At 41.4% G+C, this 72,089-nt stretch overlaps 2 protein-coding genes across 4 annotated transcripts in view; both read left to right on the plus strand.

Moving 5' to 3' along the window:
* LOC106612143 (syntaxin-binding protein 4) overlaps nt 1-9,557 on the plus strand; it is a 66,166-nt gene extending 56,609 nt beyond the window's left edge. Inside the window, exons 18-21 of one of the 2 annotated variants that reach the window (XR_006770911.1) lie at nt 61-243; nt 1,446-1,610; nt 2,419-2,535; nt 3,389-3,400. Coding sequence is in view for 1 of the 2 variants with exons in the window: in XM_014213068.2 (XP_014068543.1) it covers nt 61-243; nt 2,419-2,535; nt 3,389-3,438; nt 8,022-8,169 (498 nt within the window). In the remaining variant the exon portion in view is untranslated. Of the gene's footprint in view, nt 1-60; nt 244-1,445; nt 1,611-2,418; nt 2,536-3,388; nt 3,439-8,021 lie in introns of those variants that run through there. The other variant, XM_014213068.2, reaches the window with a different exon arrangement.
* A 21,815-nt stretch (nt 9,558-31,372) lies between these two features.
* On the plus strand, nt 31,373-59,419 carry LOC106612128 (HLF transcription factor, PAR bZIP family member). Of its 2 annotated transcripts, none has more exons than XM_014213021.2 (6): nt 31,373-31,605; nt 33,629-33,683; nt 45,459-45,606; nt 48,088-48,447; nt 52,921-53,132; nt 56,889-59,419. In XM_014213021.2, the coding sequence occupies exons 2-6, from the start codon at nt 33,642-33,644 to the stop codon at nt 57,102-57,104; spliced, it is 978 nt and encodes a 325-aa protein (XP_014068496.2). In that variant the 5' UTR covers nt 31,373-31,605; nt 33,629-33,641; the 3' UTR covers nt 57,105-59,419. The 2 variants fall into 2 exon arrangements, with proteins under 2 accessions (XP_014068496.2, XP_014068507.2); XM_014213032.2 differs by having other exon boundaries at nt 48,088-48,321.
* Nucleotides 59,420-72,089: the final 12,670 nt, after the last annotated feature.

Consider the following 72,089-nt stretch of genomic DNA (forward strand, 5'->3'; position numbering starts at 1 on the left):
ACATCATATTCCTGTGCCTGTTTGACTCTCCTGTCCTCTCCTCGTCACTCTCCCTGGTAGGAGATAAAGTCTGGGACGGATGAGAGCCGTGCTTTGCGGAGCCGGATCCACCTGGCTGTAGCAGCCCAGAAGCAGGCCAGGGGGATGGAGATGGATTATGAGGAGGTGATTCATCTCCTGGAGGCTGAGATAGCCGAGCTCAAGGCCCAGAGGAACGAACAGCAGCAGCCCGGCCAGGCTAAGGTAACAGACTGGTTCTCAAATCATACCCTATAATCCCTATTTCACTACTTATGACCAGCCACTATTCCCCACTTTTGACCAGTGGCATAAAGTACTTAAGTATCTGTACTTTACCATTTATATTTTGCCAACTTTTACTTCACTACATTCCTAAAGAAAATGTACCTTTTACTCCCTACATTTTTCTTGACACCCAAAAGTACTTGTTACATTTTGAATGCTTAGCAGGACAGGAAAATGGTCAAATTCACACACTTATCAAGTGAATATGTGGTCATCCCTACTGCCTCTGATCTGATGGACTCACGAAACACAAATGCATAATTTGTAAATTATGTCTGAGTAAGTTTTTAAAACAAGAAATGCTTTGTTTAATATAAGGAATTTGAAATTATTTATACTTTTACTTTTGATACTTAAGTATATTTTATCAATTACATTTACTTTTGATACTTAAGTATTTTTACAACCAAATACTTTTAGACTTTACTCAAATAGTATTTTACTGGGTAACTTTTACTTGAGTAACTTTCTATCAAGGTATCTATACTTTTACTCAAGTATGACAATTGGGTACTTTTTCCACCACTGCTTTTGACCAGAGCAACTATTTCCCTATGTAGTACACTTCTTTAGACCAGAGCTACTATAGCCTACACACTTCTTAACATAACTATTTTCACCCATAGTGCACTACTTTGGACCAGAGACTACTTTTGAGAAGCAGAATTGCCATTAAACCTGTCAACCGCCATTCTCAGATTTGAGACCCCCTTCTCTCTTTCCTCTTTCTCTGTTGAGCATAAAACCCATGCCCAGACTGAGGTAACAGACTACACTACATTCCCCTGTTGGAATAAATAACAGTCTACTCCTCAAACGCATGTAATATTATCTTGGTGTAAGGTATCAACCACAGGGAGCTCTGCTAGATCTGAGGGGCCTTACTACCCTGTTCTCTTTATCTTTATCTGTCTCTCTGTATCTGTCTCTCTGTATCTGTATCCGTCTCTCTGTATCCGTCTCTCTGTATCTGTATCCGTCTCTCTGTATCCGTCTCTCTGTATCCGTCTCTCTGTATCCGTCTCTAAGTCTCTGTTTCTCTCTCACACTCTCTCTTCCCCTGTCTTCAAAGGAAGTAGTTCCTTCCTCTCCCTTCCTTCCATTTATCTGTATTTCCTTCTGTCCATCCTGTCATCCAGTGTGTCGAGCCCACCCAAACCCTGCTGGACCCTGCTCCTGGTTCCTTCCTTTCCTCCCTGTGTCAGTCCGTTCCAGGTTCCTCCCTCTCCCCTGTGCTGAGAAAAGTCTGCTCCTGATTTCCCCCCTCTTCCTGTCCGAGTCTGCAGGATTTACTGCTTCACTGTGTGAGTAAAATAAGTGTATCATTCTTCATCATTCTTAACTTCTCTCCCTGCTTTCCCTCTCCCTCCTGTCACTCCTCACACTTCCATACTGCGTGAGTCCGCACCAGATCCCCAATCCTCTCGTCTGTGATCCCGTTCCAGGTTTTCTCCATCCTGTTTGGGAGATCTGTACCTGGACCACAATTATATCACCAATTACGCTTTTGGCATGTAGCCTACATAGTACTCTGAGTCAATGGGAAAAGTGTGTGATAATTTATAAATAAATGAAACGTATCACACTTTTGGCAGTCACAGAAAAGTCAATAGAAACTTCTGCTATAGTTTTAAAATAATTGAACTTTCATCAATGAATGACACTTTATTGAAAATATGTAACTTTATTGAAAATTAGGGCTGTTAATCCCAGGATTTGCTGTGAATAATCAAGATGAATCACAACTTCAGATTTAGCTCAAATTGAGCTGTAATTTAAGATTTGTTATACAAAAGCATTGCAAGAATATTGACGCCTTGATGCTGTCCAAAATAACGGTTTGAAAAATCTGGTTAATTGATAATCACACTTTCTTTAACCTCAATGTCAACTTGTTTTGACATCGCATTGTTGTTTTTAGCTGCATAGATTACGTATTTTGGACATTTTCAGTGTATTTTGAACGCTTTCAGACAATGCGATTAATCACAAAAAATATATTTTTTATTATAAATACAGCCAATCTTTCAATTTATGAATGAAAACCCATCCAGATGCAGGCCATACAGTAGAACCCATGCTGATGACCTAGTGTGATATCCTTCCTGATAGGATGAGGTGGAGGAGCTGAAGAAGAGAGTGGCCGTTCTGGAGTGTCAACTACGTAAGAACGAGGGGGCCAAAAAGGGCTTTGAGGTGTCCATGGGAAAACTGCTCAACTTCGTGGAGGTACTGTATGTGTGTGTACTGTGATTACTGAATGTCAACACTAACTCTCTCTCGAAGACCATTACTTCATATCTAGTTTACAGTGTGTGAAGGGAAACAGATTTGAGAAGGAGAAACAGATTTGAATTCATATTATTCACGTCCTCAGAAAGAAAATACAGAAATATAAAGACAAACTGAAATTAGCATTTACATCTCTGAATAATGACAAGTTTATAAATAGCAGACCTGGGTTCAAATACGTGCTTTGTATTTGTATTTTAAAATACTTATTTTCTGGTGTATTTGAGTATTTTAAAATATTGTAGCTGAATCAACTGCTTCTATTTGAAGTATTTTTTTCAAATTATTTCCTATAAATAAAAATTTCAAATACTTATTTTCAAAAACATAGCAAATACCATTTGAACCAAACTGACCTGGCTTTAAATGCATGGGAGTATTTTAATATTTGTATTTGAAAACACTTGTCTGTCGAATGGAGTATTTTCAAATACATGCCAATACTTTCCAATTGTATTTCAAAATATTAAAATCCAAATATTTACTTTGAAAAGTACGTGAAAGTAATTGAAATACCTTAATAGTATTTGAACCCATGTCTGATAAAGTGTTGTAGTGTTCAGAAAAGTGGTCTCATCAAATGGTGCCCTATTCTCTACAAATAAGAATTTGTTCTTAACTGACTTGCCTAGTTAAATAAAGGTAAAATAAAAAATATAGTGCACCCCTTTTTACCAGAGCCCTATGTATATGTCCTGGTCAAAAGTAGTGTACCATAGGAAATGGAGTGGCATTTGAGACGCATATATCAACTCAAATAATACGTATATTTACATTCCTTCCCATTTAGAATGTCCAAGACTTCCTCATTGAAAACCAAGGTCCCATGAAGAGCTGTAGGTAAGAATGTGTATTGTGCACGTTTCTAATGAATAGAGAGTGAATCATGTCTGCTTCTTCTGCTTCTTTCTTCAAAAGTGGGCTATCTTTCAGATAATCTTATTCATTCACAGTGTATACACCCTTACGAAAAAAACACATGATTTCACATGTGGAAAATCACATGATTTCACATGACATTTCCACATGTTTTGTTCATGTGAAATCATTTGAAACCATATGTTTTTTGGAACACTTCACATGTGATGATGTGGATTTTCACTTGTGAAACAATGTTTTTTTGCATTCGGCGGGGGAGAGTGAACTATTGATGGTTAATTCACCTTTGATGGAGCTGTGTCGTAGTGTGGCAGATCACCTGGGGGTGGATTGGCCATCTTCTCCCCCACAGCGGCGTTCCGGCAGGTTTGGGGGAAGGTATTTACCTCCTGTCCTTGCAGTGGTAAAGCATCACTTACCCGTTTAAAGATTTTGCCGATGAGCTAAAGGCGACCTGGGATTCCCCTCATTCAGCCAGACTGGTGCTATCAGGTTATGGTGAGTTCATGAATGTAGAGGGTATGGAGGAGGCGGGCTCGTTTGCACAATGCCAATAGATGGACAGCTAGCGAGTTACTTAGCTCCAGAGGCTAACAAGGGGGCTAATCCTAGCACTGTGCTTCCAAATAAACAGTGCCGGTTCTCGGCGGATCAGCTGGACAAAGTGTACCAGGCAGAGGGTGTGACGGCCCGGTCATTGAATGTGGTCACAATGCTGCAGATGTATCATATCGTTTTGCTACAGGAGCTGAATAAGACCATGGAGGCGGGGAAGCCGGCTCCAGAGCTTCTCGATGAAAGCCATGCTACGGCTTATTTTGTGCTGTGTCTGTCCCGCTGTTCTATCCTGGCTGTGTGGGAAGGTATGGAGGCTCAAACTGGATAAAAGACACCAAACCAACCAAATCACCTCCATAGTTACTAAGCCACTGACAGATTTCTGGATTGGGCTGCGCTCAGAGTATCCTGCCTTGGAAAATCGTGCTGTTAAGACACTGATGCACTTTGCAGCCACATACCTATGTGAGAGTGGATTCTCAGCCCTCACTAGCATGAAAACTAAATACAGGCACAGACTGTGTGTGGAAAATTATTTAAGACAGACTCTCTCCAATACAACCCAACATTGCAGAGTTATGTGCATCCTTTCAAGTACACTCTTCTCATTAACCTGTGGTGAGGTATTCACAATTTGTGATGAACAAATTAGGTTTTATATGTAAGATGGTTAAAAAATGAAAAAAATGTGATTATTATTTGTGCCCTGGTCCTATAAGAGCTCTTTGTCACTTCCCACGAGCCGGGGTGTGACGACAACTCACACTCATTCTTATGTTTAATAAATGTATCGTATAATGTGTGTGTGGCAGGCTTACAATGATGGCAAAAAACAACATTTGAGAGTGCGCTGACCCTGGTGCTAGAGGGGGTACACATGTGGAGGTTGAATGTTTGAAGGGGTAGGGGACTATAAAAAGTTTGGAAACCACTGGATTAGATGATACTATTTACAACCTGCAGCCAAGATCATAAACGAACGAGTGAACCTGGGAGAACGCAACAAACATACCGATCCTGTGGATATTGACATGGGTGTTAACTAGCTAGCAATAGCTAGCTATAGCTAGCTGCTTATCAAAGGTAGATAAGTGGTTTATTTGACCCAAGAAATCGACCAAACTATTTCTCAATATTACTGTAGCTGGCTAATTCATTTGATCATGCTTTGTAAAACACCTGGTTTTATGCTGTTGTAGTCGACACATGTCGCCATGTCACTTATAGTAGAACCTGATAAACAACATTTTAGTCGTTTAGCAGACACTCTTATCCAGAGTGCATACATTTTCCTACTTTTTGGTACTGGTCCCCCGTGGGAATCCAACCCACAACCCTGGTGTTGTAAGCGCCATGCTCTACCAACTGAGCCACACAGGACCCTAACAGTGGGAAACATTTTTTTTTTATCCCTACCATATCCACTATGAAAAGGTTCTAGCTACTGTATCGCTCTGTCCTTCGACGCAACATGCTGAGGAGTATTTCTCTATAATAAAGAGACTGATTGGGAGGAGGAGACTAGAGCAGACCCAGAAGTTCTGACTGAACGGACGCACATTTGATCGCCTCAGGACGGCCATTTACTTTGTACTGTTATAATTCATGCTATGAATTCCTGTGATTTCATTTGGACTATTTACCCTCATAGCAAACAGCTGGCAACACAATCCAAGCAATGTTCACACGGCCTGTTCACCCACGGAGGCAGAGCTGCCGCTGCTGACAGTCACTTAGGGGCAGAGTAGTAAGTAACAGCTTGTTTTGAACAATATATTTTTACCACACTTTTATGAGCATTTCAAACATAAACCATTAATTATATAGTTTTTGTTGACCAATCACAAGTGAGGTGCCGCCCTTAACGCTGTAATGGCCATGTTTAATATACTTAAACGCTAATATAACCCTATTAAAGTTGACATTAAATGTTTTAAAATGTTCTCCAATTTAGATTATTTTAAATATACTAAAGTATATATATTATGGACATAATTCTATATACTTAAATATATTCAAGTATGATATAAGTATATTTAAATATATTTACTTTCCACTTGGGTATTGAGCTGCAGTCTGTGCAGTTTTTAGCAAACAACGTGGGGTGATGATTAGTTCTGGCCCTCTGAAGACCTAGACAACGTCCTGTTTTGTAAGTCTGACTACGTAACATAGTCTGCGTCAGTGAGTAACATGCATTAGTCTGTCAGTTTGAAACCCTTTTTACAAAGACCCCCTGTGCTACCCCCTACCCAGTGTTCTATTGTCAATCTGTAGGTCACTGGAAAACCTCAATATAGCTGTCCAGTCAGTCTCACATGGATTTGTGACATAACAATGCTGTCTCATACCCATTTGCATGATATTATATATATATTTTTTTTATGTCCCTCCATTTTGTATGATACGTTACAAATGGTCCAGTGGTTGTACGGTATCATACATATTAGCAGTCGTAGAGTATCATACATCTTTTTGTGTTATCATTTGTAGTAAACATTTGCTTAGCAATTGTGGCTAACTTTAGGTAGGCTAGGGGTAAAGGATTCGAAGACGTTCCTTGACCAACCGTTCCCTGACCAACCTCCCAACTTTCGTTTTTATCTTAAAGATCCAGTGCAGTCAAAAATGAGATTTTCCTGTTTTATATATATATATATTTCCACACTGAGGTTGGAATTATACTGTGAAAATGAGGATAAAATAAATTTCTGCCTGTTTTGGTGGGAAGGAGTAAATTAGTTAATAGACCAATAAGAAAGATAATTCCAAACCTCTCTGCCAACAACAGCCAGTTTACCCCTCCCTACTCAGACTATTTTAGTCATTTAACAGACTCTCTTATCTTACAGGAGCAGTTAGAGTTAAATGCCTTGCCCAATAGATTTTTCACCTAGTCAGCTCGGTGATTCAAAAATGGCTGCATTGGACTTTTAAGTAACCTTCTGTCTTAGGTAACCTTAAGTAACCTTCTGTCTTTGTTAGTTAAACAACACTTTTGACAATACGTTTTCTTCCTAGAACTGCAGGTGTTCCTGGCCGTTTGTAGGGCAGTAGTTGTAACAGATGAAATGTAGGTTGACATGTTGTTGTTTACACCTCGGTAATGGTAGACAAAGATAATTATATCCATTTCTCATTGTCATAATATAGTTACTTCATCAGTCACTGTCAGACAATAATTACTTTCTCTTTCTCTAATATTGATATCCCCCATTAACTGTGGCAATAACCATTTTTACAGCAACATAATTTCCATCAATTTAGGTGGCAAGGTCGGCAATATTGCGATATTTTCTAGAAACACTATTTGAATTGAATTCAGACTATGGTATTTTTTTGGGGGGGGTATTTTATTAGGATCCCCATTAGCTGTTGCAAAAGCAGCAGCTTCTCTTCCACACAAAACATGAAACATGACATAATACAGAACATTAATAGACAAGAACAGCTCAAGAACAGAACTACATCAATTTAAAAAAGGCACACCTAGCCTACACATCAATACATACACATAAAATATCTAGGTCAAATAAGGAGAGTAGATGCACCCACAATACAACTATGCTAGTTTTGTTTGGTCTCCACAACGCTCACAGTTGTAACCAACTGCTTAACTTGAGACAAGGCTATACTCTCAGTTATGAAGTATTAGCTATGACGTGTCATGACCTGCCATCATGCCACCATATTCCCAACCAACTGTAGTACAGCCCATGTCATCTACTCTTTACAATAACATCCGTAAGAAAGAGTACAGTATTTTTCTGCATCACTTCTGACTTCATCCTATCTAGCCTATCCATATCCTTATATCCTTAAAATGATTATCATTATTTTGTCAGACATAAATAGACAATTCCAGGTGAAAGCCAATATCCATAGAGTTTTCTCTTGCTCGATTAATGAATACAGCCATGGTAAAAACAGTGTAAAAGTGCTGTAAGCTTGAAAGGTTAACTCTATACCTGTCTGTTTCTCTGCAGCTCTGGTGACATGAAGCCCGGCGCTTCCTCTCAACTCCTGGGAGCCCGCGTGGGGAAGAAGTCCCAGTGGACGACAGCTACGCTAGCTGCAGAGGCTAAAGAACTCACACGGACTGTTAGAGCCATCCTCGAGGTGGGCTGTAAGTGATCTATCATCTTGACTCGTCGTGTTACGAGTCGACTTGCTGCATGCCTGCATATCGTCTCTATCCCTGGCCTAGCATGCAAATCCAATCAGCTCAACCGACACTGAATCACCACCGTAGTTTTGATACCAACCTAAACTAACTGGATAAAAGACACCAAACCAACCAAATCACCTCCATAGTTGCTATGCCAACCAAAACCAACTGCATAACCGACATCAAACCACCTAGTTGCTAAGCCAAGTAAAACCAACCAGATAACCAAAACCAATCAGCTCATCATACACCAAGCCAACCTCCATAGTTACCAAGCCAACCAAAGCCAACTGGAAAACAGACACCAAACCAACTCTGTAGTTACTATACACATAATCTCAATAGTTGTTTTTTAGTGGAGCAGCCTGTAAGAAAATGAAGGACATCCTTGAACTGGAGTATCAGACAGCAGAATAAAAGACAATACAGCAGCTAAGCAACCTCGAGATGTTCCAGCCTCTGTGTCCAGTGGAGTTGAAGAACCAGGGACTGAGTGTTAAGCAACCTCGAGATGTTCCAGCCTCTGTGTCCAGTGGAGTTGAAGAACCAGGGACTGAGTGTTAAGCAACCTCGAGATGTTCTAGCCTCTGTGTCCAGTGGAGATGAATGAACCAGGGACTGAGTGTTAAGCAACCTCGAGATGTTCTAGCCTCTGTGTCCAGTGGAGATGAATGAACCAGGGACTGAGTGTTAAGCAACCTCGAGATGTTCTAGCCTCTGTGTCCAGTGGAGATGAATGAACCAGGGACTGAGTGTTAAGCAACCTCGAGATGTTCCAGCCTCTGTGTCCAGTGGAGATGTTTTCCGTCCATATTTACTCAAGTTTTCTCTGTAGTCATCGTCTAGTGGACGGACAGACTGATCTTTCATGCAACATGAAATGCAATGCAATGTTCTACTTCCTATAGATATGTTTTGAATGATTTTTTTCCCCCCAGAATTGTACAAGTGTATCTAGAAATGTACTATAAGACCTTAGTCAATACAAAACATCATCATACGTACACCTGTGATCAAGTCAGTAGCTAACCATCAGTGTTGGGGAGTAAATCAAATAAAGGTTTATTGGTCACGTACACAGTTTAGCAGGTGTAATAGCTGTGCAGCGAAATGCTTATGTTGCTAGCTCCTAGCAATGCAGTCAAATGTCAAGCAATTACAATGTCAAGAAAAATACAAAAAAGAATGGTGGGACGAATCCAATTAACAACCCAAATAGCAATGTAGCAGTATCAAAATGTAATCTATACATACACCGGGGGAATTTACACCAGATCAACTAAGAATGTACAGCAGTAGACACAATAATGAACTATGTCAAGAATCCAGTATATAAATAAATATGTGATGCGCATAATCAGTGTAACTAAAATACAATGTGCAGTTGTAGAAATATTAGAATAAGCTATGTTGAGGATACAGTATTTAAATACACAGTGTGAAACGGGAAGTGACCAGTGGTTGGTTCAATGTCTCTATAACATGATACAGCAGCGTTGGCTGTGCGTGTGTGTGTCGATGGGATTGAGGTCCTTGATGATCTTCTTAGACTTCCTTTGACACCGGGTGTGGTAAATGTCCTGGAGTTCAGGCAGCGTGGCCCCTGTGATGCGTTGGGCTGTCCGCACCGCCCTCTGGAGAGCTATGCGGTTGAGGGCGGAGCAGTTGCCATACCAGGCAGTGATGCAGCCCGACAGAATGCTCTCAATGGTGCAGTTTGTGAGGGTCTTAGGTGCTCAGTGATGTGCACCACGAGGAACTTGAAGCTTTTGACCTTTTCCATTGCGGTTTTGACCCGATCCATTGCGGCCCCGTCAATGAGGATGGCGGCATCCTCCCTCTTCTGTCTACTGTAGTCCAAGATAAGCTTATTTGTTTTGTTGACATTGAGAGAGAGGTTATTTTCCTGGCACCACTCCACCAGGGCTCTCACCTCCTCCCTGTAGGATGTCTCGTTGTTGTTGGTAATCAGGCCTACCACTGTTGTGTCATCCGTAAACTTGATGATTGAGTTGGAGTTGTGTGTGAACAGGGAGTACAGGAGGGGGCTGAGCACACATCCATGGGGGGCCCCCGTGTTGAGGATCAGTGTGGCGGAGGTGTTGTTGCCTACCCTCACCACCTGGGGTCGGCCCGTCAGGAATTCTAGGAACCAGTTGCACAGGGAGGAGTTCAGACCCAAGGGCCTGAGCTTAGCGCACTATGGTATTAAAAGCTGAGCTGTAGTCGATGAATAGTATTCTCACATAGATGTTCCTCTTGGGTGTCAGGTATGGTGGAGGTAATGGCCCTTGACTAGCCTTTCAAAGCACTTCATAATGACAGGAGTGATTGCTATGGGGCGATAGTCATTTAGTGCAGTGGTTTATTTATTATTAAAAAAAATTTTTTTTAAAACATCAGCTTTAATATTGCAGATAGATTGTGGCTTCTGTCAATGTAATTGTCTGCAATCCCCCATATCTATATATTTTTATGTTATTATTTTCCCCTAACTCTAGCACCCCTCTCGTAATTGGAGTAAACTAATGGAAAATAATACTTACACATATTACATACATTTCACTGACAGTATATTTTACATTAGTTATCTTTTGTTGGTTTTTAGTCCCAGCCTTGAGCTACTCTCAACCACTCCCATCTATCTCTGAAGACCATCCAGTTTAGATTTCTAGCTGCCATATATTTTTCTACTGTGCTGAACCTAAAATTATCTTTTATTTTACCTCTTTTTCGTGATATCCAATTGGTAGTTACAGTCTTGTCCCATCGCTTCAACAGACTCGGGAAAGGCCAAGGTCGAGAGCCATGCGTCCTACGAAACACGACCCTGCCAAGCCGCACTGCTTCTTGACAAACTGGCCGCTTAACCCAGAAGCCAGCCGCAGCAATGTATCGGAGGGAACAGCGTACAACTGGTGACCGAAGTCACTGTGCATGCACCCGGCCCGCCACAGGAGTCTAGTGTGCGATGGGACTAGGACATCATGGCCGGCCAAACCCTCCCCTAACCCAGACGACGCTAGGCCAATTGTGCGCCACCTCATTGGTCTCCCGGTTGCAGCCGGCTGCGACACAGCCTGGGATCGAGCCCGGGTCTGTAGTGATGCCTTAGACCGCTGCGCCACTCGGGAGGTGCTGAACCTTTCTATTCTCATAGTTTCTACAGATTGTAAATGAAAGATAAACACCTTTGCTGAGTATTATTATATTATTGATCGAATGACTATGACTTCAAATCACCCAGCAGTGCTATTTGCAGAGTTAGCTCCTAGTAAATGTTTCAGTTTTTCAGCCATTCCTGGACCTGCAACCAAAAACAAGATACATATGGGTAGTACCAAAACAAGTGATCTAATGATTGTCTCTTCACAGCAAAATCTGTAGCTCTGGGATGGTTGTATACATACAGTTGAAGTCGGAAGTTTACATACACTTAGGTTGGAGTCATTAAAACTCATTTTTCAACCACTCCACAAATTTCTTGTTAACAAACTATAGTTTGTCGGTTAGGACATCTACTTTGTGCATGACACAAGTAATTTTTCCAACAATTGTTTACAGACAGATTATTTCACTTATAATTCACTGTATCACAATTCCAGTGGGTCAGAAGTTTACATACACTAAGTTGACTGTGCCTTTAAACAGCTTGTAAAATTCCAGAAAATGATATCATGGCTTTAGAAGCTTCTGATAGGCTAATTGGCATCATTTGGGTCAATTAGAGGTATGCCTGTGGATGTAATTCAAGGCTTACTTTCAAACTCAGCGCCTCTTTTCTCATCATGGGAAAATCAAAATAAATCAGCCAAGACCACAGAAAGAAATTAGAGACCTCCACAAGTCTTGTTCATCCTTGGGAGCAATTTCCAAATGCCTGAAGGTACCACGTTCATCTGTACAAACAATAGTATGCAAGTATAAACACCATGGGACCACACAGCCGTCATACCGCTCAGGAAGGAGACGCGTTCTGTCTCCTAGAGATGAATGTACTTTGGTGCGAAACGTGCAAATCAATCCCAAAACAACAGCAAAGGACCTTGTGAAGATGCTGGAGGAAACGGGTACAAAAGTATCTATATCCACAGTAAAACAAGTCCTATATTGACATAACCTGAAAGGCCGCTCAGCAAGGAAGAAGCCACTGCTCCAAAACCGCCATAAAAAAGCCAAACTACGGTTTGCAACTGCACATGGGGACAAAGATCGTACTTTTTGGAGAAATGTCCTCTGGTCTGATGAAACAAAAATAGAACTGTTTGGCCATAATGACCATCGTTATGTTTGGAGGAAAAAGGGGGATGCTTGCAAGCCGAAGAACACCATACCAACCGTGAAGCACGGGGGTGGCAGCGTCATGTTGTATGGGTGCTTTACAGCAGGAGGGACTGGTGCACTTCACAAAATAGATGGCATCATGAGGGAGGAAAATTATGTGGATAACATCTCAAGACATCAGTCAGGAAGTTAAAGCTTGGTCGCAAATGGGTCTTCCAAATGGACAATGATCCCAAGCATACTTCCAAAATTGTGGGAAAATGGCTTAAGGACAACAAAGACAAGGTATTGGAGTGGCCATCACAAAGCCCTGACCTCAATCCTATAGAAAATTTGTTGGTAGACCTGAAAAGCGTGTGCGAGCAAGGAGGCCTACAAACCTGACTCCGTTACACCAGCTCTGTCAGGAGGAATGGGCCACAATTCACCCAACTTATTGTGGGAATCTTTTGACCCAAGTTAAACAATTTAATAGGCGTTGCTACCAAATACTAATTGAGTGTATGTATTCTTCTGACCCACTGGGAATGTGATGAAAGAAATAAAAGCTGAAATAAATCATTCTCTCTACTAATATTCTGACATTTCACATTCTTAAAATAAAGTGGTGATCCTAACTGAACTAATACACAGAATTTTTACTAGGATTAAATGTCAGGATTTGTGAAAAACTGAGTTTAAATGTATTTGGCTAAGGTGTATGTAAACTTCGACTTCAACTGTACTTAAATCAATCGCTCTCTATCTGAGTCTGTTTCCCCACATTTTTCAAGATGGCCACCATTGTTCCTGTTCCCAAGAAAACTAAGCTAACTGAACTAAATGACTCTTGCCACGTAGCACTCACTTCTGTCATCATGAGGTGCTTTGAGAGACTAGTCAAGGATCATATCACCTCCACCCTACCTGTCACCCTAGGCCCACTTCAATTTGCTTACCGCCCCATTAGGTCCACAGACGATGCAATCGCCTGCACAATGTACTATCCCATCTGGACAATAGGTATGAATACCTATGTAAGAATGCTGTTCATTGACTACAGCTCAGCATTCAACACCATAGTACCCTCCAAACTTATCATTAAACTTGTGACCCTGGGTCTCGACCCTGCCCTGTGCAACTGGTTCCTGCACTACCTGACGGGCCGCCCCCAGGTGGTGAAGGTAGGAACAACACCTCCACTTCGCTGATCCTCAACACAGAGGCCCCACAAGGGTGCTTGCTCAACCCCTTCCTGTACTCCCTGTTCACCAATGACTTCGTGGCCACGCACGCTTCCAACTCAATCATCAAGTTTGCAGATGGCACAACAGTAGTAAGCCTGATTACCATCAAATGACGAGACAGCCTACAGGGAGGAGGTGAGGGCCCTGGGAGAGTGGTGGCAGGAAAATAACCTCTCACTCAATGTCAACAAAATAGCAAATAGCAAATGGAACACGCCCCTAACCACATCGAGGTCGACGGGAAGCTCAGTGGAGGAAGTGGAAATCTTCAAGTTCCTCGGCGTGTACATCAAGGACATCAACCACCCGAGCCACGGCCTGTTCACTCCGCTATCATCCAGAAGGCGAGGTAAGTTCAGGTGCATCAAAGCTGGGGCCGAGAGACTGAAAAACAGCTTCTATCCCGAGGCCATCAGACTGTTAAATAGCCATCACTAGCCGGCTTCCATCCGGTTATGCAACCCTGCCCTATATACATAGACTTGGAATCACTGGCCACTTTTATAATGGAACACTAGTCCCTTTAATAAGGTTTAAATAATGTTTACCTACTGCTTTACTCATCTCATATGTATATACTGTATTATATTCCAATGTATTTTAGTCAATACCACTCTGACATTGCTCAATCTAATATTTATACATTTCTTAATTCCATTATTTTACTTTTAGATTTGTGTGTATTGTTGTGAATTGTTTTTAAATACTACTGCACTGTTGGAGCTAGGAATGCAAGCATTTCACTACACCCGCAATAACATCTGCTAAATATGTGAATGTGATCAATAAAATGTGATTTGTATTGGGACATCAAAACCACAGGGAAGGAAGAACTATGCCAACAAGATGATTGAGATGAAAACGGATTAGATATTGACATCATCACTAAGAAGATTATTTAGGAAGTACAATATACAGTAACTGCATCAGGAACCATATAGGAGTCAACTGTTTCCATTTGTTTCATTCAGTTCTATTCCAGCGCCATGTGTTGTTGTCAGGTTATGAGCAGGGAGAAGCAGAGCCATGCAGTATATTAAAACCTGTTGGGGCTCGGGGGCAGTATTGAGACATTTTGAAAAAAATATGTGCCCATTTTTAACTGCCTCCTACACCAACTCAGAAGCTAGGATATGCATATTATTAACACATTCGGATAGAAAACACTCTGAATTTTCTAAAACAGTTTGAATGGTGTCTGTAAGTATAACAAAACTCATATTGCAGGCAAAAACCTGTGAAAAATAGATTTTAAAAAAAAGGTACTATTTAGTGTCATTGTTTTATAGATACCATAGTGAGAAAGGATTCATTTCGCAACACCTACGGCTTCCACTAGATGTCAACGATCTTTATAAAGTTGTTTGAAGCGTCTATGATAAACAGAGCAAATTAGAATCCAAGGAAGTTGACATGTCATCACTTCATTTTTTTGCGCCTGCGCATAAATCTGAGAAGCGCGAGTTTGTCTTCATTGTTTATCTAGACATAGGATAGGTTGTGTGAAAATATTACTGATGTTTAACGTTAAAAATGGACCAAAAGATTAATGCTAAACAACATTTGACATGTTTGAACGGACGTAAATAGATTATTTACTAGGTTTTTTTTAGCTTTTCGGCGTGATTTTACACTCCCCCCACCACGTTTTGTGGGAGCATAATGAACGCTAAGTACTTGGTGTTATTTGGACATAAATTATGAACTTTGTCAAAAGAAACCACATTTGTTCCGGACCTGGGATGCCTTCCGGACCTGGGATGCCTGCCTTCTGATGGAGATAATCAAAGGTAAGGGGATATTTACAATGTTATTATCGATTTTAGATGATGCTAACTGTATAGCATAGCCTGTTGTTCTTAGCATAGCACCCCGTTTATTGCAAAATGTGATTTCCCAGTAAAGTTATTTTGAGATCTGGCCATTCGGTAGCAATTACGAGATGATAATATATTATTCTTTGAATGACAATATTATAATTTACCAATGTTTTCGAATAGTAATTTTGTTATGTTCACCGGAAGCATTTCAGAGAAGAAAAAATCGGAATTTCACGCTACTGTAAAATGCTGTTTTTGGATATAAATATGAACTTGATGGAACAAAAAATGCATGTATTGTATAACATAATGTCCTAGGAGTGTCATCTGATGGAGATTGACAAAAGTTAGTGCATAATTCTAGCTGGTTTCTGCTTTTGGTGACGCCTGACCTTGAATTGAAAATGGATGTTTGTACTTTTGTGGCTATGTACTGTCCTAACATAATCTAACTTTATGCTTTTGCCGTAAAGCCTCTTTGAAAATCGAACAATGGGGTTAGATTAAGGAGATGTTTATCATTTAAATTGTGTAAAATAGTTGATTGTTTGAGAAAGTGAAATTATTAGATTTTTGATGTTTTGAATTTCCAGCCTTGTTAGCAATCCCGACTCGGGGTTCATTGCTAACCTGTAGCCACAACAGGTTAAGAGATTTTGGCCAGGTTTTAGAATGGACGTCATGTTAGCACCTTTATTCTCAAAATGTTGGCAATGTAACTATATGAGACCGCCTCTGACCAATGCTAACTAGCGTTAGCTCAATGACTGGAAGTCTATGGGTATCTGCTAGCATGCTTTTCTATGCTTGCAGATACCAATAGACTTCCAGTGTCAATACAGGCATCCTGTTTGCAACAAGGCACTTGACCCCTCTTGAACTTTCCCAGTCAGAGGTGAAGCAGCCAATCAGTTAGGTGATCTAACTCTCACCCATAGAGATAGAGGACTCTAGTGCCCCAAAGCTTGTTTAAGCATGGGCAGCACCATTGAGGACGTTCACCATTTTGAAGTAGTCAACTGAGTGGGACTTCCTATGGGTTAAGGAAGGATCACGTACTTCCATCCAGGTCATCAGGAGGGATCAGCCAATGAATTATACTCGTGTGCAGACAATCCATAATTTCAGGTGGCGGTAAATTGCCACCTTGGCTTTTTACCTGTTCAAACAACACACTGCACCCTTTTCAGGTTGTTTACCAACTCATAGAAGTAGTAGAATAAGAAAATGGAGATGGGGTCATGCTTTCACAGACGCCATAATGAGACAGATATAATATTGTTCCTTTAACAATCTCTATGCTCTCACCTGAGGCTAATGAGTCAAGGTGAATCTGGGGTGTGTAAACTCAGACTGTCATCTGAACAAAACACAGCATGCTACCCAAGCCGGTGTTTCATCACTTTAGCTTTGGATGTGTCTCTCTAGTGAGTCCCAAATGGCACCCTAATCCCTATATAGTGCACGACATAATGAATAGGGTGCCCATTGGGACGTAGTCTTTCTCTTTCAGTTTTCATTTCTGGTAATCACAGGTGAATTTCAGATTAAACAATTACAAATGTACTGTTCTTGATTTAAATGAGTCAGTGAACTAGAAAATGTATGGTAGGAATAGAGGCTGCCAGACTGTTACGTTACACTTCTACCATTTTTAATTCCTTTTATCATCTCAGTCTGCCTTCTGAGGGTGTTAGTTAATAATATTAAGTGATTATGTGAAAGGAAATATAGTCCTGTGAAAGTTATGTGAAAGGAAGTTCTTTCTGGTGTTTGATCATTTTTAAGAGGACATTGGCATAATCGGAAAATCTATTGTGTTCATTTTGTGTTATGTAAGCATGTGTGTGTGTTGTATAGGGGTAGGTAAGTAGGTCAATAACTAGGTCAATCTAATATTGGGTGACCCAAAGTGTTAGTTAGGGTTCAAAAAAATGTATGAGAGATTTTAATAACCACATTGTGGACCACTCAAATAGAGTTTTATGACACTAAAAGCAGTCATAGACAAACATGGTACAGTACTTGATTTGGAGTCATCTATAATGCATTACAACATCTATTATTTATTGGTATCAGTTATTATACATTGTCATCTAGAGGTGTAGGGTCTTCATTAGATCACCCTGTTGAAGGAGAGGGGGGGGGGGGGTGCAAATAGCCTGGGTAGCCTTTTGATTAGCTGTTCAGGAGTCTTACAGCTTGGGGGTAGAAGCTGTTTAGAAGCCTCTTGGACCTAGACTTGGCGCTCCGGTACCGGTTGCCGTACCTATGACTAGGGTGGTTGGAGTCTTTGATGATTTTTAGGGCCTTCCTCTGACACCGCCTTGTATAGAGGACCTGGATGGCAGGAAGCTTGGCCCCGGTGATGTACTGGGTCGTATGCACTACCCTCTGTAGTGCCTTGCGGTCGGAGGCCAAGCAGTTGGCATACCAGGCAGTGATGCAACCCGTCAGGATGCTCTCGATGGTTCAGCTGAAAAATCTTTTGAGGATCTCCTGAGGGGGAATAGGTTTTGTTGTGCTCTCTTCATGACTGTCTTGTTGTGCTTGACCATGTTAGTTTGTTGTTGATGTGGACACCAAGGAATTTGAAGCTCTCAACCTGCTCCACTACAGCCCCGTCGATGAGAATGGGGGCGTGCTCAGTCCTCTTTTTCCTGTAGTCCACAATCAACTCCTTTGTCTTGATCACGTTCAGGGAGAGGTTTGTTGTCCTGGCACCACACGGTCAGGTCTCTGACCTCCTCCCTATAGGCTGTCTCATCGTTCTCGGTGATCTGGCCTACCACTGTTGTCATCAGCAAACTTAATGATGGTGTTGGAGTTGTGCCTGGCCGTGCAGTCATGAGTGAACAGGAAGTACAGGAGGGGACTGAGCACGCACCCCTGAGGGGCCCCTGTGCTGAGGATCAGCATGGTGGATGTGTTGTTACCTACCCTTACCACCTTGGGATGGCCCGTCAGGAAGTCCAGGATCCAGTTGCAGAGGGAGTTGTTTAGTCCCAGGGTCCTTAGCTTAGTGATGAGCTTTGAGGTCATATTAAAAAAATATATTTAAAAGAAATCCTCATCTATCTACAGACAATACCCCATAATGACAAAGCGAAAATAGGTTTTTAGACATTTTTGCAAATGTATTATCTTATTTGCATAATGATTTCATTGGAGTCCACCTGAGGAAAATTCAATTGATTGGAATTGATTTGGAAAGGCTCACACCTGTCTATATAAGGTCCCACAGTTGACAGTGCATGTCAGAGCAAAAACCAAGCCATGCGGTCGAAGGAATTGTCTGTAGAGCTCCGAGACAGGATTGTGTCAAGGCACAGATCTGTGGAAGGGTACCAAAAAGGGCCTTAGTCAGGCCTTTATGGTAGAGTGGCCAGACGGAAGCTACTCCTCAGTAAAAGGCACATGACAGCCCGCTTGGAGTTGCCAAAAGGCATGAGAAACAAGATTCTCTGGTCTGATGAAACCAAGATTGAACTCTTTGGCCTGAATGTCAAGCGTCACATCTGGAGGAAACCTGGCATCAACCCTAAGGTGAAGCATGATGGTGGCAGCAGCATCATGTTGTGGGGATGTTTTTCAGCGGCAGGGACTGGGAGACTAGTCAGGATTGAGGGAAAGATGAACGGCGCAAAGTACAAAGAGATCCTTGATGAAAACCTGCTCAGAGCACTCAGGACCTCAGACTGGGGCAAAGGTTCACCTTCCAACAGGACAATGACCCTTAGCACACAGCCAAGACAACAAAGCAGTGGCTTCGGGACAAGTCTCTGAATGTCCTTGAGTGGCCCAGCCAGAGCCCCAACTTGAACCCGATCGAACATCTCTGGAGAGACCTGAAAATTGCTGTGCAGAGACGGTCCCCATCCAACCTGACAGAGCTTCAGTGGATCTGCAGAGAAGAATGGGAGAAATACAGGTGTGCCAAGCTTGTAGCATCATACCCAAAAAGACTTAAGTCTGTAATCACTGCCAAAGGTGCTTCAACAAAGTACTAAGTAAAGGGTCTGAATACTTATGTAAATGTGATATTTCAGTTTTTTAACACATTTCTAAAAACCTGTGTTTGCTTTGTCATTATGGTGTATTTTGTGTAGATTGAGGGAAACAAACAATTTAATGCATTTTAGAATAAGGCTGTAATGTAACAAAATGTGGAAAAAGTCAATGGGTCTGAATACTTTCTGAATGCACTGTATACTGAAACATCTCCATTGAAGGATAAGGTGGCAGGCTTTCATATAATGTTTACCTGATAAAATGTTGCCCAATTTATTATTTCCATCTAGAACGTGAAATGTTTTACTTTGGCTGAACAGTTGATGAAAATGAACATCCCTGTTGTGGTTGTGTAAGCCATGGTAAAGCAAGACATGACCTTCTGTTTCAATGGATCTATCGTTACAAAAACAACAGACGTTTATCTAAGGGTGTGTGTGTGTGTGTTTGCACCTTTGGACAATCTCCTCCTTTCCCCAGATCCAAATCTTAGTAATTTTCCCTGGGGTCAGTGTTGCTGGTTACAGTATGTACTGCTGAGAGAAAACCATCTTACCTTAGGTTTCAACCAGATGGTCTTTCTGAGACACACACACACACACACACACACACACTCTTTGGGTCGCCTGATATTGGATTGACCTACTTACCTAGCCCTTCTCAACACATGCACACACACTCAACCTAATCACACAGTGTTGTTTGCGCAAAGGTTGTAATTTAATGGAGTTGACCTGAGCCCCTTACTACGAAGCAGGTTTGAGGAGTTAGCAAGCTAACTTTGGTGAACTCTGAGTTCAACTCGGGATAGCTGGTCATACGAAAGTGGCTCACATTTTAGCCAGGTAAATTTCTATGGCAACGAATCCTTCAGAACTTACCTGCTCTGGGGCAATCTAACTGACGGCTAACTCCACTTACCCTGATTGATAGTACTGAGCCGCGAGTTGAGGACCAATGGAATCAGATTGCCCTCCCTCTCGCAAACATTTTATTAATCAAATGTATTTGTTATTTGGCTAAAAGTAGTAATATTAAAATACCTATCACATTACCCACTTAGTAATGACAGGATGCATTTGAAAGTTCACGCACAGTAAAACTTTTGTTTGACTTTATCAAATTATTTTATCGATAGGTTTGAAGGAAAAAAGTGCTTGTACATTAATAAACACACCAAAGCAAGAAAATAAAGAGTGCATTTCTTAAAGTCTATTTCACACAATAACCTACTGAATTTGCAAGAGAACTTTTATTTTATTTAGATTTTGGCACAAATTAAAATGTGGTACAGACTTGCTTGCCCATGGATTGATTTTTTTCAGCATTTTCCTAATGAAGAGTTCTGCGTTGGAATAGCCACATGCTCTCGCTGTTCCAAGCCTGCTGGAGTTAGCTGCAGGTGGACGAGCAATATCCACCGTCGTAGTACGGATGAAGCCTTTCAAAACTATCAAAATTAACAAAAATCCTCCCGATTAAAAAGTTAATTTGCATTATTCTGATCATGACTGATTATATACATCCTGGCAATCACAAATCTCAAATCACATGAAACAAGCCTTTCTGATCACTCCACAGGCTAAAGCATTTATCAAGATATTGACCAATTTCATTTCACATTGGACTTTTTGAAGATTACAATATATTTCATACAATACCTTTTGGTATTAAAACATGTTTATGTGCTAAAATGATTTGAATGACTGAAGTTGCTAATGTAGGTACTGTATATTTGCCTTGTACTGTATGCTATATTGATGAAAGGTTAGGCTGTACAGTATGTTGAAAGTATATCACAAAGTTGTACATGATGCAAATAAACTACAATAACTAATCCCTCTAAATGGGTTGTCGATCCTGTCAGTCCTTGACTTCTACCATCTGTTATTAATGATATAATGTGATAGATTTCAGATGCAAGAAGTACCTAGGGCTAGGGTTAGATTTGGAATGGAGGATACTCCTTTACATGGTCATGTAGCATCCCAGACGATACAGGTTAGTTCTGTCCAATCCTGTGCTGGTTACTTAGTAGCGTAGTAGTCATGAGTTTTGGCACGCCAGCCACTGTCAAATTTGTTATTCAAGTAACTTTGTTGACTAATCATGTATACGTTTATTGGATATCACCAGCCAATAATAAGTCTACTGTGCGCTGCAGTGTTACCCCAATCTCTTGTGTGATCCTGATGAGTCTTTGCATGCCAGCCACAACCATTTCCTGTCTCCCTGTAGCCAAACACATATGTATGTACATGGGTCCATGCCAAAAAAAAGGCTCCTCCATCTATCAGTCTTATGCAAATGTTTACACATGAGGCTTACCCCTAATACTAACCCCACAGGGCTCTACGCTGACCTTTTTTTACAAGGAGCACGTGTGCACCTATGTAGAACAAATTTAGGAGCACAATAAAAAGTATTTGAGATAAAAAGCAGTTTTATTTGTAGTAATGGTGCAAGCATGACAGTCATGAATCTGCACTCAGTGTATTCTCCATGGCACTCAGGGACTAAGGAACAGTGAAGTAATCATTGCAACAATTATCATCTAAGCTGTGGGTGAGTTGTCACTTGGCAGCTTTTGCTCTTTTGTCCCAGAGTGATGTTGATGGATGGGGCACCACTCCTCCAAACACAGAGGTAAAATGCAAGGGCAGGGACCCGAACTCCACAGGAGCTTTAACACACAGAGGAGCTGTCGTCTAGAGGTAGTCATCTATCTTCTCTGTCTTTTGCTCTGTCCCTCTGTGTTTGTATATATTTCTGTGTATTTCCCTCTCCATCTCTTCCTGTCTCTATCCCTAGGTCTTTTTCTTTCAGTTCTCTGCCTCTTTTTCTCTCTCAAGTGCTCAGGTGTTGTCCTTCTATTTGAATAACTTTGTGTCCATCCTAACACCGACATCTTTATCATTAAACACTTGAAGATTAACTTTACACACTCCCATGTTAGATCCTGCTGCACCCCTTTAATATGGTCCATGCCGCGCCTCCTTAATAGAGTCAGAATTAAATATTGACACTAATAACAACAAAACACAAGGCTGGCTTTATGTGTTACACCTACTGTGTCACTTCTACTCCCCCCTCCCTCAGCTGAAATATTGTAATCACCTTTTGGCATTGTTTTTCTTGGCAACCCAACAAGAAAGTAGAGAGAGAGAGAGTGTGTGTGTGTGTACAAGAAGCATGCTGACTATGTGTCAGGCAGCATGCTGTGTGTGTGTCTGTGTGTGTATACAAGTGTATTAGCAACATGCTGACTGAAAAGTGTCCTGCAGCCTGGGCAGAGCGTGACCGAGGAGGGGAGCGGATGCTCACATTTTCATCAGACTCATTCTGTGATGCCAAGTGTGTGTATGTGTGTTCTAACTTTGTAAGTATGGCAGCTGTTCATATTCTTCTGGAGCAGCACATTAGTCAGGACCATTATGGGCCATGCCACCTGTGGAGGCCACAGTGACACCAGGGTGACTGAGGAGAGGAGCTATCCAGGGCTGGAGCAGAGTGAGAGGGAAGGCAATTAGGCCTAGCTGATTCCCCTCACAGGAGAGGCAGTTGGAAGGGGAAGGAGTGATGAGGAGCAGAGGGACTGGGGATTGGTAAGGGCCTGGGGGAGCCAGCAGGGTTATTAGCTGTAATATTCGATAAAGCATTCAATGAGTGACGTACTGACGGCCACTACACACAAACATGCGCTCACACACACACACACACACACACACACACACACACACACACACACACACACACATACACTTCACAATGATCTCCTTAACCTGAACCTAGCACAATGATCCTCTATTGATCAGTTCACATCCCCCCTCTTTCTCCTCTCCCTCTCTCCCTTATTTTCTCGATGAATCTCTCTGACATTCTGAGGGGTTTGTTGTAAGCAGCTTTAATGCTTTATTTGATGCTTTATTTCTCAGAAACAGTCAAATTAATTCAGTCCACTGCCCCAGGATGTTAGGGGCAAAGGCCCCTGACAAAGCTAGTATTCAGCACTCCCTGCTTCATGTGGCCAGACTCCTCTCACTACTCTTTCCGAGGCCAGAGCTTGTGCTCTGTCTCTGGGCACGAGGGACTCACTCACTCTCCTGGTTCTCTATGTTAGCACCAGCTGCAGATACAGAAATAAAAGCCAGAAAGCCAAGTTCAATCAGTTCAAATCAAATCAAATTTTATTAGTCACGTACACATGGTTAGCAGATGTTATTGCGAGTGTAGCAAAATGCATATGCTTCTAGAACCGACAGTGCAGCAGTATCTAACAGGTAATATCTAACAAATTCCACAACAAAATCTACGTAATACACACAATCTAGTAAAGGAATGGGATAAGAATATATAAATATAAAATATATGGATGAGCAGTGACAGAGGCTAAGATGCAATAGATAGTAAAGAATAGATAGTGAAGGATACAGTATACATTATATACAGTTGAAGTCGGAAGTTTACATACACCTTAGCCAAATACATCTAGTCCTTCCTGCAGCAAAGCACCCCCACAACATGATGCTGCCATCCCAACCGTGAAGCACGGTGTGGTGTTCTTCGGCTTGCGAGCGTCCCCTTTTTCCTCCAAACATAACGATGGTCATTATGGCCAAACAGTTCTATTTTTGTTTCATCAGACCAGAGGACATTTCTCCAAAAAGTACGATCTTTGTCCCCATGTGCAGTTGCAAACCGTAGTCTGCCTTTTTTATGACGGTTTTGGAGCAGTGGCTTCTTCCTTGCTGAGCGGCCTTTCAGGTTATGTCGATATGCGGGTTGTGTGCGGTGCAGTTGCCGTACCAGGCAATGATACAGCCTGACAGGATGCTCTCAATTGTGCACCTGTAAAAGTTAGTGAGGGTTTTCGGTGACAAGCCACATTTGTTCAGCCTCCTGAGGTTGAAGAGGTGCTGTTGCGCCTTATTCACCACACTGTCTGTGTGCGTGGACCATTTGAGTTTGTCAGTGATTGTACACAGAGGAACTTAAAACTTTCCACCTTCTCCACAGCTGTCCCGTCGATGTGGATAGGGGTGCGCTGTTTCCTGAAGTCCACGATCATCTCTTTTTTTTTTGCTGACATTGAGTGAGAGTGTGACGATCATCGTCGAAAGGAGTAGACCAAAGCGCAGCGTGGTAAGTGCTCATGATATTTCTTTATTTAACTCAGAACACTAAAACGAAACAACAAACAACGGAAACGTCACGTTCTGCAGGCTAACTGTGCTGTACAAAAACAAGATCCCACACTGAAGGAGGGAAAAAGTGCTGCCTAAATATGATTCCCAATCAGAGACAACGATAGACAGCTGCCTCTGATTAGGAACCATACTTCGCCAATCAAAGAAAAAGACAACATAGAAATATAACACACAGACTGCCCACCCCACACCCTGACCTAACAAAATAGAGAAATAAAACGTCTCTCTCAGGTCAGGGCGTGACAGAGAGGTTATTTTCCTGACACCACACTCCGAGGTCCCTCACCTCCTCCCTGTAGGCTGTCTCGTCGTTGTTGGTAATCAAGCCTACCACTGTTGTGTCGTCTGCAAACGTGATGATTGTGTTGGAGGCGTGCATGGCCATGCAGTCGTGGGTGAACAAGGAGTACAGGAGGGGGCTGAGAACGCACCGTTGTGGGGCCCCGGTGTTGAGGATCAGCTGAGTGGAGATGTTTTTTCCTACCTTCACCACCTGGGGGCAGCCCGTCAAGAAGTCCAGGACCCAGTTGCACAGGGCAGGGTCGAGGCCCAGGGTCTCAAGCTTAATGATGAGTTTGGAGGGTACTATGGCGTTGAACGCTGAGCTGTAGTCAAGGAACAGCATTCTTACTCAGGTATTGCTCTTGTCCAGATGGGATAGGGCAGTATACAGTGTGATGGCGATTGCATTGTCTTTGGACCTATTGGGGGGGGGTAAGCAAATGGATGTGTTTCTACGGTGACAGGTAGGGTGGAGGTGATATGATCCTTGACTAGTCTCTCAAAGCACTTCATGATGACAGAAGTGAGTGCTACGGGGCAATAGTAATTTAGTTCAGTTACCTTAGCTTTCATGGGAACAGGAACAATGGTGGCCATCTTGAAGCATGTGGGGACAGCAGACTGGGATAGGGATTGAATATGTCCCTAAACACACCAGACAGCTGGTCTGCGCATGCTCTGAGGACGCGGCTAGGGATGCTGTCTGGGCCGGCAGCCTTGAGAGGGTTAACACGTTTAAATGTTTTACTCACATCAGAGAATGAGAGCCCACAGTCTTTGGTAGCGGGCTGCGTCGGTGGCACTGTATTGTTCTCAAAGTGTGCAAAGAAGTTGTTTAATTTGTCTGGGAGCAAGACGTCGATGTCCGCAACGGGGCTTGTTTTCTTTTTGTAATCCGTGATAGTCTGTAGACCCTGCCACATATGTCTTGTGTTTGAGCTGTTGAATTGCGACTCCACTTTGTCTCTACACTGACACTTTGCTTGTTTGATTGCCTTACGGAGGGAATAACTACACTGTTTGTATTTGGTCATATTTTAGTCGCCGTTCCCATGATTAAATGCGGTGGGACGTGCATTCAGCTTTGCGCAAATGCTGCCATCAATCCACGGTTTCTGGTTAGCGACGGTTTTAATAGTCATAGTGGGTACCACATCTCCTATACACTTCCTTATAAACTCGCTCACCGTGTCAGCGTATACGTCAATGTTATTATCTGAGGCTACCCAGAACATATCCCAGTCCATGTGATCGAATCAATCTTTAAGCGTGGAATCCGATTGGTTGGATAGACCTAAGCACGGGCGCATCCTGTTTTTACTTTCTGCCTATAGGAGGGGAGCAACAAGATTGAATCATGGTCGGATTTGCCAAAAGGAGGGCTGGGGAGGGCCTTGTATGCATCGTGGAAGTTAGAGTAGCGATGATTGAGCGTGTTACTCGCTCGTGTACAGCAATCGATATGCTAATAGAATTTAGGTAGCCTTGTTCTCAAATTAGCTTTGTTAAAATCCCCAGCTACAATAAATGCAGCCTCAGGATATATGGTTTCCAGTTTGCATAAAGTACAGTGAAGTTCCTTGATGGCCGCCTTGGTATCCTCTTACGGGAGGATATACACGGCTGTGATGATAACCGAGGAGAGTTCTCTTGGGAGACAATTACGGTCGGCATTTGATTTTAAGGAATTCTTGGTCAGGTGAACAAAAGGACTTGAGTTCCTGTATGTTGTTACAATTACACCATGAGTCATTAATCATGAAACATACACCCACGTCCTTCTTCTTACCGAAGAGATGTGTATTCCTGTTGGTGCAATGCACTGAAAATCCCGTTGCCTCTATGGACTCCGACAGCATGTCCCCAGCTAGCCATGTTTCCGTGAAACAGAGTATGTTACAATCCCGGTTATCTCTTTGGAAAGCAACTCTTGCCTAGATTTCGTCGACTTTGTTAACTAGGGACTGGACATTAGCAAGAAATATACTCGGGAGCGGTGGGTGGTGTGCGCGCATCCGAAGCCTCATTAGAAGACCGCTCCGGACACCCTCTCCTCCGGCAGCGTTGCTTTAAAACTGTGAAGGACCTCGGCGTTACTCTGGAGCCTGATCTCTCTTTTGACGAACATATCAAGACTGTTTCAAGGACAGCTTTTTTCCATCTACGTAACATTGCAAAAATCTGAAACTTTCTGACCAAAAATGATGCAGAAAAATTAATCCATGCCTTTGTCACTTCTAGGTTAAACTTCAGTTAGTGCCAAACACGGCTTCTAGAATCTTGATTAGAACCAAAAATGTGATCATATTACTCCAGTGCTAGCCTCTCTACACTGGCTTCCTGTTAAAGCAAGGGCTGATTTCAAGGTTTTACTGCTAACCTACAAAGCATTACATGGGCTTGCTCCTACCTATCTTTCCGATTTGGTCCTGCCGTACATACCTACATGTACACTATGGTCACAAGACGCAGGCCTCCTAACTGTCCCTAGAATTTCTAAGCAAACAGCTGGAGGCAGGGCTTTCTCCTATAGAGCTCAATTTTTATGGAATGGTCTGCCTACCCATGTGAGAGACGCAGACTCGGGCTCAACCTTTAAGTCTTTACTGAAGACTCATCTCTTCAGTAGGTCCCATGACTGAGTGTAGTCTGGCCCAGGAGTGTGAAGGTGAACGGAAAGGCACTGGAGCAATGAACCGCCCTTGCTGTCTCTGCCTGGCCAGTTCCCCTCTCTCCACTGGGATTCTCTCCCTCTAACCCTATTACAGGGGCTGAGTCACTGGCTTACTGGTGCTCTTCCATGCCGTCCCTAGGAGGGGTGTGTCACTTGAGTGGGTTGAGTCACTGATGTGATCTTCCTGTCTGGGTTGGCGCCCCCCCTTGGGTTGTGCCGTGGCGGAGATCTTTGCGGGCTATACTCTGCCTTGTCTCAGGATGTGGGGGCTGTGCTTTGGCTAAGTGGGTGGGGTTATATCCTGCCTGTTTGCCCCTGTCTGGGGTATCATCGGATGGGGCCACAGTGTCTCCCGACCCCTTCTGTCTCAGCCTCCAGTATTTATGCTGCAGTAGTTTATGTGTTGGGGGGCTAGGGTCAGTCTGTTATATCTGGAGTATTTCTCCTGTCTTATCTGGTGTCCTGTGTGAATTTAAGTATGCTCTCTCTAATTCTGTCTTTCTTTCTCTCGGAGGAGGACATGAGCCCTAGGACCATGCCTCAGGGCTACCTGGCCTAAATACTCCTTGCAGTCCCCAGTCCACCTGGCCGTGCTGCTGCTCCAGTTTCAACTGTTCTGCCTGCGGCTATGGAACCCTGACTTGTTCACCAGACGTGCTACCTGTCCCAGACCTGCTGTTTTCAATTCTCTAGAGACAGCAGGAGCAAAGCGGAGCGGAGATACTCCAACTCCAAATCCAACTGACATTTACTCCTGAGGTGCTGACCTGTTGCACCCTCAACAACCACTGTGATTATTATTATTTGATCCTGCTGGTCATCTATGAACATTTGAATATCTTGGCCATGTTCTTTATAATCTCCACCCGGCACAGCCAGAAGAGGACTGGCCACCCCTCATAGCCTAGTTCCTCTCTAGGTTTCTTCCTAGGTTCTGGCCTTTCTAGGGAGTTTTTCCTAGCCATCGTGCTGTTACATTGCTTGCTGTTTGGGGTTTTAGGCTGGGTTTCTGTACAGCACTTTGAGATATCAGCTGATGTAAGAAGGGCTTTATAAATGAATTTGATTTGATTTTGGGTCAGCCTTTGGAATAAGTTCAAATGCCATGGGAGGTGCAGACAAAGGATCCGCTTTGGAAACGTCGTATTCCTGGTCGTAGTGCTGGTTGTGCTGGTAAATCAATTGTGTCTATTCCACGTTGATTTAACGTATATAAACGCAACATGTAAAGTGTTGGTCCCATGTTTCATGAGCTGAAATAAAAGATCCCAGAAATGTTCCATCTGCACAAAAAAAAGTATTTCTCTGAGATTTTGTGCACAAATTTGTTTACATCCCTGTTAGTGAGCATTTATCCTTTGCCAAGATAATCCATCCACCTGACAGGTGTGATATAATAAGAAGCTGACTAAACAGCATGATCATCACACAGGTGCACCTTGTGCTGGGGACAATAAAGGCCACTCTAAAGGCCACTCTAAAAAGTTCAGTTTGTCACACAACACAATGCCACAGATGTCTCAAGTTTTGAGGGAGAGTGCAATTGGCATGCTGACTGCAGGAATGTCCACCAGAGCTGTTGCCAAAGAATTTAATGTTCATTTCTCTACCATAAGCCGCCTTTAACGTTTTAGAGAATTTGGCAGTACGTCCAACCGGCCTCACAACTGCAGACCACGTGTATGGCGTCATGTGGGCAAACAGTTTGCTGAGTGCCTCATGATTGCAGTGGAGTTATGGTACGTGCAGGTATAAGCTACGGACAACGAACACAATTGCATTTTATCGATGGCAATTTGAATGCACAAAAATACCGCAACGAGATCCTGAGGCCCATTGTGAGGCCCATTTTTTTTAAGGTATCTGTGACCAACAGATGCATATCTGTATTCCCAGTCATGTGAAATCCATAGATTAGGGCCTAATGAATTTATTTCAATTGACTGATTTCCTTATATAAACTGTAACTCAGTAAAATCAATGAAATTGTTGCACGTTGCGTTTATATTTTTGTTCAGTATAAATGACGTGGAAGCAACGTTGATTCAACCAGTGTGCGCCCAGTGGGATGTTTCTTTGTTACGAGGGTGCGTCGTTGCCGTGTACAGTATGTGCATTGTGTGATTGTGATGCGTATAGTACAGTGACACTTCCTGTTTACAGCAAAAGTTACAGGATTATATTCGGTGAGAGGCGACTGTAACCATAGAATCAAAACCAATATATTTGGACACGGCTCCAAAGATGAATTGGATTTCTCACAATCCAGTCATAATTTCAGGTGTTGAACGTTGAGTGAGACACTGAATTCCAAGTGAGAATGTCAGAACCATCAATTGATTAAACATTGCAAATGGTACATCCAACATGGCCACCAGTGTCCCCACAAAAAAAAAAATGCGTAGTTAAAATCAACCCAATTTGGGTTATTTGGTAACCCAGTACTGGGTAAATATGAGTTATTTTGACCAAACCAGTTGGGTTGTGTGAATAACCTAACTTGGTCGGGATTACCGAAACATGGGTTAATTAAACCTTCAGTTGGTTGTTTTTTACTTTTCAGGAGGCGTGGCTTATTGGAGGTGTGGCTTTCGATAGATCTTATTGGCCACCCATGAAAGTAAATGTCATTCCTGTTCATCATCTTAAAGGGGTACTCTGATATTGTGTAATACCCTTTTTGTGGACCAAGTATTCCTGAAATGTCAGCCTGTTCAGGTGGGATGGAACTTTTGGCCCACATCATGATGTGATCTGATTATCATTGACCAGTGACTGTTCATCTGGGCAAGGGGGTGGGCTGTAGACCATATCTTCAAATTTATTTCGCAACACCCACACAATCAAACTGAGCATTTCAGTCTGGCTCACGGAAATAGATTATGAAAAATATATTTTAGGGTTATTTTCATTAGACGTCCCAAACAGTAATTTTGATTCCCATGTAAATTAGCCTTTTGAATGAATAAAATATCACTCATAATGTTTTTGCATGATTGAAATGCTCACATTTTTTTAATAAGAATTTTTCTCTCATGTCTAACTACCAGGAAGTTTGAAAAGGCAGGCTGAGTGGGAGGGGAGATTATATTAATGAGTTTGCCTTGACTGACAGCTCTTTGAAACACCTATGTCAAGAAACTTGGATGCAGTGGGCAGTGTTGCAATAACATAATCGCAAGCAAATTTGGTGATACACAAAGCAACTCAAATAATATCGAAGTCAAGGTTTTTTGTCTCCCATTTGACATGTCTCTTCTGATGTAGTTCACAGCAACACTGATGGATGTGTTGACATGACAACTGTGTCAGAGTTTTGAGCAACCCCCCCCCTTTTGTTCCATGCTGGCTGAAGACCTACCTAGCCAGTAACTAGCAGAAACCAGACACAGATTAAAGGGGAGACATACACTGAGTGTACAAAACATTAGGATCACCTGCTCTTTCCATGACAAATCAAGGATAGGATTTGCATAGGCTTTTAACCTCTTAAATCTAAAGACCCCATATTTGATTTTATTTTATTCAATTCCATCTGGTATTAGAACGGTAGCCCCTATCTGCAAAAGCAGGGTGTCTGTGGAAAGCTGTATCTTGGCTATTGATTGGTGCCTTCAACTCTTTCGTGTGACTTACTACCTTATATGGTCATACGAATGTATAAGGGCAGGCCGAGCCGATGACCTCATTTCAAGATGGCTGCTACCAACATTCCGGTTAGCGTTTTGAAGCATAAACAAAATAAACACGGAATACGTTGATATACACCGAAAGCCGGGACTCCCTGGATCATAAGGATATCTTATTTGTCTGCCTGTGACATACCGTTATTGATCACCAGCCCCGAGAGTCAAAATGTTTATTTTACACGTTTTCACCAAGCAGAACATCTTACAAGGTAAGCTTTGATTTATTTTGTGTTTGAGCTATAGCTACATGGAGGATATCAAATTAATCCTTAAGTAGGAACAAATCTAGCCTATTGACAATGTTGATGACAATCTGATGATGTATGACTTAATAACAACATCGAATGTCCACCGAGTGACTATATCTTTGCGCATCAAATATGATGTTGCCTGTTTACACGCTGTAGGCATCCATTACACAGGGGATTGGCTACTATGGCACCTTGACAGTCTTGTAACAAATGAGATAAGCTTTCCAGGGATATGCAGTTGACCTGGGTGGGACAATGCAAGGCCTAGAAACGTTTATGCGTAATGCGAACTATTGCAACCTGGCTCAGAGACTTGGAAACATCCTGTGACCACACCTGACACCACTTACTAAAACATCTGCCCATTTCTAGTTGTTAGGTCTATCAATCACATTCTTTTCTGATATTGTTCACATGTTGTGAAAGCCATCTGATTTTTTTCCAGCTCTCGTCATCAATAATTCCCTTATAGCTTGTCAATGAAAGATGACTTTCAAAATAAAAATAAAAAAATAGTTATATTGTGTGTTCTTGTGAATTCTGAACTATGTAACTCCTATCTATCTTCTGATCATTTCCTCACAATCTCCCAGATGTCTTCTTTCCAAATATAGCAATGTTTTGCATGTCAGAATCATGTAATTACACATGAATAGCAGTTACTTTTGGGCATGTCTATTTAGGTGGAAATCTAAATTTTTCCATTACATTTAAGGGGTTAAGGTACTCATACACATCTGTAAACCTAGTTGAAGCTACAAAAAAAAAAAAATGTTAAAAGTTAACATGAGATTACTATACAACAGAACAGATTAACAAAAATGACATTTACTCTCATGGGTGCTAGAGATTATTCCCAGCGGGTCAGATCAGAAGACTGGCGACGTAGTTTAGTAGGGGCATGGCATTCAGATAGATATTTTTAGCCGCCTATGAGAGTAAATGTCATTCCTGTTAATGTATTCTTTAGTTATCACATGGTATGTTTGAACATAGACATTTTGTAGTTTAAATGGAGCTTAGGCTTTTAGGGAACTCATACACTTCTCTATGTAAATCCCATTGTTGGGATACAAAAAGGTGATATACCTTATTATATGTAATAAATTATCTTAATATCATCAAATAATATTAAAAATATATATATATATTTGCAGTATGTAAAATTAACATGATGAACAGAAATAACATTTACTCTCATGGGTGGCCAATAAGATCTAGCTGAAAGTCACGCCTGTAATAAGTCACCTAATTATTACTTTCAAAAATACCCAGCTGCTATGTCAACCCGGCATGAGATTAAAAAATGCCCAACAAATGTTCAAATTAACCCGTGTTTGGGGAATCACAACAACCCAACATGTTGGGTGATTCACACAATCCAACTGGCTGGGTCAAAATAACGCTACATTGTTCTGTCCACTATTTAACCAGTGCTGGGTTACCAAATGACCCAAATTGGACTGCAGTATCACAGGGAATAATATTACCCATTCTAGGAAAATGGTTTTCCTAGAAATGTACATCTAGTTACAGACTGTTACAGATGCACTGGAACAGAAACCACACCTGCACAGCAAGTTTCACTAAACTCTGACGAAGTTTGATGAACTGAAACTTTGCAAGTTAGCGGTGTGAAGGATTTTCATCTTCTGAAAAAAACAACAAGCTTAGAAATCCCCCAAAAGACCTTGATCACCATCATTGACTAGCTTTGACAAAGAACATACTGTATTTATAATAGGGGCGCAACTTTGGTTTTAGAAGTGGGGGGATTATTATTTATTTATTTATTTTTATCCAGTCGGACAAACACTCCAAACAGCCTACCCGACCGCTCGGAGGCGTCCGCATGGTCCTAAAGCACCCTGTAGCCTTCTTTTGTAGCACATTCCAATGATAAATGCAATTTCAGAATGTCCCCAGTAAAGTTGCGCCCCTGATTTATAAACGTTCTCTCTCTCTCTCTCTCTCTTTCTAGGTATACTGTATGGATGGGAAAAGGCTTACACAGCAGGAGTCAAATACTTCATCAAGTAAGTCAATACAACTACAGGGATCATTTTCTAAACGCTCTAGGCTCATGTTCCTATTAACCCTCAAGCTACCGACGGGTCATTTTGACCCCAGAGGCATATTTCTGATCGTAGCCCAAAGATACTTTATTCAGTTTTTCCCATTTTTCATGATTTTGTCAATCAACTTGTTCTTAACAAATCTAAATAATTGTTTAGTGTTTCTGTATCAATATGTTATATAATATATCATATTTTAAAAAATTCAAGACCTTTGGGGTCATTTTGACCAAAAAAAAAAAACTCTGCCTATAGTACTTTGATAAATAAGACCTTTATTTGAATCTAGGTTTCTCTGGAGACATAATTACAAGTTATCCATACCACAATAGGGTGCAGGGGGACCTGTCTCAGTTATTTTGACCAAATAGGCAGATTATCTGCAGAGATATAGCTCCCCATGTGCTTGCCTAAGATTTTACATTCAATACCACGTATTGTATGACTGTGTTCGAAATTACTTTCGCTCAGATAGGCTCTGAATCTATAAAGAGGGCTGTATTGGTGTGTATTCTCAAAAAAGTAGTTATTCTAGGGCAAATCTAAAAAACTCTTAGTTTGAAAACAGGTTTCTCTGGAGTCACAATATCAAGTTGTACAGTACATATCATCAGACGGTGGCGGGGGACCTGTATTAATGATTTTGACCAGATAGACAGATCATCTGCAGAGATGGAGCACCTTATGTATTCACCTATGGTTATAACTGGGTCCAGAGAATAAAGGTGATTCTGATGACCATGTACAAAATGCAAAATAACCTTGCATTCTATTTCTTCATATTTTTGTTTGAAAGAATATGCAAATTAATGGTAATTTTGATAAAATAACAGTGTTTTGGTAATTTTTTTATTTACTTAAAATGAATCATGTTTAAGGATGTTTTGATAAGACATATATATTTTGCTATGATTGTTGCTTTTTCCAATAGTTCCTTATTGGGTCAAAATGACCCCAGTTGGTAATCAATGTATGTCAATTATGTTGGTAGCTTGAGGGTTAACAACAAAGAAACATACATCATCAAAGAATCCATTGAACCCCAGCTACAGAATCAATCAATGCCTATCAATGTTGTGACAAGGTTTCACAAAGTCACACCCCTTTTGTATTCCATTAATGGGAACTTCTATTATTACAGACAGAAGCATTCAACTGCTGCCGTAGAGCGGCAACTCCAGTAAACCATATAATATACTCACCCAAACATAGATCTGCTTTAATCTCAGTCTTACGCACACTCTTAGCCCTGCTGGCTGTGCATGAAAACATGCAGGGAATTGCGGTATGTGTCGTAATGTGCTTGATGACTAAATGAAAGACTAGGGAGTAATGTGGGTATCACAGGTAGTGACATGCCCTGGAGATTGGGTCGTTTCCTTAGTACACTATTGAACAGGGAAGTAGGGGTGCTGAGGGTACTGCAGCACCCCTTGAAAAATCAGAAGAAAAAAAACGATCCTTTTTTGGGGGTGGTTAAAAAATTAATTATTCACAAAAGTAGTCCTGTATTATATCTGTCTGCAGCGCCAGCGCGGGCAACACGATTACTTTACGCCGTTATGGGTAACACTGGATGCCAGTCTGTTTCCGCTTTAGTCTACTTGTTGTTGTCTTGCCTAACAGGGATATACAGTTGCTTTGTTGATTACAGGAACTGTCAGGTGCCCAGGCTTGTGAGCACCATTATTATGTCTAACCAACATTATTAATTAACATTGTCCAATGACACCTGTGTATTTTTACCATTGTTCAATGACACCTGTGTATTTTTACCATTGTTCAATGACACCTATGCATTCTGTAATTCTGAATGTGTCCTTCTGTCTGTCCATGTCAAACAACCCATACCTACAGTATCTAACCCACAACATTACACAGCCCACATGAGCAGTGCACACTGACACCCACTAAACTGATGTTATTTAGGGTTAGAAGGTTGTAGACGTTAAGCAGGTTGATCCCTTCAATAGAACAGGGCTCAGGGGTGATGACCTGAGAGTGATGTGTTGCTTAGTGCACTATTTTTGCCTTGTGCCAGTTATGTGGCGCAGACAACATCGTGGACCCATCCAATGACCTGCAGCCTGGCTATGAGGATGCCTGAGAGAAAAGGGGGGGGGGCCAAGGGACAGACAGACAGCACAGCCACCCCCAACCCCAACCCCAGCAAGATCAAGACTTAGATCTGGGACAGATTCAATATGGTATAACATTACAGAATCTTTATATAGACGTGTATTGCAATGCATAGACTAGATATCATGTGTGTCTTGGAGTTGGAGAATAGACAGGCCTGGCAGGCATCCCTGTACATTATATTTACATCTCAACGTTCTGTAGTTGCTCCTCCCCATGAGAAGAAAAGAACACACCTGAAGGGAATCCTACGAAGCAAGCTATATCTACTCCGGGTTGTTAACCAGCTTCAGTTAGCTTCACGTTACAGCTCAGGCTTCATCCGTACTACCACGGTGGATACAAGCATTTCGCTACACCCGCAATAACATCTGCTAAATATGTGTATGTGACCAATAAAATGTGATTTGATATTGCTCGTCCGCCTGCCGCTAGCTCTAGCAGGCTTGTAACTGCACATGCATGTCACACATGGCTAGTTGAATGCAGAACTCTTCATTGAGACAATGCTGAAACATCAATCCATGAACGAGTCAGTGCCACATTTGAATTTCTGCCGAAATCAAAATGAAAGAAAAGTTAGTGTGAAAATTCCGCAGGCTATGTTGGGAAATAGGCTTTTAAAAGTGCTGTCTTTATTTTATTATTTATCTTTAATGCCGACTCGGGTGTGCTTTTCAATGCACAACCACAAGCCCCTTTTCCCCTCTCCTATCAATAAAATCATTTTATTAGCTAAGTCATACAAAACTGTTACTGCGTGTGAAGTTTAAAATGCATTATGCCATTACTAAAAGTGTAATGTGATATATTTGAACATTACAATTTTTTTACACACATAAATATTTGATTAATAAAATATGTAATCAGTCATCTTCCTCAAATGAAGGGGATGATGTTGCAATCTTTGCAAGAGGGAGGGAATCTGATTTCATTGGTTCTCAACTCGCGGCTCAGTCATTTCATGCAGGGTAAGTGGAGTTAGCTGTGAGTTCTGAAGGATTCCTTGCCTTAGAAATTTACCTGGCTAAAAGGTGAACCACTTTTGTATGAACGGTTATCGCGAGTCGAACTCAGAGTTGACCAAAGTTACCTCGCTAACTCCTCAAATCTGTTTCGTAGTATACCCCTCAGGCAGCTGTGAAACACCTGTCATTCAGCCTGTCCTCCTGTACAAATGGAGACTCTGAAGAACCATAGAGGTGGATACAGAGACAACTAGCTGGAACCCTTTAGGTGCCCCAACAAACACCTTGTGTCCTTAAAATCATATAACTAGCTATTCATAGTGTTTCATTAAATGGCATTACATTAGCTGTTCTGGTGAATATGCGGTTGGAAACGTAATTTTTTTTACAGCGAAACTAGCCGTAAGTGAATTATGTTCAAATGAATTGCACAAGGCTAGCTTCCCGGTTCAATGGATTTGAATGATGACTTTTTATTATCTCACTCTGTGTTTTTTTATGGGGTTACTGGAATTGCCTCTCCTCCTTCCTCTCTATTATTTATGTTCTTCTTTCCTATTAACTCTTTTAGGAACAATGACTCTCTTCATCTCTTCATCTCTCCACCTCCACCATCCATCTTTTCAAAGAACTCAACAATGTCACAACCCTTTTTCATCCTTTGAAACCAGGTTCAGAATTAGTATTTTTGTTTTCCAAAGCAGAAAATGTTGGTCGGTGAAGTGACTTTATCTTTGCTGTCGTCTGGATATTTTCTTTTTCTTTCTGTTTGCTCCTTGAGCTGCACCTTTAAATGCCATTCCGAGAGGTCCACATTCCGAACTCAGAATTGTCTTCTGAGTCACAATAGACCAGAGTTTACTGTTGAAAGCTCAGCCTAACTCATGTTTTAATAAGAATTAAGGAACGAAAGCATATAATAGCAAGGGTAGTTATCAAACATCATCATATTTGCTGTTGTTAGTTAACCTGTTCTTTAACCAGTACTCACTAATTGAGCCCAGCATTGCTATCTTTATCCAGTTGCTCAAAATACTGCAATACCATGTCCATTCAGAGTCCTGTATTGCTTCCAACTCATTATGCAATCAATAAAACAGTATTTTAAAGATCTTTAAGGCTGTGTTTACACTGGCAGCCTAATTCTGATCTTTTGCCACTAATTGGTCTTTTGACCAATCAGATCAGATCTTTTGCCAATAATTAGGCAAAATATCATCATTGGGCTGCCTGTGTAAATGCAGCCTAATTTTTAGTTTTTATTTAACTTCGGCAAGTCAGTTAAGAACAAATTCTTATTTACATTGACGGCCTACCCCAGCCAAACCTTAACGATGCTGGGCCAATTGTGCGCCGCCCTATGGGACTCCCAATCACGGCTGGTTGTGATACAGCCTGGAATCAAACCAGGTTCTGTAGTGACGCCTCTAGCACTGAGATGCTGTGCCTTAAACCGCTGCGCCACTTGGGAGCCCCAAGTGTGTTGTGTTCATGTCTAACCAATCATTTCCAGTGTTCTGCATATCATTACTTGTCATTCTATGTGCTACCTGTGGCCTAAACATCTCTAACTTCATAGTAGATACAGATCTTTCCAATGATCATCCACATTTAACTGGGACTAAGGCAATTGTTGTTTGTTTGTTTTCTAGGTGAGTTTTGTAATTGAAGTTAATAAAATAAAACGAAGAATTACTCCTCGTCGCGGCTCTATGCAACACAGAACTTTGAATGAGTGAGAAAGAGAGAGAACGTGTGTGTGTGTGTGTGTGTGTGTGTGTGTGTGTGTGTGTGTGTGTGTGTGTGTGTGTGTGTGTGTGTGTGTGTGTGTGTGTGTGGTCTTGTTCTTTTATCCTTGTGGGGACCTAAAATCCCCCAAAGTCCCCACAAGGATAGTAAAAGAAGGGAAATTATCCCTTTCCCACGAGGACAAAGGCTATTTTAAACTTAGGGTTAGGGTTAGAATTAGGGTTAGGGCTAGAATTAGGGTAGGTGGTTAAGGTTTAGGGTTACGGGTTAAGATTATGTTTAGGGAAAATAGGAAATAAATGTTAGGTTCCCACGAGGATAGAAAAAACAAGTGTGTGTGTGTATAAGTGTGTGCTACTTGTGATCAGTCTTCCGACAGCGTCATAATTCTACAGTGAGAGTGTTCGGGCTACTGACTGACGACTGACTGACTGACGACTGACTGCTTTAGTTGGGAGGAGACACATCTGGTCTTGCTTTACTAGAGATTCCACTAAAACCCAGAGTCAGAGTTGCCTACCAAATGTCAACCTACGGGGCCTGGTCAGAATGTCACCTTACGGGGCCTGGTCAGAATGTCACCTTACCGGGCCTGGTCAGAATGTCACCTTACCGGGCCTGGTCAGAATGTCACCCTACGGGGCCTGGTCAGAATGTCACCCTACGGGGCCTGGTCAGAATGTCACCCTACGGGGCCTGGTCAGAATGTCACCTTACGGGGCCTGGTCAGAATGTCACCTTACGAGGCCTGGTCAGAATGTCACCCTACGGGGCCTGGTCAGAATGTCACCCTCCAGGGCCTGGTCAGAATGTCACCCTACGGGGCCTGGGCAGAAGTAGTGGACTATAAAGGAACCTGAGTGCCATTTGGGACACATTTCAAGCCAGAGTGCTGCTGTTTAAGCCTTTTGTTATATTACTGGCACAACATTTTCATTCTCTTGACAAAGTTGCTGTTATTAAAAAATGAAACATAAATAGCAGTGAATGAAGGCAGAGATCAATTCATTTCCTCAGAGACAGAGAAGGTAGGTAAAAATAACTTTAAAACTAAATTAATCTCGGCATCTCAGAACCAAATGTAGTTTGAGAGCTGGCCTTAAGCCAGCTATGTTTTATTGTCAAATAAAGAAGCCAAATCTGTGTCGAACCACAATCGGTGTTTTCAGTTAATTTCATTGCACAACAAAGGGTTATCAGATAGCCTAGAGCAGGGCTATTGAACTCTGACAAGGTCCGGAGACTGATGGTTTTCTGTTCTACCTGGTAATTAATTGCACCCATCTGGTGTCCCAGATCTAAATCAGTCCCTGATTAGCGGGGAACAATGACAAAATGCAGTGGGACTGGCGTCGATTCCAGAGATGAGTTTGAGGGGCCTAAAGTGTGTGTGTGCTGGGCAAAGCAGGATCAAGATCTTGGAGTACATAACAAACTGGCTGATTTAGGTCATTCTGTTTTATCATGCTAATCTTATTTTCAATCTGTTATTGGTACAGGCACAATATAGTGAAAACAAGACCGTTTTGACCTTAAGGATATATAGGACATTCCTAATAGATTGCACTTCTTGATTGATTAAAACAAAGTCATGTGAAAGGGCTCTCTCTCTGTCTGAAATTATTTCTAGTCTGCTTAAAAATTACATCTGACCAACTCTCTGAATTTGAGTGAGTGAGTGAGTGAGTGTGCTCAGGGGAATATTGTACTTGCAGTGAATCGCCCACTCACTGTTTCAAGTGTTCAGGGCAATGCAAAGATCTTTGTGAGGGGAAGGTGCTACAAAATGACCCCCCCACCCACACAATTTTTAAAAATTCAATTCCTTATAATATTTCAACTGCATCTGTAGTGAATACTTTTTTGGAACAGGCGATAGGCCTATAACGAACACTTGTCACACATTTTAAGCAAGAGTAGTGACAATGACTCGTTACAGAGAAATTTGATTGACATCACTGGCAAGATCTCAAGCACTGGTTGAACCCTATCTTTGCATGTGCCTGCAAGTGTTCCATTAGAGGACCATAGCTTGCACAATAAGAAAATGTGTAGTTGCTATGAACTGAAAATAAATACAGTATATATCAGGATTTGAAAAATATCTGCAGGTCAATTTGTTTTACTTTTAGCCTTATTTTAACTCTGTGTATATACTGTACAGTACCAGTCAAACATTTGGACACACCTACTCATTCAAGGGTTTTTCTTTATTTTTACTATTTTCTACATTATAGAATAATAGTGAAGACATTAAAACTATGAAATAACACACATGGAATCATGTAGTAACCAAAATAGATTTTAGATTCTTCAAAGTAGCCACCCTTTGCCTTGATGACAGCTTTTCACACACTTGGCATTCTCTCAACCAGCTTCATGAGGAATGTTTTTCCAACAGTCTTGAAGGAGTTCCCACATATACTGAGCACTTGTTGGCTGCTTTTCCTTCACTCTGCGGTCCAACTCATCCCAAACCATCTCAATTGGGTTGAGATCAGGTGATTGTGGAGGCCAGGTCATTTGATGCTGCACTTCATCACTCTCCTTCTTGGTCAAATAGCCCTTACACAGCCTGGAGGTGTGCTGGGTCACTGTCCTTTTGTAAAACAAATTATATTGCCACTAAGTGCAAACTGAAACACCGCCCCTCTGTCTTACTATATATACACTGAGTGTGCAAAACTCTTTCCATGACATAGACTGACCAGAAGAGAATCCAGGTGAAAGCTATGATCCCTTATTAATGTCACCTGTTAAATCCACTTCAATCAGTGTAGATGAAGGGGAGGAGACAGGTTAAAGAAGGATTTTTAAGGCTTGAGACAATTGAGACATGGATTGTGTATGTGTGCCATTCAGAGGGTGAATGTGCAAGATAAAAGATTTAAGTGCCTTTGAACGGGGTATGATTGTAGGTGCCAGGCGCACCGGCTTGAGTGTGTCAATAACTGCAAAGCTGCTGGGTTTTTCACGCTCAACAGTTTCCCGTGTGTATGAAGAATGGTCCACCACCCAAAGGACATCCAGCCAACTTGACACAACTGTGGGAAGCATTGGAATCAGCATGGGCCAGTATCTCTGTGGAACGCTTTCGACATCTTGTAGAGTCCATACCCCGACGAATTGAGGCTGTTCTGAGGGCAAAAGGGGTGCAACTCAATATTAGGAAGGTGTTCCTAATGTTTTGTACCCTCAGTGTACAGTATGTAGCCTATGTATCTGAAGCTGCCTGGCCAAAAGAAGTATGACATGCCATCATCTTTTTGGCCAGATAGCATGAGATACATGGGCTACACATACATGTCCTCTGCCTCAGCAACTATGGTATTATCAGTAGCACCTGTCTTTTTACAAAATAAATGTGTATTGTATTACCAGATTCATACATGGAAAAACAGATAGTCCAACATTTTATGAAAAGGAAGTATGTTTGGAAGTGTCTGTCCAATATCTAAGAGATATAAGAAAGCTCAGGAATTATTTATATTTTTTAATTATCGTGGAATTGCCTGTATACCTTTTTTTACCTGGAAATTCTCTATTCACTAACATTCATTTTCCGGGTTACCTTCAGAAGAGTCCCGTGACACGGAGAACACCATCGTGTTCTTGAGAGTCTCATATTTCCATTAAGGGGTCTTCATGAGAAGACCGATTTTTCAGGATGTCTCCTGGTCTGACAAATAACAAGGCCGACATTGGCAGCTGCGGTGGATTTAGAGTCATGCAAAAAATGTAGATCCATGCAAACAAACTGACATCTCTAGCTTAAAAGGGCAATCAGCAGTTGCTACATAAATTGTTGTTAATGATATGTACCCATTGATTCTTGAAGAATATAACTTATAAATGCCTTATGAGCTTAGTTCTCTCGTACCCCACAGTACCCAAAATATAAGCTTGTTTTACTCCAATGTTTGAAAACAAAGTCAATGTAAACAAACACTATATAGCCTCAACATGGTTAAAACTATAATGTTGATATCATGGATGGTTAGTCCTTGCATCCATAGCTTTGTCTATGAATTTCAGTGGTTATGTTTCTTCAGCCCCATCCCTCAGCTTTTTACTGAGCCAGGAGCGGGAAGCCCGCTTTGTTATTGTTTCTACTGCTGATTGCTGCTTTAAACGGACAGATTTTGATGGGGATCTTTGTAGTTATTTATTTATTATGCTTCGAGCGGAGCATGGGCCTCATGCAGAATTTTTTTATTTATTATTTGCATTATGTTCAGGACTGAGACAATTGCCTCTTCTGCCTAAGTGTAATTCCACCAGGAATAAGGATTGCTGTGATGCAGTAGGGTGTATTCATGGCTGGCAAGGGAAGCAAGATTTCCCACAAAAATGGGCCAATAAAAAGTAATTTATCTATCGTCTCTCCGTGTTTTATAATGTTCCTTCAATTCACAAGAGTCTGAATGTATTTCACTTGAGAAAGCATCCAAGCAAGCAAAACAGTGCCCGTAGCATTGATTGCAAGCGAAGCTTGCCAGCATTTGGCCTCCCTTGATAAAAAAGTATAAAATAATAGCCAATCAGACTTGAGCTGAACTTAGTGAGCTCAACTGTGAATGGTCCTGGCGCACCAAAAAAAAAGTATCATGGGAAGCCAGTTTGGATTTGGCTTCACTCCAATCATATCACATCATATCAAGAGCAATACGGATTTGACAGAAACAACTTGAATTGTTGCATCTCCTCTGGTGGATAGCTAGCTAGCTAAAATTGGCTCTTTCCTAAATTCCCATGGATGGAGATAGGGATTCAGAATTGTTGTTTTACTTCATTCTCCGTACTGGCCAATGATTATAACGCTGATTCTGATCTAACCATACATTCATACATTGTGCCCCTGGCCTGAGAGGATGGAAGTTCAATATGTAGCTAGATGTAGAAGGCTAATGTTAACTAGCCAACATTGCCCATGAAAGGAAGTTAGGCTAGCGAGCAAGATTTTTAGCCAGGTAGCCTAGGACAACAAAACATAAAAGCATGTAGTGTACAACAGATTCATAGATCGTTTTGTCAACATGGAAGAGAGGCGGATGTCATTTCTCTACAAGTAGGGTGTCAACATTTTTTTCTACTTGCACGAACACACACACAGACAGAAAAATCAGTACCATGAACAGCCACATCATATTTAGCTTACGTTGATTGGACTACATTGTTTTTTAAAATATATTTTAGTTGTCACTGTATTAGACTAGGCATAGGTGATTTGATGATGTTGAAATGGTGCTGGAATAATGGAAGCAGCTCCTGTTTTCTTTGCAATATCTGGTAACTCTCCGTGGTTCTAAATCAATAGGTGTTTAGTAGTCTGAAAATGTAGGAAACATTAACTTGCTTGACCATGATGTAGGTCATGTAACTGTTTGTTACATGCAATATGTTTTGTGGACTTCATGGGACAGTTGCTCTCCCCTTTTGTTTTGAAACAAAGGTGTGGTTGAATTCATTCTGACACTGTGTCTTCTAATTTTCTCAGCAATCCTTATTCAGTACTAGGCATATGAATTACCAGGTTATAGAGCAAACAAGCAATTATCACAAAACAGTTTGTAATATGGCTTTTTTCTGGCTTGGTTTCCTCAGTAATTTTACCCATGCACCACTACTGCTGTGATGTGATCAGTTGATCTGGTGTGGTTGAGGATTCTGGCAGCGGAAGGCAGCACTCAGGTTGAGGATCCTGCAGTTGTTCATTTGTAGGCCTAAACGACTTATTTCAAGGAGTACGGGCCCTTTTTTCTTCCCCAGTACAGAGTGAGATTGAGTTGTTTTTCTCCCCGGGCAAAGGCACATGAGGGGTTCAATGTGAGAACTGGCTAGGGAGGGGGTGAGCAGCGAGCGCAGGATATCTCGCTCTGCTATTGGACAAAAGTAGGTCAACCGCGCCCACGCACGTGACCAGTCATTCCACCCTGTTCTAGGGTGAACAGGGTTTGTTCCGTGCGTTCAAAGCGTGACCGACGAAAAAAGCGCTCTATAAAAAAAATTGCGCTCTCACAGTTCCTTGTTTGAAACATGAAAAAAGCGCTTTTAAATAGTCTCAATATGCATTTGTTATTGTATGTATGTGGGAACAAATGATAGCCTAATTTAAAGTGAATCTGTCATGTGTTTCACATATGAGGATGCGTTTCTCATAGAGAACAAGGGATTCAAAACTGATGGCACCTTGCACCTATTATGAAACAAGGGCCAATTTATGTCTACATAATGTTATAACAGTTTTTTTTTTTTGATTTTCTACACACAAACTCGGATATTATGCCAATAGGCCTATTACTCTCTGTGCGCATTCAGGTGATGAATAGCCCTGCGATGTCTGCTTCTTTGAACCCTGTTAAACATTGAGATAAATGATAGGCCATAGGGCATACGACTAGGTCTATTATAATATACTGTAGTAGCCTACATAGGTAACTTTCACGACAGACCGAATAAAGACCGGAATGAACTTCTGAGTGGCGTTTAATCACTTTTAGATACTGGCCTCATTCATTGTAATGATGAATTGGTCGGGAACACACACACACACACACACACACGCGAGAAAAGAGGGGCGGTATCTCTCAGGGTTTGACGTCACACACCTCGGTTCTCACATATGGTATGAATGGAATGGGTGAACGCTATCTGTCTTCTGCTGCAGACGACAGCCGATATTGGAATAGCCGGTGGCACTGGAACCAGCTTTGCACGCAATCTGCCCACTGAGTTAATTTTTCTCTCCGGTTAGGCTAATTGAACAGGTTAAGTCGACCTATTCTTGTGATTTAGATTGATTTGTTTTGTTTAATATTTTGTATTAGCCTATCTGCATAATAATACCCCAGGAACAGGTTTAGTGCATTTTTTTTTACAGCTAAAGGAAGAAGTGATGGATAAAATAATGTCCAGACACCTCACGGTGAATCCAAGTTTTCTACCTGCGTCGAATCACTGCGTACTGAAGTCTCTGTTGGAGAACCCCATGAAACTACCCTTCCTCAAACATGAACACCAAAATGAAGGTAAGAAATAAGTATTTTTTATTATTATATTATTTTCCAAGTCTATAGAACAACTTATCTTAAATTGAAATTATTCTAATTTGTATAGAAATATACTTTTCTTTTAAATTCCATTGTTTATTTATGTATTATTGTGTTGTTTATTTATAGGATAAGCTACTTGTATCTACACTGTAACAGAACACTGTAAATTATACGGTAATTTGGGGTATTATCAACAGTAAAATGCTCAAACTTTTTACTGCAGCATACTGTAAATGATGGTTCATTGTGAGAACATTTTGTGGCCTGGGCAAAGAATTGCTGTATTTCGAATGGTACTGTAATTCCACCACACAGAATACAGAACAGTATTTTTGGAGTGCCAAAAACCTGTTAACTACTATTGGGTGTATGGTGTTGTTGTTTCTTGCTCATTAACATATTTTGAGGCATGCCTTGTAAGAGGCCATATCTGTTGCACCTGTGTGTGAGAATGCTGTACAATTTTAACTCCTATTTAAAAAAAAAACGAAAAAAAATATTCACCTTCATTTAACCAGGTAGGGTAGTTGAGAACAAGTTCTCATTTACAACTGCGACCTGGCCAAGATAAAGCAAAGCAGTGCGACACAAACAACAACACAGAGTTACACATTGGAATAAACAAACATACAATCAATAAAACATTTTTTTAAAGTCTATATACAGTGTGTGCAAATGAGGTAGGATAAGAGAGGTAAGGCAATAAATAGGCCATAGTGGTGAAATAATTACAATATAGCAATTAAACACTGAAGTGATAGATGTGCAGAAGATGAGTGTGCAATGTGGTTATAGTGCCCTGTACATTTGTCTAGGAGACAGATTGGAGTGGCATATAGTTTTAACCCTAAAATGGTTGAGCATTTTGCTATGTCCTTTTGGTCTGTTTTGCCCTTTAGTCACTGCCAGTTTGGAAGCCTTTAAGGTCTCTAGAAGTACAAATGATATAAACACCAAATATTCATTAATATACCTACTGTAATGTGTAAATACTTTACCTAGCAGTCAACCTGCTTGCACCTATCCCATGTAATTGCAATAAAATACTGTGAAATACAAACAATCCCTCCCCTCAATGAATGTAATTCATTCATCCATTTATGAATTCCGATTACGGTAGCATTGACCTTTTTATAGTATAATACAGCCTATTTTACAGTATTGTACTGTATGTCATTACACAGTACTTGCTTTGATACCGCATTTCTAGAATTTCGCTACACATCTGTTAAACATGTATGTGACGAATACAATCTGATTTATTTATATTACAGTAGGTGTACTGTAATATGAAATACATAATTTTACTTGCTACGAGCTGCCTGTAAGCTACTGGCAAATTCACACAGTAACCCCTTTACAGTGTTTGACCTGTTTTGGCTCCAGGTAAATAGCCCAAAGAATGCATTTAAAATATACTTTAAAGGTCCTTCAAACTCAACTCTGGACCTCAAAGCCAGTTCCACTGCCTTTTTTCATTGTTCCCCTCTAATCAGGGACTGATGAATGATCAGGTAGAACAGAAAAGCAGCAGGCTCCGGACCTCATAGGGTAAGAGTTGAATACCCTGGCCTAGGCTATACATTGATTTTAGAAATGTTTGATCAAATTGATAATGATTTACTTCATTGTCCTTACCTGGTCAAATAAAGGCGTATGGATGAGTTCATAAAACGTCAGTATATACTTGGAATCATTTTCTGAGGAATTCCAAGGTGTTTGCGTATGTGTGTGCATATCTGTATTTGGCCAAACCATCCCCACCAGTACAGTAGCTATGTTTTCAGATATTAGTCAGCAGACAAACACTTGACAAGTTCATTAGCTAGCAATTAACTATCCCTTCACTTTATTACTCCTAAATGAATGTATTTATTCATATCGCTAACACAGTGGCTGTCAGTGATGTATGTTGGTACAATGGATTCATTGATTGCAAGCATGATACTTTGGGTGATAGATATTGTTATGAAGTAACATTATTAAAGCAGGTACAGGGATTCACTTCCAGATACTAGCTTTTTTGCTCCTCAAAAACAGTTATCCAAACCAGCTAACCCTGAAAATGAGCTGGTGGATACCATAGAGCCCTCAAAAACTCAACTCTGGACTCCAAAGCCATCCACTGCCTTTCAGCTTTTTTTTCATTGTTCCCCTCTAATCAGGGACTGATTTAGACCTGGGACACCAGGTGTGTGCAATTAATTATCAGGTAGAACAGAAAACCAGAAGGTTCCAGACCTCATAAGGTAAGAAGAGTTGAATACCCCTGCCATAGAGGATACTTTATTCTCCCAAATTACAGATACAATAAACTGAAATAAATATGCTGCATATTCAATATCATAATACAAGCCTTGTGATAGAGCAGCATTGTTAAATATATATATATATATATATATATATATATATATAATGTCATGGTACTAACAGTGGACCCCCCAATGTTCTCTCTAGGGTTTGAGAAGGAGCGAGAGAAGGAGAAGAATTTGGATGAGGAGAGGAGTGCCCCACAGTCAGCCTTCCTTGGCCCCACGCTGTGGAACAAGACTCTCCCCTACGATGATGACAACTTCCAGCTGGAGTACATGGATCTGGACGAGTTCCTGTCGGAAAATGGCATTCCGTCTGATCTCGCCACCGCCGTCCACCGCGACCAGCACCAATCACAGTCCCAGCACCAGACGTCAAGTAGGTCACAAGCCCCGCCCACACCGTCGCCCTCGGTGATTGACCTTAGCAACCATGCCAGTGCATCGACGTTGGTACACACAAGCATGGGCGCACAGAACTGTCTCCGTAGTCTCACCAGAACAGGTGTGTAAAACACACACACGCACACCTCTCATACATACCAAAACACACAGGGAAACAAGGAGGAGCGGGGGCAAGAATGTGCACACCTACAGTACACCATCAAATTCATCCTTTCCCTGCCTTTTGTCACTAGGGAAAATATTCCCCCTAGGCACTGCTCTCAGATCCTACTAATCTCAATCATATGAAGTGAAAATACAATACACCTGCTAGTCACCATGTTTATTAGTAAGGTTTTAGATGTACACTATTTTTACATTTTAGTAGATGCTCTTATCCAGAGCAACTTAGTAGTGAGTGGATACATTTTCATGTTCACACTGGGAATCGAACCCGCAACCCTGGTGTTGAAAGTACTGTGCTCTACCAGCTGAGTCACAGAGGGCCACTTTTATGAGAGTTGCGATTGCAATTAATAAGGTTTAGAACTGTCATCTCGAGGGGTCCAGCAGCATATTTTATTGTCACCTCGTAATCGATGAGTAAATCAATAGATGCAGTGTAGAGCTGTCTGTTCATTTCACACTTGGCCTTGGGTTGGGATGAGCCAACCAAGGCATTCTGAGGGTGTCAGAATACAGTACAAATTATGTCAACATAAAAATAGACGAGAAGGAAAAAGATGAATCATGTATCCGTCACAGTCCTTAGTGTCTGTGCCCCCATTAAAATGCAGGCCCAGTAAGAATAGAGTGTAGGACTGCTTTATTAGGTTTCTTAGAAGAGGCCACAAACCCAGAATGGAAAAGGTGTGAAATTCAACAGATGGTGTGACCCGTAAGTGTGTTGCACACAGAATGCAGACACACAGCTTCAGGCTGCCTGTACTTGGGCTTGTCTCTGCGTAATATCAGTGTTTTAGGTATATACTGTGCTGCACTTACCTGGACTGGGACATGATCAGAAGTAGGATCAGGGGTACCTCACGTGAACCCAGCTAACACACATTGTAGAATCTAATGCAGTGGTTCCCTACTCCAGTCCTCCAGTTCCCCCAACAGCATACATTTCGGTTGTAGCCCCAGACAAACAAACCTGATTCAACTCATTGAGGGCCTGATGATCAGTTGACAAGTTCAATCAGGTGTGCTTGTCTGGGGCTACAATACAAATGTGTACTGTTGGGGGTACTCGAGGACCAGGGCTACAATACAAATGTGTACTGTTGGGGGTACTCGAGGACCAGGGCTACAATACAAATGTGTACTGTTGGGGGTACTCGAGGACCAGAGTTACAATACAAATGCGTACTGTTGGGGGTACTCGAGGACCAGAGTTACAATACAAATGTGTACTGTTGGGGGTACTCGAGGACCAGAGTTACAATACAAATGTGTACTGTTGGGGGTACTCGAGGACCAGAGTTACAATACAAATGTGTACTGTTGGGGGTACTCGAGGACCAGAGTTACAATACAAATGTGTACTGTTGGGGGTACTCGAGGACCAGAGTTACAATACAAATGTGTACTGTTGGGGGTACTCGAGGACCAGAGTTACAATACAAATGTGTACTGTTGGGGGTACTCGAGGACCAGGGCTACAATACAAATGTGTACTGTTGGGGGTACTCGAGGACCAGAGCTACAATACAAATGCGTACTGTTGGGGGTACTCGAGGACCAGAGTTACAATACAAATGTGTACTGTTGGGGGTACTCGAGGACCAGGGCTACAATACAAATGTGTACTGTTGGGGGTACTCGAGGACCAGGGCTACAATACAAATGTGTACTGTTGGGGGTACTCGAGGACCAGTGCTACAATACAAATGTGTACTGTTGGGGGTACTCGAGGACCAGAGTTACAATACAAATGTGTACTGTTGGGGGTACTCGAGGACCAGAGTTACAATACAAATGTGTACTGTTGGGGGTACTCGAGGACCAGAGTTACAATACAAATGTGTACTGTTGGGGGTACTCGAGGACCAGAGTTACAATACAAATGTGTACTGTTGGGGGTACTCGAGGACCAGGGCTACAATACAAATGTGTACTGTTGGGGGTACTCGAGGACCAGGGTTACAATACAAATGTGTACTGTTGGGGGTACTCGAGGACCAGGGCTACAATACAAATGTGTACTGTTGGGGGTACTCGAGGACCAGGGCTACAATACAAATGTGTACTGTTGGGGGTACTCGAGGACCAGGGCTACAATACAAATGTGTACTGTTGGGGGTACTCGAGGACCAGAGTTACAATACAAATGTGTACTGTTGGGGGTACTCGAGGACCGGAGTTTAGAACCACTGATTTAACCTATACGACATATGGACCAACAATAACCAACCACACCCAAAACACACAATGTAAACAGCATGTAGGCCAGTCAGACTACTCTCTTCCAACCCCTACCACTACAGCGGGAAGATGTTTGGGGGTGGGGGTTTGAAATCAGATACAATTCTGATTCCCGGCCATGCGACTTGTGTCTGAGCGGTCAAATCTGATTTATTTGACTTCGAATGGTTTTTAGATTGTTATTTAGCATATCTTGTTGCTTGCTAGCTACTCTGACAGTTTGACAAGAACATGTGGTAGCTAACTAGCGTGTTAATTGTTTACAAACAAATGAGTGAATGTGCTAGAAAGCTCAACAGCCACCTAGATAGATAGTTGACTGCTGTGGCTAGCCAAAAATTACTTGTTTTAAAAGTTGGATTATCTTATCCTTCAAGGCTTTAAAAGTGTTCTTACACTATGATTTTGAACATTCAAAGCAGACATTGTTGTCACCTTCAGCAGCACCACCAATCAGCCTACACCACTACGCACACACCCGACATTACTATGACAACAAGTGTAGCCATGTCAGCAAATGCCTGCTGTCTGAACACACACAGATCCGATTTGGTCACTTGTAACTGACTGTTTGGACAGTCAGTATTCCAACACAGATTTGAAAAACAAAACTGATTTGAGCATTAAGGCCTGCAGTTTGAACAAGGCTTAATTAACTTGATTAATTAGTGCAATGTTCTGTTTGTAAGTCACTCATTTGAAGTACTTTTCTTCTGAAGGGCAGGTGTTATACCACATCTATATGGCTGCGTTTACACAGGCAGCCCACTTTTGATATTTTGCCCAATTATTGGGTAAAGACCTGACCTGATCTGACCAATTAGTGAAAAAAGATCAGAATCGTCCTGATTTCAGTATGATCCTCAGGTAAGATATTTTTACTCTGAAGTGTTTGTTTTGCACATTACCTTCCATTGCCATGACAACCACCCTAGAATTTTAAAGGACAATGACAGGAAATGAGCATTGCATCTGTATGCTACTTCAGAGGCTACATCAGTGTGAATGCACAAATCTGATATTGGTCACATGTAACACTGAGTGTTGACAGTCAGAAAAAAATATTTGATATGAAGAAAAACCTCAATTGGGTTCTTAGGGTAGCTGTGTAAACAATTTCTTAAAATGTTGGGGTATTTGTCATGGTCACAGCAGGTCATGTGCACATTTTTTTTACTTCAGAGCAAAGAAATTTGATCTGAGCGTCTAGAGAGAGGTCACATGGAGGATCAGGTTTGTATGAGTATTCAGATCCACATATGGAGGTGGTATAAATCATAAGTAATAAGATCTGATTCCATGTTTTTTTTGTTTTTTTATATCAGGTATGCAAATAAAAGATCTGAATTGGGCTACGTGTGTAAACACAGCTTAAGACACTTTTCTGAGAAACAGATTGCCTTCTCTTGATTGAGGTGAAATCTTCACCTGGAGGTCAAATCTCTCTCAGTGCATCCCTTTAGCTAATTAGTGTAATGTTCTGTTCCTTAGTCACTCGTTTCAGGCACTTCTGATTAGCAGGTGCTTTACTCACTTCTAAGAAGCATATGTTGTCTTCTCTTGATTGAAGTACATCCCTGTGTAGCTGTGCTGAGCTAGGTATAGATCTATCTATACTGTAAATCTCAGACCGAATCAGTGTGATTAATCTCATCCACCAGCCGACTCTCTCTGGTAGCAGTTGAGCCTGAGGTAGAGGTTATACATGCATAATGTTTGTGTAAGAGACAAGTGGATAGAGATTTATAATATGAGCCCTGTCCACATACCCATTTTATAACCGATGTCCAGTAGTTGGTTCAGAGTTTATTTTGGATGGGAATTGGAGGGGGAAGAGGGGAACTGTAGGTACTCACACTTGTATGTTTCACACAATGGCACATTTTGGTGTAGGTTGTGTTAGCTTTGTGTCTTGTGCCCCATGGTGGCCACTGTTTGTCACTACTACTTGATACATTATAATAACTGTACAATTGTTTGTGGTGCTGGGAATAAAAACGCATTACTTTCAATTTGTCACTTTTATCATGAATGTCTTGAAAATAGTGCACCGACACACCAAACCAAAAAGTATGCAGAGGTAATTTCTATAATTCTATCAAATACATTTCTCTAGCCTATTTCCATGTCTCTAACATCCTGTTGTTGTCTTCCTCCCCCTCTCCAGCCCTGCCATCCAGAAACACTCCCAGCCCCATCGACCCAGAGTCCATCCAGGTGCCGATGAGTTATGAGCCCGACCCTGCTGACCTGGCTCTGTCCAGTGTACCGGGACAGGAGATGTTCGACCCCCGCAAATGCAAGTTTGCCCCCGAGGAGCTCAAACCACAGCCCATGTTCAAGAAGGCCCGCAAGGTGTTATTCCCTGATGACATGAAGGTGTGTGTGTCATCTAATCTATCAGATGACTTAGCGCTGTGTTATCCCTATTATGTAGCAGGTAGATTTGGTCATAACGCTGACTCATCTATTATTTATAGATAATAATCACAGTGAATGAATGGCATGTAGACAGAGAGCCATTAACACTGATTATAGTCTGGTTTCACCACAACACTAAAGCCATATAAAAACAAGGTGTGTGAGTGTGAGAGACTTAGGGGATTTGCCTTTTTAAGTTTGTTCACATAAAGGTGGATCCATGCATGGTTTTAGTACATTAATGAATTGACTGAAAGTTGATTGTGCAGCCATACAAAGGTTATGGGAAAACTCCACTAGCTGCCAGAGAGAGAGAGGAGGGGTCATTTTCTAATGGGAGAGGTCTGTCTCTGACAGTTAGCAAATGGATGTGTTTAATTTCACAGAGTGAACGTACTGTATCTTTGGAGCGCCAAAGACCTTTTGACCAATAGTGGGTGCATGGTATTGTTGTTTCTGGCTCATTAACATATTTTGAGGTGTGCCTTGTAAGAGGCTATAATTGTTGCACCCGTGAGTGAGAATGCTGTACCAATTTAGCACACATGTTGTTATAATGCTCCCTCTATTGAAAATGTATAGATGACAGATTAGAGTGGCAGTAAGTATTAAACCTTAAATTGTTCAGCATTTTGCTGAACAGCATTTTGCTGCCAGTTTGGAAGCCTTTGTTAAGGCCCCTAGAAGGTCAAGTGATATAACACAAAATATTCAGTAATATTCTGTAATGTGTAAACACTTTATCAAGCAGCCAGCCTGCTTGCACCAATCCCTTGTAATTATAGTAAAATATTGTAAAATACAAACCCCTCCCCTCAATGAATTTAATTCATTCATCCATTCATAATTTATTCTGATTACAGTGGCATTTTTCTTTTTTTACAGTATAATACAGCCAACTTTATGGTATTGTACTGTGATACTATATTTATATTACAGTAGGTGTACTATAATATGAAATACATCATTTTACTTGCTACGAGCTGCCTGTAAGCTACTGCGAAATGTAAACCCTTTACAGTGTTTGACCTGTTTTGGCTCCAGGTAAATAGCCCAAAGAATGCATTTAAAATATACTTTAAAGGCCCCTCAAACTCAACTCTGGACCTCAAAGCCAGTTCCACTGCATTTTTTCATTGTTACATTTTACGGTATTGTACTGTGTGTCATTGCCCAGTACTTGCTTTGATATCATATTTTTATTAGAGCATTTTACTCACCAGGAACTGCCTGTAAGATAATGCCAAATTCATGGCAACCCCTTTACAGTGTTGCTTAGGCAACTGTTTTGGTACACAGCAACAAGCCAATGAAAAGTTGGCTAAAGCTACCAATCCAGTTAACCCGCTTATATGAAATATGTGAGTTTTTTTAAATTATAATATTGGTCGTCTGGGGCCTTGTGTATAACCGTTGCGTACATTTCACACTAAATATCTGCCTGTGCCATTTCTAAAAAGACTGCACACGTACACAAATATTGAGATTTATAAACTTAGCACATACCGTACATACACGTTACCCATTAAAAATCAGACCGGTGCTGAAACTATGCACGCGTGAATGAGCATTAAAACTCCATCTTTTATGGTGACAGTAATGCCCTTATTTACTGTATCCTTTGGAATTATTGGAATTAGGCCAAGTTAGTTTCTAAAGGAAATAGCAATGGTAAACTTGATCAAATGTCTCTGGAGGTGTTGGTAGAATGTTTTAAACTTTTACAGTAACATTTGCTGTATCTGACAGTTTCTGAAAGAGAAAAACAATTGGAAATTGCTGTGGAACTGTAAACAGATCATTTGAAATCAGTAATGTTTTGCGTTAACTTTTTCCCAAACCTAAATATACTGCGCTGGCTGCAAATTTTTATAACTTTTCTAGTATGTCACCTCGAAAAGAAGAAAAAAAACCTACTGTGGTAGCCTACACACTTCAAAGCAAAATATCAACAGTCTGTTAAATTCTACTGTATATTATCAACTGCGCTCCCTTTTGGATGCATAGAGCAAAATACTTGAAATTATAGTGTAATAGGTCAAATGAAATGAGAGATGCCATGGTCATTTGTTGTAGGTTAAAGCTTCTTCAAGAATATGAACCCATCATGGCCAGAAAATGTGGTGAGGAATTTATTCTATTTACTATGTTTAAGTGGGTCCAATTAAATGAGAGATGGGACGTTCTAGGCCTATAAGCTACTTGGCAAGTATGAAACCATCATAGTCAGAAAAGGTGAGGAATTTATTCTGCAATGATCATAGAAAGGAAATACAGTGCATTGGGAAAGTATTCAGACCCCTTGACATTTCCCACATTTTGTTACGTTACAGCCTTATTATAAAATGGATTCAATAGTTATTTTTCCCTCATCAATCTACACACAATGCAAATGTATAAAAAAATGAAGATCCTTCTTGGTCACCTCCCTGACCAAGGCCCTTCTTCCCCGATTGCACAGTTTGGCCGAGCGGCCAGCTCAAGAAGTGTTGGTGCTTACAAACTTCTTCCATTTAAGAATGATGGAGGCCACTGTGTTCTTGGGGACCTTCAATGCTGCAGAAATGCTTTGGTACCCTTCCCCAGATCTTTGCCTCGACACAATCCTGTCTCGGAGCTGTACGGACAATTCCTTCGATCTCATGGCTTAGTCTTTGCTCTGACATGAACTGCCAACTGTGGGACCTTATATAGCCAGGTTCTGTGCCTTTCCAAATCATGTCCAATCAATTGAATTTACCACAGATGTACACCAATCAAGTTGTAGAAACATCTCAAGGATGATCAATGGCAACTGGATGCACCTGAGCAAAATGGCGAGTCTCATAGCAGTCTGAATACTTATGTAAATAACGTATTTCTGTTTTTTATTTTTAATACATTTGCAAAATGTATTAAAAATGCTTTGTCATTATGGGGTATTGTGTGTAGATTAATGGGAAACCTTTTTTTTAATCAATTTTATAATTAGGCTGTAATGTAACAAAATGTTGAAAAAGTGAAGGGGTCTGAATACTTTCCAAATGTACTATAGATGCCTGTTTCTAACTATTTTAGAATGCAAAGATGCAAAAAATGTATCTTCACTGTTCTCACTAGCAGTAAATTATTGAATCTTGTTATTATATTTTAGTTATAAATAAGCGTGTCATCATATCCCACATTTGCACAAAATACCAGGCTTCTTGCCTGCTTGAAATGCAATACTTTAACCACTAAAAACTGTGCATATTCTAAAGTTTGCGGGAAGCTAAGCACATTCTCACTTCAAGTTCAGTTTGTATAAATGCCAACTTTTGTGTGAAAACTGGTACACTAATGTTTTGGGGTATATTTTGTACATACGCAACATTTATAAATGAGGTCTCAGGAGTTTATAATGAACTGTGCCACCTAGCACGGAAGTCCGTTCGATATCTAGTTTTGATTTACATTTGGTTGAGTTGTCAACAAATTCCCATTAAACGTAAAATCAACAAAACTATTCACCGTCATTGGATTTAGGTTAAAAGTTGGGTGAAAAAAGACGAAATGCCCTTAAGTTGATGACTTTTTGCAAATCCAATTAGTTTTCCATATTGATTCAACTTCATCACATAGACTTTTTGGGTTGAAATTACATGGAAACAACATTGATTCAATCAGTTTTTGCCCAGTGGGACATTTCCCCTCTTTTTTAACTCCCCGCTCTCTTGCCTTGCACCTCTCGAGCAGGATGACAGGTATTGGGTGAGGCGTAAGAAGAACAATGTGGCTGCCAAGAGGTCACGGGACGCCCGTCGGCTCAAAGAGAACCAGATCGCCATCCGAGCGGGTTTCCTGGAGAAAGAGAATTCAGCGCTGAGGATGGAGGTGGGCGACCTGAGGAGAGAGCTGGGGCGCACCAAAAACATAGTGGTCAAGTACCAGGCCACACACGGACCTCTGTAATGGGACTGAGACAGAATACACTCACACACAGATGGCGACTACACACACACACACACACACACACACACACACACACACACACACACACACACACACACACACACACACACACACACACACACACACACACACACACACAAAGAAAAACACAAACACACACACACAAATATGAGGCTGAGCTTACAGCTGTCTGAGACAACCACCCAATCAATCCCCCCATTTATCTCACCCATGTCTGTCTCTGATTGGCACTTTAGAGTGAAAGGGGATAACGTTGTGTAAAATATGAGTATGAAACGGAATGTGTTTCCTTTATTTCTGGGCTATGTGTGTTTTCATTTTATTATTTTCTTTCTTATATATCTATCCACACATAGCTAATGTATTTTATGTGTTATTTTCCTTACACGGTGGTTTGTACATATTGTCCACGGCGTTTACTGTGGCATTTCATTTTTTAATGAATATGTATGTTGAATGTTATGTTACCTACCCTCCTCCAACTCCCTCTTGATCCATAACATCTGTTATCGTCTGTTGATGATCTTGTGTCTGTGGTTGCCATGGTTTTCTATGGTTTCCATACTGTAAATGTAGGTTATGTCAGCTGAGATGTCTCCGTTGACGTTACCTGTCCTAATTCATCCAGCTTTCTTTTTAATCCACACCCCCCCCCTTTCTTATGCTGTCAGAGATAAGCTGTTTGTGGTGTAGAATCTTGATGTGAAGAATCACTGCACTGCTCACACTTTGAAACCTCTCTAATGCCTACATACAGCAAGCCTGGGTACCCAACTGTTTCTGCAGTAAGTAACGCTACATCGTTGCCTGAGTGAGGCAACAGCATGTTAGCTAACGCAGAGACAGACTGGCATCCAGGCTAGCATTCTATGATGTCAGCTTTGTCATTTGTTAATTTAATTTGTATGGCAGTGTTATGACCAGGCAGGTTACCGGTGATACAAGTCAGTATTCGACGTCTATCCATGTCTGAGGACGTCGAGAGATGATGTGGAAAACAGCCACAAGGGGCAACAGTGAGCACTGTTACTTTCGAGTAGGTTTTGGTTTTGCCAAGATGTTGCGGATGGGTGTAAGCATCTGCCTCTGATTCCAAAGGTTGCATGTTTGAATCCAGTGATAGAAAGATGTTTTCTATTTTTGTTTTAAGCCTATCCCTAACCTTAACCATTCAGAGTTAATGCTTAACCTTAAGAATTCAGAGTTAATGCCTAAACTTAACCTTAAACACTTTGAAATTTGACGTTTGGAACAACTTAGAGATATGACGATTGAGAAACATGGATGAACGTCTTATTGTGACGTAAGACTGTGACAGCTTGTAGGTTATGACAGTGTTATTTATAACTTTGTTAACACAGGTTGTTTCAAGTTACCTGTCACCAGATCATTGTTTTACCGTGTTGTACAGAAGAACTGTCAGAAGCTAAAGCAATAAGCCCATAAAGCAGTAGGGTCTTGTTCTCCTATCTACCAAGCTTACTGTCACAGACACGCATGAAACTACCCTCTTTATTTAATTACTTGTATTATTTACATATAATCTGGCATGTTTTTATTTCCTCTTCAAGCATTCAAATTTGAACATTATCAGCATCCATGCAATAGACAATAGACTTTATCATTTTCTTTTACTCTTCCCGAGCATGACTTTTCTCTGTCAGTGTCCGTATTAAGACAGCCTCTCAGTCCTGCTCAGATTGAAAGAGGTCCTGTTGAGACTGAGATTGTCCTAGAATGGACACTGTACAGATGCTCTCTGACCCAACGAGATGAATGTAACAGATGTACTACTGTATATAACAAACACAGGAGGTTGGTGGCACCTTAATTGGGGAGAACAGGCTCATGGTAATGACTGGAGCGGAATCAGTGGAATGTTATCAAACACATTTATTCCAGGTGTTTGATGCCATTCCATTTGCTCCGTTCCGGCCATTATTATGAGCCGTTCTCCTCTCAGCAGCCTCCTCTGATAACAATCACGCAGTACGTTGGGCGAATGAATGGCGTTGCCTATACAGTACGTTGGAATATACCCTAATCACTTTATATCTTTACTATAGACCAAAACATTTCAGTATACAAAGGATATATTGATATATTAAAGGTTTTATTGTTTATACAAAGATATTCATGTTTTTGTACAGTATTTTTCCCAACATATATATTTCTTGTGTATTTTAAAAATGAACTTTGTATATTAAGAACTTGTTCACTTTTAACAAAAGCTGTTTTTTAGATACTTTGCCTGGACATTACTAAAGACCACATTACAAATGAAACCGACAGGCCATTTTGTCTTGTATGTTTTGTTGGATTGTTCATTTGCTTTGCAGAAGCAGATGCTGTAGTCTAAGAAAAATATTGATATCTGGATCTCTTTAAATTCTTACTTGTATGTAGTTTTGATATGGAATAATGTAATGTCCCAAAGACAAACACTTACAGTACCAGTCAAAAGTTTGGACACACCTACTCATTCCAGAGTTTTTTTTTTTTTTACTATTTTCTACATTGTCGCAAAAACCAACAAGCGCTATGATGAAACTGGGGCTCTTGGGTGGCGCAGCGGTCTAAGGCACTGCATCTCAGTGCTAGAGGCGTCACTACAGACCCTGGTTTGATCCCGGGCTGTAGCACAACCGGCCATGATCGTGAGTCCCATAGGGCGGCACACAATTGACCCAGCGTCGTTGCCGGGTTAGGGTTTGGCTGGGGTAGGCTGTCATTGTAACATAAGAATTTGTTCTTAACTGACTTGCCTAGTTAAATAATAACTGGATCTCATGAGGACCGCCACAGGAAAGGAAGACCCAGAGTTACCTCTGCTGCATAGGATAAGTTAATTAGAGTTAACTGCACCTCAGAAATTGCAGCCCAAATAAATGCTTCACAGAGTTCAAGTCACAGACACATCTCAACATCAACTATTCAGAGGAGACTGTGTGAATCAGGCCTTCATGGTTGCATTGCTGAAAAGAAACCACTACTAAAGGACACCAATAAGAAGAAGAGACTTACTTGGGCCAAGAACACGGGCATTAGACAAGTGGAAATCTGTCCTTTGGTCTGATGAGATTTTTGGTTCCAACCGCTGTGTCTTTGTGAGATGCAGTGTAGGTGAATGAATGATCTCTGCCATGTGTGGTTCCCACCGTGAAGCATGGAGGAAGAGGTGTGATGGTGTGGGGGTGCTTTGCTGGTGACACTGTCAGTGATTTATTTAGAATTCAAGGCACACTTAACCAGCATGGCTACCACAGCATTCTGCAGCAATACATCATCCAATCTGGTATGAGCTTAGTGGGACAATCATTTGTTTTTCAACAGGACAATGACTCAGAACACACCTCCAGGCTGTGTAAGGGCTATTTTACCAAGAAGGAGAGTGATGGAGTGCTGCATCAGCTGACCTGGCCTCCACAACTCCCAGACCTCAACCCAATTGAGATGCTTTGGGATGAGTTGGACCACAGAGTGAAGGAAAAGCAGCCAACAAGTGCTCAACTTATGTGGGAACTCCTTCAAGACTGTTGGAAAAGCATTCAAGGTGAAGCTGGTTGAGAGAATGCCAAGAGTGTGCAAAGCTGTCATCAAGGCAAAGGGTGGCTACTTTACTTTGAAGAATTTGTTTAACACTTTTTTGGTTACTGCATGATTCCATGTGTGTTATTTCATAGTTTTGATGTCTTTACTATTATTCTACAATGTAGAAAATAGTAAAAATAAGAAAAACCCTTTAATGAGTAGGTGTGACTAAACTTTTGACTTGTACTGCATGTTAAATCTCATGTTCATTTGTTCCTTTTGTGTGATTTTTTTTTTTTGTGTGCATTTTTTCCCCAGATGATGGGTTCCCCAGGGCACTTACATGCTGTCTTTTGATTATGTTTCTCATGATCACAATAAAACAGTTGATATCATCTGATAGTTGTGTTCCTTTGGGTGATGAAAAAAGGGGAGTCCGATTTGGAACCAATCTACGACCTCTTGGTTCAATTTGGTGGTTTCACATTATGGCATCCGGTGAGAAAAAACATAGAAAGAAATGTCTCTAAAGTTGATCCTGTTTTTTTTTTAAGTATCAGATGACATACTGTTTCCAAAAGTAACCACTGGAGGGCGCTTTCCATCCATGGCTGAACTTCAACAGCCTGGTTCCACTCCCGTGTGTGTGTTATATGTACTGTATCATGCTGATTTGGTATCGTCATTTTGAAATTCCGACGCAGTAGAATGTCTCACTTTTTCTGTCTGTTATGTGTACATGTAGCCTACACACAAACACAGGAGCTAGTTTAGTTCTTCGCTTTTTTATACAATATTATTTAGAGGGTCTTGGATGAGTCATACTATTGTGAAACTTTTATTTAATGTGCTATATATTCATGCACTATAGTAATAATGTACCACAAAAATTACATTTGATAAATTATATTCTGTATTTTGAGAGCAACAGTTAGTAATTTACATGATATATATAACGCCTTCCCAAAACCTGGGTTTTATTCATTAGTGTACATGTAGCAAATACCGTTTCTTATTGAAAAAGTCCAGGTAGTCCCTCCCTGTTTGCTTCCATTTCATACCAAATGAATACAACCCAGGCTACCAAGTTCACTTGAACATCGGCTCAAGTCAAATTTGATTTTAAATCCTCCCTCTTGTGTGCCACACATATCTCCCGTACAAGACTAAGTCACTTAACTGATGTCCACTCCTTATTAGTACCACTACCACTGATGTCAAGCCCAGAATATGACCAAAACAAATTGGTCTGTTTAGAAGAGTAAATGTTTGTAACCCTGCAGAGAGGACCAAAGCAGGGCAGATATCAGAAGGAATACATAACCCTCGCTTTATAATACTCTGTGGAGTTGAGTCTGAGTAATTCCTCAAACCTGTGGGAAATATAATTTGCTGCAATTCACATTGCAAATGGGGTGCTGTGATTGGTCAAATCATTGGTTGGTCTCGATGGGAACTGAGCTGAGCAGGCCATAGTATTTAAAAAAAATGTTTTACATAAGAGGCTTCATCATGTCGAGTCCCTCGGTGACAGGACTCTCTGCCTGTTGGTTCGTTTCAAAGTCGTGGCAGAGTGGATGACTTGACGTGACTGAGTTTTGATGTGTCTGAGCGGAGGACAGTCACAGGACATCCTGCTCCAATCAATGTCAGTCTCTATATCCCTCTCCACCAGTTTTAATGAAGTAGCTGATCTAACCGGAAACTCATGTACCATTGTGGCTCGAAGACTCCCCCAGATTCCATAAAGTAGCTGGACTACATGGAAGCTGTTGCGACTCCAAGTCGTGGCAATCTCATAGCGATAGAGAACTCATCATGGATATAGCATGTTTTAGCATGGACATTGCCATTGATGGCTTCCACAATTTTAAAGTAGTCAACTGGGTGGGAGCGATCAGCCATTGATCAGAGCATTGTCTTCTTCAAATTGGGTGCTATGGTTTGTAAATGCCTTTAAGCTATATTGCCGCCATCTAGCGGCCACAATAAATGAATGACACAAGATTTGGTTTAGGACTTGAGCACTGCAGGTGGTGGTAAATCACCAATATTAGCTTTACACTTATTTCAAACACAAAATAAAAAGAAAATTCACTACTTCAAAATGGAGATAGCCTGAATAGCGTTGCCAGTACAGTCACAGGTGCCATAATGGGACAGATACAAATATGAGGTCTCTAACTATCTCCATGGGAAATTTCTACCCCTCTCCTCCAGTTTCTATGAAGTAGCTGCAATACAATGAATCTGTTGTAACATTGTGGCTCAAAGTCGTGGCAGAGCAAATGACTTGACATGACTGAGGCTTGTTGTGGCCCAGCAGAGGAGGATAGTCATGTAGTGACAATGGCCAGAGAGGAAGAGGCGAAGCTGTCTACGAAAAATAAGGCCACGAATTTAGGAATCTTTGTATGGAGGTCAATGAGAGAGTGTCGAATTTAATTGTTAATTTTCTACCTAGGCTTATTTGATCTAATAGAAGTTTCGTAACGGTTCAATTGTTACAAATACACTGATATAAGTGGACGCAACTGGCATTTCGACAACTTTGAAAAAAACAACTTTATTTCGGAGTTGTACCTGTTGTGATAGAGATAGATGGAGGGCTCATGATGGTTATAACCTGTTTTAAAATGCATATTGCCATTGAGGGCTTCCACCATTTTAAAGTTGTCAACTATGTGGGGATTCCTATGAGTTGGGAGCAATCAGCCGATGAAGAAGAAAATAAACTACCTTGAAATGGACATAGTTTCAATGGTGCTGCCCATGCTGTCACAGACGCTATAATGCCACAGATACAAATATGATTCCTCTATCTAGCTCTATGGCCTGTTGTTCACACGCATATCTGCCCTTTCATTGGCCAGAATGGTCCCACCTTATCTAGCTTCCTCCCGCCTGCCTTTCATCTTTGAGGAAATGCATTTCTATTGTTAGAGCGGTCAATCGACTATCATGTGAATATAATAGAAAATCTTTGCAAAACCATAATGTATCCTGGATAAATTGTAATTGTCCGACTGATCTACAAATTATAATGAGTATTTATTTGTGATGCAAGGTGGTTTGTAGATCAATCAGTCGGCAGTCACCTGCACTGTCAGCTGCAATGTTGAACGAGCCCATTGAATGGTTCTGATGTTTGGTTAGTTAGTTTAGTTAGTAGTTAGTTAGTTGGTCAGTTGATTGGTTGGTTGGTTAGTCAGTTGATTGTTTCGTTAGTTAGTTCGTTGGTTGATTGGTTTGAGTTGACGGTTTGATTCCAACAGTGGACCACATATTCTGAATATGTGTTAACTGTAATCTGTTTTGGATTAAAGTGTCAGCTAAATTTCCATTTAGTACAGTAGCTAGCTGCCAAGGGGCCTGACAAGGTTTCAACAGACCAGAATGAGATGAGCATTTACAACAACAGACAGTCATTGGGGACATTCATTGAAAGAGTTGTACACCTAGTCCAAAACAATCACTGTCATTCAAGTGCAGCATATCAATTTCAATGTAGACACTGTTTCGTCCAAGAAGCTAGACACTATCATTTTTTTTCAAGAATTACAGCAGAAAAGGTGCATGGAATATGTAGTTTTCCAGTGGACGAAGATAACGGTATTGTAGGTATTGCAGTTCTCCGTGAGTTCATAGTTCCTTCATTATACGTGTACTGTAGATTCTGATCTCAAGGTGGTTCCTTCTTAGTGAGGTGTGGCAGGGCGTCGTTGTCTGGCCCTTTGGCATATTCATGCCCAACAGTGTAGCGATGGGGTGAACAGGAGAGAAAAGAGTGATTCCATAATGTCAGAGGTCTCGTGGTTTCTGAGTGGTGATGACTGCCCATTGGTCTGCTGCCCTGGGGAAAGACAGCGAGAGGAGACATTACCTTCAACTGATGTATAGCTTCAGTTGATTCATTAGCAGAGATGATATAGCAAGCTATTACAGCATCGAGCTAACCCAAACACTACCCCTAAACCTAGCACAAACCCTAACCCTTGCTCAACCCTAGCCCTAACCCTGACCCTAACCCCAACACTATCCCTAATTTTACTTTATGCATGTTAGCTACTGTAACTACAGGTGTAGGATCTTCACTTGAGCAATTTCTCACAGCAGGAAAATAATCCCGCAGCAACAGGAAATGTGGATTATTGGGTGGATTATAAGTAAAGGAGATTTTTCAGATTCAGGAAACATTAATGACCTCAAAGAGGCAATAACATTTTGCAGCAGTCATAAAACATTCAGACAAGATCACTTATTAAAAAACAACATAGCAAAGGGTATTTACAAGCATGTAGGCTGGGTAAATGCAATTTCATAATATAAATTTCAAAACAGGCTACAATGCAAGTGCTATAGTGTAATTAGTCCAACATTTTGTTAAGCTGCAGAATTGCATTTTTGTAGTGGGTTTTTGTAGGAATTGATAGATATTTAGTTAGGGCAAATCAAGTCTGACATTTTTAAGTGGACATTACAAACTTAGAAGCCTTTTAAAATCTTGAATACACTACAAGTTTACATTTCCTGCTTAACAGGGTGATCAAATTAAGATCCTACACCTGTAGCAGTTAAGGCAAATATGATGGCTATTGGCTAAGTTGAGCTCTGACAAGCTGCAGGGTTCAAGCGAATTCTCCAGCTGGCTGCCACCCTACAAGGGATCAGTGATGTGGAATATGGACAAGGCAGGGCAAGCAACTACGGGAGATCAGATGTAACACTGGACACTACAAGAAAAGTCCAATGTTAGGCTTTTAAACGGACACTAGATGGTGTAGTAGTTTAAATTGAAATGTTTTTATTAATGTGTCTCTCTTCTAGTCATGTTCATGCTCTTTATTTTATGTAATCCACACTGCATCTTTATTTTAAACTGCCATAGGGCTCCATTGTGGCACATGCATTTGTGTAAGTAAAACTATCTATATGCTAAAAGTGTCCACATCTGTCCCAGCGGGCACCAGACTTTACTGCTGATGTCTTAGGGACATAACATGGAGGAAACATAAAATTCAACATGACACAATTGTAACAGAACTGAGGCTTTCAAAGTGCTCCTCTGTGAAATAGGTTCACTTCTTTGATCACTAAAACAGATGCTTTAAATTTGCAAGGTTGCCTTTTTGGAAAGCCCCTCATAAAAATATTTACCTTAACTGCGTATGTGTCTCAATGCACCATATTCCATATATAGTGCACTACTTTTGATCAGAGCTGTACCCTATTCCATATATAGTGCACTACTTTTAACCAGAGCTCTGGTCAAAGGTAGTGCACTATGTAGGGAATAGGGTGCCATTTGGGACACATCCTGTGTGTCTGTTTTTTAGCCTCCTTATATGAATGCACTTATCATGAGTCACTCTGGATGAAAGTGTGCGTCTGGCTTTAACTCTTTTACAATAGCCAATGTTTCACAGTGCTTTTACGCTCATATGTTAAAACCAAATATACGTCAATCATTGACAGAGTAAAGCCAGACATGCATTCATTCATTGACTCGGAGGCTTTGTGCTCTCAGGCCTCATTCATTTTGCTGATGGGGTTTGTGCCTGCGGGATAAAGCAGGATTTGGAGGGCCAAGGATAGACAGGTTTCAACAGAAGCAGAGGGCTTAGAGACTGAGACTTGTTATAGTAGTGGGGGTTGGGGATGATAGTAGGGTCTGGTGGTCGCTGAATGTTCTTGTCATAGGGGAGTGGTCCCCCAGTGTCTCACCGTCTGCCTGTCCTTGGATTGCTTTAATGCATTCATCATGTGTCTATCCGATCATTCATCATTTCGAAAATGTTGCATGCCAAATTGTGTGTGTGTGTGAGTTTGTTTGTCTGTTTATCTGTCTCCGTGTCTGCGAGCATACATGTGGGTGGGGGATTCCCTTACTGCAGCTTCCCTACATGCCAGGTCACACCTGCATGCAAGACTTAAGGTTAAAAGCACTTTACTGTCTCGTATCACTATTCTATTTGCATGTTCTTCCAAACATCCCACAAAAGGAATTGGGCTAATGTTTCCATGCAAGTTTCCTTCCATTAAACAAATGTGTTCAATTAACCAATCACATTGATGACTCACACACTGTGGTAACAGCCTGGATATATTGATTGATTTGACCGGGGAACCCAGTGTAAAACATCTGCATTAGGGATTGACTTCTTTTTGGGGGTTACTTGCATTCACCAATGTCAAGTTTGAACGACACTGAGTGTAAAAAACATTAGGAACAACACCTGCGCTTTCCATGACATAGACTGACCAGGTGAGTCCAGGTGAAAGCTATGATCCCTTACTGATGCCAGTTCAATCACTGTAGATGAAGGGGAGGAGACAGGTTTAAGAAGGATTTTTAAGCCTTGAGACAATTGAGACATGGATTGTGTATGTGTGCCATTCAGAGGGTGAATGGGCAAGACAAAAGATTTAAGTGCCTTTGAACAGGGTATGGTAGCAGGTGCCAGGCGCACTGGTTAGAGTGTGTCAAAAACTGCAACACTGCTGGGATTTTCATTCTCAACAGTTTCCCGTGTGTATCAAGAATGGTCCACCACTCAAAGGACATCCAGTCAACTTGACACAACTATGGAAAGCATTGGAGTCAACATGGGCCAGCATCCCTGTGGAACGCTTTTAACACCTTGTAGTCCATGCCCGACAAATTGAGGTTGTTCTGAGGGCAAACACACCAACAACAACTGCCTGCTTACCTTCGTAGCTTTCCCCTCAGCGATATCAAAAAGAAAGTACAAAACAGCAGCAATTAATGACATCCAGTCCAGTGCAGTCCTTGGCTATACAACAAATTCTTTCCTCTCCTCCCTCTCTCCTCCTCATTGTCTAATTCCAGTACTTAGTATCTATCTTCTCTTCAGTCATGGACCCACCACCTCATTCCCCTCTCCTTGTCAGACCAGGGTGCTTCTCTTCTCCCTCCCCAGGTCGGGGGTGGGCGTCAGCGCTGGTGGCTCGTAGTGGTTCCTACTGGGTTCTGGAGGAGCCGGGTTGTTCTGGGTCTGACTCTGGCTGCTCTGCCGCTCACAGCGAGACGAGGTAGGAGAGTTCTGCATGATCACCAGGCGTATGGGCGACTGGCTGGGTGGCGCAGGGGGCACAGGGGGCGTGGGGGCATACTCCTTGGTGGGGTCCTTCCCCTGGCAGTCGTACAGGATGCAGGAGATGAGGAAAACGAGAAGGAGGATGACGTAGCTGGCCACCAGGATGATTAGGTTCAGGGTCACGGGGTCAATCTCAAGGTAGAATTCCATGAAACCCATGGTAATGCTTCATATCCTGCTGCCGCACAAGGAAGAAACGACAGGGCACCGTCCAGAGGAGCCAGAGCCTTGGGGGGTGGGGGGGGGCAAATGATAGAGAGTGAGGGATCAGATCAGAGTGGATATGAAGGCTTTGTGCATCGTGTTAATCCACGCCTCTCCGACAACCTTGAATTCCTGACAATTATTAAAATAGCTCAGTTTAATAACTTAAGCCACCATTTTAATTTTGTCAACTGCACAGTCGCCTTGCTGGAAGCCAAATTATACACAAGTTAAATGGAGGACATAATTATTGTTGGACTGTCAACATAACACACACACTCAAATGGAGTTTTATAAACTATTATGTTTACATGAATTCAGATTATTTCCAGGGATACACAACATCCTGAAATAAATATCTCTTTGTTATAAAGAATACTATATTCCACATAATGTAGTGATGCTGAATGTAAAAAATGGCTCAACATACCCCACTCACTGTAATAGTTTGGTAAAGTGCTTTGTGTATGAGAACATAGTATCTTGCGTAGGAAGGACAAAGTTTAAGGGCATTCATTTTAGGGACTGTGTGCATGGTGGACTGGACCACCAGGCTAAAACATTCTGTGGTTTTGACCGGTGACCACAAGGGATTATAGAACAGAAATCATGTCTGCAAGGACATGACGAGATCAACGGAAGGATGCCTGTTGGGGACAGAAAGTACCAAAAGCTGTTTTTTATAAGTGTCACTTTGATGGAAGTCACTGCTGGATCATAAAGTCACAGTGGTAGGGTTACTAGAACAAAATGTGTCACCACCTAATGGACAGCAAATTAAGTGCAACAATTGAGATGATAAACATTAGCAGGTTTGGGTAGGTTACTTTCTTAAATATAATTTGTTGCACACTGTAAACTCCAAGGCATTTTTAACTCAAATACTTCTAGTAAGTTGTAATTAAAGTCAATGAAAGGTCATTATTAATTAAATATGGTACGGACTCAAAACTGAAAAACTAAGTTTAAATATATTTGGCTAAGGTGTATGTATGCAAACTTCTGACTTCAACTGTATGTGGGTTGTGGGTGAATTCAAATTTCAACTGTTGGTAACACTGGCTAGATTCCAATTAGATTTAGGGTGGCAAAATTCTGGTAAATTTCCCAGAACTCCTGGTTGGAAGATCACTGGAAAGTTTGTGAAATTTTGCAACACTTCTTGCAGGCCTGATGTGACCTTCATACTATGAGTTTCAGGCCACTGCATAAGGCCTTATAATATATGAAATGGTTCAATGATAATGTTCACCTAGGAACTCACTCACTGCACTGATAATAAATGAATTCAACAACCATGTCTCTGTCACCAGGAAATACAGTCATGGTTAGTAACTCTACAATTCATTTGAAGAGCCAAGGCACACTGGGAAATGATTGGAGGCGTGGCTTACTGGGGGTGTTAAATGTAAGTATACTGTACTCAAACAAACTGCACTTGTATTACTCATATGAAGGTAGTACTGCTCACTTCAGCTATTTTAGTTTCTTAACTGAATGTTTTTGAGGTAATCGGTTTCATCAAAATGTTTGAGCAGCCAGAACTTCTGGTTTTACAGTGCAGATACTAGTTACCTGCAGAGCCGGCCCTAGCCATTAGCGACATAGGCGACCAGTCGAGGGTCTCAACTTACTGTTGAAGGTTAGAATAGTACGGTCTTGTTCCATCAGCAGGATTCATTTTCACAGAGAAGGCAGGCTGAATCACATGGTGAGCTATCAACACGGGATGTTGGCTGGAAGAACGGGCTTGTTTGAAATGGAAAAGTGTTGCGGTAGCTCTTAATAAAGAAATAACATCAAGACAAAGCAGCGCATTACAAGTGGAAGGCACTGTTGAGCGTTACATCCCGAGGGGTTCGTGCTGATTGGACGGAGATTGTGACAGCTGGTTAAATGGCGTCCCTTGAGAAGACAAGAACAAGATGTATGACAGGAAAAGTGCAGTATTATCCTAAGGAGACATATACTTGGAATACGGAGGAGGAATGGAGGGAAAAAGAGAGGCAGAGGAGGTCTAAGGGAGAGGGAGGAAGACGGTGAGCTTGAGTACGTTAAAAATAGCAGACAAAAAGGGAGCTGGTTTGTTAAAGATGAATGGAAGAAAGTGTAAGCATCGCGAGCTGAAGACATAGTGAGCTGAAGACATAGTGAGCTGAAGACATAGTGAGCTGAAGACATAGTGAGCTGAAGTGAATGAGGGCGAAGTATTCGGAGGTGGTAGGTGTAGTGTTCATGGAGCACGAGGCTTGCACTGAGGGATAAAGATGAGTCTGTGACAGTAGGAGTGAAGTTTTTGGAAAAAGTGGACCCTTGCCTTTTGGCTGATCCATTTGTGGTTTCAGGGTGGGTGAAAACAGAGTTGGGTACTGTGGAATCAGTTGTTACAGGTGTCAAGCTTATGCGCATTTGGTAACAGTGTGTAGGAGTGAGGTTCCTAGGTGTGAGAAGTGTTCAGAAGGGCATAAGAGAAAGGAATACAAGGAATACCTGGGATAGGATAAAGTAATCCTTCTAACCCCCCCCTTAAAAGATTTAGATGCACTATTGTAAAGTGGTTGTTCCACTGGATATTATAAGGTGAATGCACCAATTTGTAAGTCGCTCTGGATAAGAGCGTCTGCTAAATGACTTAAATGTAAATGTAAATTGGGGAAAGTAGTGGTATGTGTTAATTGTAGGGCTGCCATTGGGGCTGGGGATCAGTAATGTCCAGTGCGAAAGAGGCAGGTTGAGGTTTCCAGGGTTAGAGTGGTGCAGAAGTTGTCATATGCTGAGGCAGTGAACAAGTAGAGGAAGATGGGGCAAGGGGGCAAGGGCAGGGATCCTGAAAGGAGTGGTGTGAGTAGTAGATCTGTACCAGTACAGAGGGATAGGCCAACAAGTGATACAGTGAGGGGAAAAAAAATATTTGACCCCCTCTCAATCAGAAAGATTTCTGGCTCCCAGGTGTCTTTTATACAGGTAAAAGTACAAATCTTTTTTTGTTTTTTTTAACCTTTATTTAACTAGGCAAGTCAGGTAAGAACAAATTCTTATTTACAATGCAAAAGGCCTCATGTTGGGATGGGGCCTGGGATAAAAATAATATATATATATATGGGACAAAACACACATCATGACAAGAGAGACAACACAACACTACATAAAGAGAGACCTAAGACAACAAAATACCATGACAATACAGCATGGTAGCAACACAACATGATAACAACATGGTAGCAGCACAACATGGTAGAAGCACAAAACATGGTACAAACATTACTGGGCAGAGACAACAGCACAAAGGGCAAGAAGGTAGAATGTTTCTCTCTGCTGTCAAGAGGGGGGTCACTTAAAAGTTTTGCCTGCAAAATCCCACATCAGCCTGCTTAGGGCTCCCTAAAGGCTAGGGCCGGCCCTGGTTGTTATCAGTAACATAACTGAGCAATCGGGGGAGAAGGGCCTTGGTCAGGGAGGTGACCAAGAACCAGATGGTCACTCTGATAGAGCTCTAGAGTTCCTCTGTGGAGATGGGAGAACCTTCCAGAAGGACAATCATGTCTGCAGCACTCTACCAATAAGGCCTTTATGGTAGAGTGGCTAGACAGAAGCCACTCCTCAGTAAAAGGCACATGACAGCCCGCTTGGAGTTTGCCAAAAGGCACCTAAAGACTCTCAGACCATGAGAAACAACATTCTGTGGTCTGATGAAACCAAGATTGAACTCTTTGGCCTGAATACCAAGCGTCACGTCTGGAGGAAACCTGGCACCATAGTGGTGGCAGCATCATGCTGTGGGGATACATTTCAGAGGCAGGGACTGGGAGACTAGTCAGGATCAAGGCAAAGATGAACGGAGCAAAGTACAGAGAGATCCTTGATGAAAACCTGCTCCAGAGCGTATCAGGACCTAAGACTAGGGCGAAGGTTCCCCTTCCAACAGGACAACGACCCTAAGCACACAGCCAAGACAAAGCAGGAGTGGCTTCGGACAAGTCTCTGAATGTCCTTGAGTGGCCCAGCCAGAGACCGGACTTGAACCCAACCGAACATCTCTGGAGATACCTGAAAATAGCTGTGCAGCGACAATCCCGATCCAACCTGACAGAGCTTGAGAGGATCTGCAGAG

The sequence above is a fragment of the Salmo salar genome, chromosome ssa01, assembly GCF_905237065.1.
Source record: "Salmo salar chromosome ssa01, Ssal_v3.1, whole genome shotgun sequence".
NCBI lineage: Eukaryota > Metazoa > Chordata > Actinopteri > Salmoniformes > Salmonidae > Salmo > Salmo salar.

Bases quoted from the DNA above. Each gene is read 5' to 3' on its own strand.
- LOC106612128 (XM_014213021.2), top strand. From the start codon at position 33,642: ATGGGAAAAGGCTTACACAGCAGGAGTCAAATACTTCATCAA. The intron at 45,607-48,087 runs GTAAGAAATAAG...TGTTCTCTCTAG, and splicing joins ACATGAACACCAAAATGAAG to GGTTTGAGAAGGAGCGAGAG. The intron at 53,133-56,888 runs GTGTGTGTGTCA...CCTCTCGAGCAG, and splicing joins TATTCCCTGATGACATGAAG to GATGACAGGTATTGGGTGAG.